The following is a 72,089-nucleotide window of genomic DNA, read 5'->3' on the forward strand; positions in this document are numbered from 1 at the left end:
GCATCAAAGCTGATGAGGGGAGTAAACACAGCTCACGCTCACAGATTACAGAGGCTAGGACTGGTGTGCCGATCTCCTCTGGCTGGCGCTAATGTGCACCCTGACTGAGAGAGACACGGCGAGGGTGATAAGAACAGGAAGGATGAGATCCGTTAAGAACGAAATGATTTATATCTATATTCGGTGGGGTGTTTATTTTTGTCTACTTATTTTTGCTTGTGATGAAGATGACATATCATTATGTAGCTTTTAAAGGTGAAAAACATCTCACCTTGAGTGACCCAATACCATGATCTCTCTGTCCTTTGAAGATGTTGAAACCAGCCAGTCTTTTGGGTACTATTTAACAGTAAAGACGTTTACAGAAGAGTTCTTTTTCAAATAAAAGTTGTCTTTTGAACTTTACAGTTAGTGAAGAATCCCAAAAATGTATCACCGCTTCAGCAAAACTATGAAGCAGCACAACTGATTTCAACATTATTTATAATAAGAACTGTTTTGAGCAGCAAATCAGCATATTAGAATGATTTCTGAAGGATCATGTGACACTGAAGACTGAAGTAAAGACTGCTGAAAATTCTGCTTTGCCATTACAGCAATAAATTACATTTTAAAATAATAACATTTCATAGCACTTCTGTTTTAACTGTATTTTTGATCAAATAAATACACCCTTGGTGAGCATAATATATATATATAGTAATCTGTTGAAAATACAATTCCGATTCAATATAAAAAATACAGTGAATAAATAAATATGGCATGCAATACAGAGCAGATGCACAGTGCAAGCAAAGGCATAAAACCATGCAAACACAGCAAAATCCTTTTTAGAATATCTCTAATTTATGAATATTGATTTTCACTATCTGGAGTGTCAGCATTCAAACACTGCCTGTTCTTCCTTCTAGAATATAATATATTTTATTGAGGATATGATTTTCTTTGCTCTCTCTCTTTAATCCTGCGCCTGTTGTCGTTCTTTCTTTCTCATTTCTCTAGTTTCTTTCTCTTGGCAAAGTTGTCCATCTGGATTTGTTTGCGTGAGACTGAGGGGCAACTGAACCAACAACCTGTCTGATGAGCATCAAGAACGGCTGCCTGCTCTGGCCCACTCATCTGTTTACACTCACACACACACACACACACACACACACACACACACACACACACACACACACACACACACACACACACACACACACACACAGACGCACGCACACACACACACACACACACACTCTCTCTCTCTCTCTCTCTCTCTTCAGACGCAACGCTTGTGCCACTGCCTAGAGAACCATTATAACTGATCATTTCCAAGCTGTCAAACATCTGGAAAGATTTTTATTTTTATTTTGAATCTGAACGTATAAAATGACAATTATGATCAGTGGTGCAGATTTGATCTGATCATTAATGTACGAGTAAGAGAACGTCAGTTTTGTTTTGTTCTACATCATTACTAAAACATTACATTACATTATCACTTTACTATCAGTCATTTCGATCTGGACTAAACTCTACAGATTTTGCTCACACAGGTATAACAACTTACAGTACACTTGTGTTCCCAGTCAAAAATGACTAACCTACATGGAATTGCTTAGACATTTCCTGAAATGCTGTTTAATGACCAAATATTGGATCAATTATTGTGTTCTTTTTTGTGAGCATGTTTTCTTTAAATTGTTAATCTGGGATTATACACAAAATAAGTGTAAAAAATATTTAAAATATATATTTTGAGTGCATAAGACGTGCGTAAACTCAGAACCATGATGCCTATGATAAATCAGTTCCAAAAAGAAATACAAAACCCTAGGCACTATAAAACCTTACTGAAAGAAAACAAACTGACACAAAATGAAATCCAAGATTAAGTGATAATACAGCATAATGAGATTTACATGCAGCTTTTTTTTACCAGGAACACCAAATCAGTTAAAGGATTTGTAGCGTAGCACATGATGAAATCAAAATGAAAATTCTGTCATTATTTACTCATTCTCATGCTGTTCCAAATTTTTACAACTTTTTTGTTTCGGAGGAACACAAAAGTAGATATTTTGAAGAATTTTTTTTTTTCAGCTTTGTCCATGGTGAAGGTCATTGAGGCCCAATACAACACTGTTACATTAGTGACTTTTATTGTGTGAAGAAAGGAAAACAACAACAGAATTCAGTTTTTTGGGTGACTGAATATCCTTTACCTTATTTGGCATTCCTATTCAAAAGTGACTGGCCTTTTAAAAAGTGCTTGTAAATCTTTGTCAGTTTTTTTTCTTCCAGTAAGCACAGGAATGAGACCTGAGAAATGACCAACCTGACTGAAAAACACAGATGATTATTAATAACAGGAGACGTGGCTGATCTGTGTTATTGCGTATTCCCAGCGAGGTTTCTCCCTCTGTGGGTGCAGCTGTCTGGCAGAAGCTGTGCTTTCTGTGGCGGCAGCAATATGACACACTGTGACATCAGGCTAATCAGCTCCAGCTGTCTGACATGGATGCGAGAGTAGATCACAAACCCGTATGAACTAATAAACACGTGTGTTTATGTGAGTGTGTGTGCGAATGCGGTAAAGCGAGCCGAGACGTACTATATGGAGATTGTGATGGAGTCAAACAGTTTGAGAGATAGAGGGACCAATGAGGAGTGACAGATGGAGACAGCAAAAGAGACCATCTTTTCTCTCTCTGAGCACAGGCTGAGAAAGAATCTACTGAAGCACAGATTTGAGACTGAGGGTTTCTCTAAAAGGAAAGTAAATATTGAGAAAGATGAAAAAGTGAGAGGACGGGTTTAAGAGGAGAACACCGTGGTGTTGAGATTCAGGAAGAAGGGTTAAAAGGTGCGAGGAAGTAAAGGTGCGAGAGGTACGGGATGAGTAGACACCTAATGAGCTCACAGTCTGCAGAAACACACACACACACACACACACTTCTGCTGCACGGCTCATCTCTCCCACTTTTCCAGGAAGTGACATTTTTCTCTGCCTCCTGTCAGCTCCTGTCTTTAAGTGATTTTCCTTTACGGTTTTGTCCCTGTGGATGAATGAATGAGGAGATGCGAACGCTGTGTTGGTTTTCCATTTAACATTGATGGCGATTATATGATTTTTTATCCATCCATTGATTTATTGACACTGTGTTAGTACAGAAATTCAGTGGTTGTCAATTTGAAAGGACGATGAATGTGTAGACCATAGAATAATACCATGAATATATATGTTACTGTATGTGCATATAAATTGATCCCTGCATGCAGATTGTATCATATCATTTCTGACTTGAAGAATAACAAGATAAAAACATTTTTGCACTCATGATTGTGCTCTGAAAGTTTTGATTGAGTCTTTTCACCGTTTCTTTGCAGTGGAATGGAGGTTCTTCTTTTGTTTGTCATGTCTGTGTGGTCACTGTGGTCCGATTCTGAGACTGCACAAAAGACGAAATCTGCTGTTATTGTCCCATGCCTTCTCCTTATAGTCTCTCTGCGGCCTGTGCTCTTTTTATCTGTACTTTTCATTTACACATTCAGCCATCTTTTTTTTTTTTTTTTCGCAATCTCAATCGCAATCTCTGTCTCTGTTCTTCTTTTATGTAGGCTTTTATGTCCCCTTGCCCTCTAAAGACCCCGTTTCTCTTGCTCTTTCCTCATTTTCAGCTCGCGTCACTCTCTTTGTCATGTGATTTCTCTGTGTTGTTGAAGTGCACTTTTCATGGCAGAGATGACTCTTTGACTGGTATATTTATTGTAGCTCACTGTCATACTCACGGGGAACATATAGTCTTTTCCAACAAATATGGCTGCCAGCTTGACTTATCTTGTGTGAAAATATTTGCAGGGGCGTTTTTTGAGGGGGAAACAGTGACAGAGTCCTGACTCATTTGGTGCCCCAAACATGACATAATCATTTTTGACATATAATGTTTATGATGAGTGAGCCAGAGGATGCAGGTCCAAATTCAGACTTGATTCTGGACATTATATTGTAATGTTGTTTATTTATTTATTATTATATATGATCATCTCTCTCTCTCTCTCTCTCTCTCTCTCTCTCTCTCTCTCTCTCTCTCTCTCTCTCTATATATATATATATATATATATATATATATATATATATATATATATATATATATAGATATATTAACTTTATGATAACCCATTTCTTTTCTACACACACATGCACACACACACACAATCATGACATTTTTTTTATATTTATTTATTTATTTTTGGAAATTACAAATACTGAAAGATACAAATGAAAAATTCAGATGCAAACATTTCTAAGTGTTGTCTGAAGTTTTCATCTAAAATTAGAGTTTTTTTGTTGTTGTTGTTGTTGTTTTTTTGCATCTGATCTCTTTAAATATTATTCTCTCATTCAAAAAACAAGCTGCATTCAAAAACCACTTAGTTAAAAAAAATGTGACCACATGCAAGAGAGAAAAAATAAGTTCACAAATTAAATACGTCGTCAAATCATGATTTAAAGTAATGTTCCAATCTAATGTCCTATTAAGACCACAATAGATTTAAGAGTTTAATATCAATCAAATTAAACAACTGGGGAATAGTTCTACCTACTATAAAAATGGAATGGAAATTTGACAAATACACCTTGGGAGAGCACAAATAAACCTCCACGAATACTAAAGGCCAGAGCTCAGATAATTCCATTATATTTACAGCTTTCTTGACAACTTCCTTCCACAGAGTCCTGTCCTCAAGTCTTGCTGGTTCTAGTGAAAAGATTTACAGTCATCCACAACCAAATGCTAGTAAAAATATATATATATATATATAAATGAATAGTTTAAATTTGTGTCTTCATTTTGAGTTTCCTTCATATTTTTCTTTTTTTTCACGCTATAAAATTCAATGGCTACCGTCAACTGTTTGGTAACCAACATTCTTCCAAATGACTTCTTTCATGCTAAACAGCTTAAAGAAATCCATGCATGTTTGAGGGTGCGTACATGATGACACAATTTTAATTTTGGGGTGAACTAAACTGTTACAATTCTGTTGGTGATTTGCATTGCTATGAAATCAACTTCTGTAGAAGTTGCGTTATTAAACACTTAAGTCACGGAGTGTTATCTTGATCACTGGCTTGTAATTGAGAATGACAACATGGTTACCATGGGAGCCAGAACTGTGAGGCATCATCAGTAGAATTAAAAGGTGAATTTTCCCTTCTGTTGCTCGAGACATCTAACAGAGTGGTTTTCTTTCTTGTTTTATTTGTATGTTTATCTTGACTGAGATAAATAACCATCATAGACTTCCTCCTTTTTCCAATATAAAATGTAAATGTAAAGTATGTTAAAACATCAAATCAGCCCTCCCTACCACGTAAAGGTAATGTGTGAGTGTGTTAGTTAGAAATACCTTACTTTAAATGAATGAAAGTGTTTGCTCTGTGTTCTAGCCACCACAGTACTTTCTAAGTAGGCTGAGAGGACCACAGAGATGAGAGGTGATAATGAAGATGTGTTAGATTATTGTGTTCATTAATTTATCATGTGTGACTCTGTTCCTGGTTGCTGTTTTAAATTTAAACAAGCACTTTCACACATTGACCTGCTGCTCAGATACATTAGAATGGAAATTGCATGCACTTAGAAAGTCTATTGACCATAAAGAACGATGAAACCTTCCATTTTTTTATCTTAGTAAATGTATTCCAGCAATGATCTGTTAAATGCAGTGTCATGCAGCATGGCTGCAGATGTATGGGAATATGTTAGGATTACTGTTTACAGTTTTAAAGTCAACATGAATGTCCTGAATATAATAATGTAGTTTTAAACTTTTATACTCCCAACCATCTGAATACATATTTAACACCACTTTTCTCAATCTTTTCCATTTTTGATGGATAAAAATAAGTTCTGCCCAGTTTTCTTGTTTTGTTCACCCTTTCTAATCATTGATTTTTCATCCCTGCTTCTGGTCAGACGAGATGCATTGACAGTACCATATCTGATAGTAGTGAAGGTCTTTTTTTTTTTTTTTTTTTACAGACATATTTGTTAGGAATATGGTCCTATTTAGTTGTGTTTTCCCTCCTCATGTGCTCCATGAATTAGTTTCTCCTGTGCTTTCATTGTATTAAAGTCCCAGTCTGTGCTGGCTGTCTTTGTGGAGTCTACCGTGTTATGTTATGTACGTGTGTCTTCAGCCATTTATTTTCCCTCTGACAATATTAAAGCATGCATCACAGATTGTTCAAAGTGGAACAGTAAATAATTTAATTATATCATGTTATAATTTTAAGTCTTATGTTTATAAATGACAGATAAACAGTTAGGTATTGCCATCCTCGACATGACAAGATTATCTTAAAACCAAAACGTTTACATTTTATCTTGTTACAAATTAAATTTTTAGCCTGACAGACACTGACATATCCTGGACTATTGTGGAATGAAGATAAAACCCTTGTCGGGTTAGAAAGCTGTTAACTTCGTGTAACTATAAATAAATAAACGAGTCAGTAAATAATTTTTTTTTTAAAAGTGTTTACATTTATACATTAAAATCTCAATGATATTCTCATTAAAATAATTTAAAAAATAGCTCCTGTAGCTCAAACTGCAGAGCTTGGCGCTAATAATGCCAAGGTCTTGGGTTCGATTCCCAGGGAAAATAATATCATGGAAGAATCAGTGATACCTGTATTCTCCACCCAGATGAAGCTTGTTTTATGATTTCTTTTCTGGTTTTTATGCAAATGATCTTTGCAAGCATCTTACTCCATCTGTATGTGATTTCATGCAGGCCCATCTATGCAATTGCTATAATAAATCCATCGCGGGAGCATCAGTGTGACAAGAACGGTGTGGGAGAGAGAGACTGTTTATAGGACTTCTGGAAGGACAGGCGTACAGTTCTCCCCTCTCTCATACAGCTGGGCTCTCCGACTAGACCAGCCTAATATAATCAGGGACAAATGAATGCTTCTCTTTTAATTAGTGCAAACATAAGGAGGCAGTCACCTTGTCACTGCTGGGATTGAATCCAAACTGTGAAGCCAACAACATTAGAGAAGGAGGAGGGTTAGGGGCTGAAGAACACTGCAAGGGCCACCGAGGTTAAGGATGATGAGGACCGGTGAAGGAGCAGAGAGGGCAAGAACAGGTACTGTATAGGTGCTGTCAGCAGTGTTACATGTTAGTGAAAAGGTCAAGTAGTATTTGTAAGGCCTTCTGGGTGACATGTACGGGAATCTGAAGGGTGTTCAGAGGTCGAACAGGCTGAGTTGTAGGGGATTGACTCATGCGGGACTCTGGGAAATAATTTGTCGAGGGGCACTTTGTGGAAGTTAGCAGATTTTATGAATCAGCCACTTTGAAGCGGGTGCAGGGAGAAAAGAGTGTAGTTGGTTTCGAGGAAAATGGCCTGGGGAGAAGAAAGAGCTAGCATAGTATTCGGAGTTGCAGTTAAAAGGTTGCTTAGCTTCTCAGATAAATCTTTTATTTGTATCCGAGTCTCTTTATTGCTTACACTTGGATCCTCCTCCTAACACATCCTTCTTTTGTCTTTTACGCTCTCTCTCTAATAAACACAAGTACGCACACAAATGCACATTCACACATACTGTAGCACTTCTGCTAATCCTCTGGGGTTTTAGGCTTGAGCAGCTGATGGATGGGACGGGTACATCCAGGCTGGCGAAGTTCCACTGAGACTTGAGTGAATATGTCCCTGGGTGTGTGAGAGAGATCCTTCTGTGCCCGGCAGAGCAAAACAAACATGCCCGTGCCCCTCTCATCACTCATCAATGCCCCTTCTGCTTTGTATGTTGACCTCTGCACAACCTTCTGTCCATTTCCCTGAAAGCGTGCATGCACATAATATACATGTGCCTATATACATGCATATACACATTTTGGTCAGACTCCATTTCAAGGTTTAATTCTTGCAATTAACAGCCAATTAACTATGACTTCTGCCTCGATAAATTCATAATTTGCTGCTTATTAATAGTAAGGTAGCTGTTAAGTTGAGGTCATGCAGAATATGCGCTTTATAAGCACTGATAAACAGCCAATATGTTAAAAATAGGCATACTAATAAGCAACTAGTTAATGGGTAAAAATGATGCCTAAAGTGTTACCATTCAGATAAATGCATAAAGATTTATGAACAGAATACACAACAACAAAATTAGCACAGCACAACGAAATGAGTCCTGTGCATTTCATTGTATTGTGCACTACTGGACCACCATAGCGTTCAGTCTACACTGCTTACAAGGCATGCAAGAACACATTAGCAAGCAAGTATTTAAATTAACTCAACAGCAGTTACGGTCATTTCGAATGCTTGTTTGAGGAAGCTCATGCCCCTCTGCCTCCACTGACGGGCCGCTGCTGTCGAGAATATTCGTCTGACACATCCGTGCCTGGATAAATGTCTCCCTACATCACAGAATCATGAAAGATGTTTTTCGCTCCCAAACATTCCTCGTGAGCTCTTTAATGTTGCCACAGTGTGAACTACTGGCTGGGAGCCTCAGTGGCCGTGATGGTGACTATAGAGAGGCAGAGATGTAGGGGAAGGAAGTTTGTCAGAGGAATGACAAGGTTATGAGAAGGTGATGAATATGAGGCAAGTATAATGTGACGGCTGATTTAAATTAACAGCCAGCCAAAGTGTCTGTGAGCTAATGCCTGAGCAGTTAATTGAACTGCTGGTGACAGGGGAGAACAGGGAGTGTGAGCGTGTGAGACCCGGAGAGAGAGAGAGAGAGACTATGATAGGATAAAGAGATATTCAGAAAGGAAACAAACAAATGACTTATTAATCAATGTACATGGAGAGCTTCACAAACCGATTTAGAAACCACATTTCTCTTACCAGTTTTCAAACAAGGGGATGCTTATTTTAGATTGTTTTAAAACAATTTTATCACTAATATTTAATTTAATTGATTTTCTAAATCATTTTATTTCAAAACATGACATTAATTCACAGATTTTATTTTTGTGTTTCTCTTTACAGCCTTAGTGTTAACAGTAAGAAATAAAAGCAAACTTTATTTTTTTAAGGTTTGTAATGTAACATTACATCTAACCACTCAATAGTGGGTAGAAAAATATACTTTATAAAAAAAAAAGAAAATATTTTCTGCGTAATACATTAATACTTTTCTTTAGTACAGTGATTACAAGAAAGATTACAAGATTGTTACAAGGGGAAAAATGCTTTATTATGTCAAAGGAAATGGTTATGTGCACTTGTTAATATTATTAAAATGGACACTGAATTGCAAATAAAATGATTTTCTTATTTACTATTTTTAGTTATCCAATACAAATGTCTTAACATTCTTAAATGAAAATACGAGCAAAATGGCAAACATAAGTCTTTTTTTTTTTTAATACAGTATATTAAATTTATGTGACTTTAAACCTAAAACAATAATAATAATAAAAAAATCTCCCAGTGGGGTAGGAAAATATTTTTTTTTTCTTTTTCTTTTTTGAAGTGTAACACAATGGTTGGCCTAATATTTATTTTTAAGTATTATAAATGCAAGTTTTCCGGGATCCGCGTTTGGGACTCACTAACCTTGTGTTTGTCTGTGTTTTTGTTTCTAGCAGCTGATCATGGATTGGAGCTTCATGTTGTCTGCCATTTCCAAATATATGTCCATCCTAATAGTGTCACTGAGCGTGAATGCTGGAGTCTTGGAAATAGGAGAGATTTGATTTACGTTTCAAAAGATAGGCTGAGTGAAGGAAGAAAGGATGGGCAGGAAGATGAGGAATGATTCTTTACGTGACCTTTATGTTAATTCGGCGACGACTCTGGTTTTCTACTTATCATCCTGAATCACATACAGCATGAGAGAGACACAGACAGCTCTGAATGTTCACATCAGTCTGAGCGGATGTGTGTGAGTCAGAGAGATTTGAGCAACGGGAACTTTTTTGCTGGTGCTGTGTGATAAAATCTCATGAAAGCTGTAGCATGAAAGCATGTCAATGGAGACATGCTGACAAACAAATGGAAGAAAAAAGATGGATGGAGCTTCGTTTGAGAACTGAGAGGGGTAGGAAACAGAAGGACAGGACGGAGAAAATGGATTTGCTGACCAAAACAATTGTATACTGTATAGGATATAAAAAAAATCCTATAAAGAAGGCCCCTAAAAAGTATTTAGACACTGAAGTTGTTTTGTTTTTATACATTAATTAGGGAAGTCGTGGCCTAATGGTTAGAGATTTGGACTTGTAATCCAAAGGTTGGGAGTTTGAGTCTTGGGTCGGCAGGGATTGTAGGTTTTGGGAGTGAATGAACAGCACTCTTCCACCCTCAATACCATGACTGATGTGCCCTTGAGCAAGGCACTGAACCCCCAACTGCTCCCCGAGTGCTGCAGCGTAAATGATTCCCACTGCTCTGGGTGTGTGTTCACGGTGTGTGTGTGTGTGCGTGTGTGTGCGTGTGTGTGTGTGTTTGCACTTTGGGTGGGTGAAATGCAGAGCATGGTACTTGGCTGTATGTCATGTCACTTTCAAATATCAAATCAACAGACATGTGATAACTTTTCTCACAACTTACTTGACTTTCTTGGGCTATTTAATTACTTTTAACCAACAGGTTTTCACTGGATCTATAGAAGGAAAGTCAGTTCCCCTCAATAACTGCAAGCGTTGTCTCCACAACCAATGGCACACTGACTGTCTGATGCATATTGCTTACAAAACTGTCAAAGACTTTGTCAATCTGGCAATTTATCTGATGAGAATGTTTTTTTGTTTTGTTTTTTGTAAATGTTTTGCTTGAATTAATAAATCCCACTTTGTCTTAAATATAAAACAAAATATACACTGCAAAAAAATTATTTTCTTCCTTAATATTTTTGTCTTGTTTTATATTATAAATACCTACAAATTATTGAATCAGGATGTGTTTACTTGAGTAAATGACTTAAGATATTTTATCTTGCTTTCTGAAAATATGATCTAAATTTTGCTTGTTGTCATGTAAAACAAGTAAAAATATCTACCGATGGGGTAAGAAAAATATTCTTGTTTAGTCTTTGAATTAAGATTATTTTTCTTACCCCATTGGTACTTGTTTTACGTGAAAACAAACTAAATTTAGATAATATTTTCAGAAAGCAAGACAAAATATCTTAAGTCATTTGCTCAAGTAAATGCATCCCAATTCAAGAATTTGTAGATATTTATACTATATTTATACTATATACTGTATATATATATATATATATATATATATATATATATATATATATATATATATATATATATATATATGATTTTCTATAATATATTATGAGCATTATGAGAACAGGCTGACATTTAAGTCGGTATTTTGTTAAATGCAGATTTTTGTCCTGAAAACCACACAGTTATGTAATTTGTCCCACCTACCCAATTCCCAGGTTTAGATCCATGCAAAAAGTGTTCATAATTCAAGGGAAGCGTTGGAACATGACACACATTTAAGTGCCCAACTACACGTTCATATCATTGTAAAACCAGAAATAAGAAGGGTAAATCTAAGTTCTACATATCTTAGAAAATATATGGAATAGTGAATGCTTTGTGTTTGAGAGTCGTTTCTCACAAGCACCAATACAATTAACACACAAGGCAAAGTGCAGCAAATAGCAACTTATTCCAATTGGTCCCTAGGAGGGTTTTGCTAGCTATGGTACACGGCTGCACTGATGACTTCATATGCAGGTTCATTCGTTACAGCCAAGCACCACATGGCTCTATTGACAATGTTTATGCTAAGAAAGCACAACAGATTTGTCTACTGTCTAAATTACTGTATGAGTCTTAGATTACAGCTGCTGGACGAGAAGGAGAAGAAAGCTGCATGATCAGGGGAACCAGGCTTAGCAAACACCTATACATAGGCACAAATTAATGCACGCGTACTCCTGGAAGAACACAAACGAGGATGAACATATATCTTTTCACCACCTATCTCAATCACACACATAGAGTGCATGCAGCCCATGGAGAGATTCAGGAAGCAAGTTGGCAGCAATTAGGCAAATGATTAAACAGCCATTCCTTGTTGCTTAAATTGGGCAAACTTCTTCTAATCCTGTGCAATTAGAGGGGAAAACGGATGCCTGATATGACCACACACACACACACACACACACACATTGATGTCTCGGGTGTTTTCTCTATTTCAGGGACTTGAAGAGCTGTGCAGTGAAGTAATGGAATAAACTGTGAAACACATTTGGCTGATTTCAGCTCATCCGAGGGAAAAAAAATGCTTACGTGGTATGTGCACACACATGTGTGTGCGTGCATGCAGATTTTCATGCATGTCTGAAATACAACTCGAGCTCAGCAGGATAGACGGGGCTTAGGTTTCCCTCAAACAGGAAGTGGAATAGAGTGGCATGTGTCTCAAGTTTCTTTCGCAGTGGTCCTTTGAGCTCTTTGGCCTTATACACAATAGGTTTCTGAAACTTAAACCATATTCGCACTCACTTAAACCAAACAACGTGATGTAGCACAATGCAACAAAATTAGAATGTTCATGTAAAGTCATATTAGGGTGCTTTCACACCTGCCTCATTTAGTTCGGTTGAATCGTACCAGAGTTTGTTTCCCCCTTTGGTGCGGTTCATTTGGGCAGGTGTGAAAGCAGCAGTCGTACTTTGGTGCGCACCAAAAGCGGACCAAACAATTGTACCAAGGCCTGCTCGGTACGCTTTCAAACGAACTCTGGAGCGGTTTGTTTGTGGTGAGAACGTGATCCGACCCCGAACAGACCCAACTGCAAAAAGTACTTGTTGACAGTTTGCACTTTAGCATGGCAGCTCGTGGACAAACTTGGAGTAGTGAGGAGGTGCGGAGCCATATAGAAATTAATCTGATGACCATGAGCATGTCTGAGTTAAGAAGAATTAATGCACGCCTCCGCTTGAAGTTACAAGCGATGCCCGCCCGCCATTTGCAGTGCATTAGAACGTTTTCAAGCCGCATGCACGCTTCATTATAGAAATGTATTGTTTGCCTATTGTGGTGTATACAAACAATGTACTAGATTATGGTCAGGGACAAAACCAACATGCGCAGTCGTCTCTCCATAGTTGTGTTGTCTCCGTGTTGTTTGTCTTCTTTCTTATGTTGGAATATTCCCACATGTAAATTCTGACCAATCCAAAAGCAGTTTAGGAAATATGTCATGGCCAGTGAGTGCTGTGGATTTTGTCATGTGACTGCATTTTGGTTCGTTTCAACTGGTTCGGACCAAAGATCAGTGTGGTGAGAAAAGGAACCAAAAAAGCTGAAAAATGCTACAATGTATAATTGTTTGCCCTTGGTTCGGACCAAATGAACCGAACTAGAGATGTGAAAGCACCCTTAATGTATAAGAATATTTGTGTTAATGTATAATCTACTTTCTTCTGATACTGCTACACTTTTAAAAATAAAGATTCAAGTTCTGTAGCCTGTTGCCATAGAAGAACCTTTTTACGTTCCACAAAGAAATTCATTCTTTCATCTTGCTTTAATGCTTTGATGTGTCAACAAAAAAGTCTTAAATAAAGGATCTGTGGTGATTCGGCAGGTGGTTTGAAAATTATACTTTGACCTAAAATGTTTTGTTGTTGTTTTTAAAGCATTTAACAGACTTGTAGTTTTAAGTTAACTTGGTCCAAATCTAGGGAAGCTGAGTTTGGATAAATGCTTCAGTTTTGCTACTCATGCATTACATAGTAAAGTCAAAAGGTAATGTAGGCTACAAATATATGTAAATTATGAAATTAAGAAGTTTAAATACTCAGATATGCTTATGTAGTGAAAATAAAAAGCCTTTAATTCACTGGGATAAATCATTAAAAAAAAATGTAAATAGTAGATATATTTGTTAAAACAGGTCTTCTATATATTTACAAAATGTTTTAAAATGAATTTGCAGCGTATGCATTGTAACAAAAATCTATTGTTGATTAAGTTTATTGTTGTCCGAATTCAAAACTTGAAAACCCTTGCTTGTTGGTTTTGATTTATATTTACATTTAGTCATTTAACAGACGCTTTTTTCCAAAGCGACTTGCAAACTTGTGTTTTTTTGTAAAATACTGTACAGATCCTTCTCCAAAAATTTAATCTCAAGCGAGAGGGTAAGACACAGAAAGAAATTTCTGAACAAATAGGCTGTTCCCAGAGTGCTGTATCAAGGCACCTCAGTGGGAAGTCTGTGGGAAGGAAAAAGTGTGGCAAAAACGCTGCACAACGAGAAGAGGTGACCGGACCCTGAGAGAGATTGTGGAGAAGGACCGATTCCAGACCATGGGGGACCTGCGAAGCAGTGGACTGTGTCTGAAGTAGAAACATCCAGAGCCACCGTGCACAGGCGTGTGCAGGAAATGGGCTACAGAGAAGCAGCACTGAACTGTTGCTCAGTGGTCCAAAGTACTTTTTTCGGATGAAAGCAAATGTTGCACGTCATTCGGAAATCAAGGTGCCAGAGTCTGGAGGAAGACTGGGGAAAAGGAAATGCCAAAATGCCTGAAGTCCAGTGTCAAGTACCCACAGTCAGTGATGGTCTGGGGTGTCATGTCAGCTGCTGGTGTTGGTCCACTGTGTTTTATCAAGAGCAGGGTCAATGCAGCTAGCTATCAGGAGATTTTGGAGCAATTCATGCTTTCATCTGCTGAAAAGTTTTATGGAGATGAAGATTTGGTTTTTCAGCACGACCTGGCACCTGCTCACAGTGCCAAAACCACTGGTAAATGGTTTACTGACCTGAACCCCTTAGAGAATCTGTGGGATATTATGAAGAGAAAGTTGAGAGACGCAAGACCCAACACTCTTGATGAGCTTAAGGCCACTATCGAAGCATCCTGGGCCTCCATAACACCTCAGCAGTGCCACAGGCTGATTGCCTCCATGCCACGCCGCATTGAAGCAGTCATTTCTGCAAAAGGATTCCCAACCAAGTATTGAGTGCTTAACTGAACATAATTATTTGAAGGTTGACTTTTTTTGTATTAAAAACACTTTTCTTTTATTGGTCGGATGAAATATGCTAATTTTTTGAGATAGGAATTTTGGGTTTTCATGAGCTGTATGCCAAAATCATCAGTATTAAAACAATAAAAGACCTGAAATATTTCAGTTGGTGTGCAATGAATCTAAAATATATGAAAGTAAAATTTTTATCATTACATTATGGAAAATAATGAACTTTATCACAATATGCACATTTTTTGAGAAGGACCTGTATACTGTAAGACGTTTTTACAGTGAGAACACCTTTATTTATTAGAAATCATAACAATACATATTTTAATATAAATTGAAACCAGAAGTTTTTGTTGTAAATTTAATGGTTCAATCTACATACAAATGAGTGGGGGATTTTTTTTTTCGTTTTTTTTTTTTTTTTTTTTGCCATTTCAAAGAAACATTGTAAGAGAATAGTGGACAGATCCGTGTCCTGAGTGTGTGGTTGTTGTTGCTTTTATTTGTGGATCTGGTGGTTTGTGTGTGTATGTGCTGATGACGGTCGGAGTGCTGTTTTAGCCAGAGGTTGCTTTAATGGCAGCAGTGATCTGGAGCTAATGGCAGCAGCTCTGAGAATGGAGCAGTGATGTGAGCTGTAGACATGCTCTGTCACAGGTGAGGAACGCGGCTACTGCCGTCAAGCTCCGAAGAAAAGCCCCTGTGTCTGTCACTGAAAAGTCAATTTACCTGCTACGTCTGAGCATGTGGGATTAGAGGAGAGGAATGAGACCCAGAGCGATGGAGAGAGAGAAAGCAGGGGAAAAAACATTAAGTCTTACAGGGGCCTGAGGTCCACTTTAGTTTAATAGTTTTTTACCCTTGACTTTGTTACACACACACACACACACACACATGCACATAAATGAACTTACTTTTTTTCTGTATCCCAAGTGTCTTCATGGTTCTGTTCCATTTTCCAATCCCTTCTCCATCTTTTAAACACGCACACATACAGAGTCACATATACACAGAGCTTTACTGGCAAAAGGGGATATGACTGATTAAAATGTGCATAATTATCAGATGGCTTGCTTTGGGTCTCAGATCTCAGTAGGATCAGAAATTCAGAATCTGGTATAGACCAGACATGCATCTTAGCCTCTGTGTGTGTGTGTGTGTGTGAGAGAGAGAGAGAGAGAGAGAGAGAGAGAGAGAGAGAGAGAGAGAGAGAGAGAGTGTATGTGTAGGTCAATTCAGTGAAAAAATGTTTGATTAATAAACATGCACAGAAATTTGCTTATGTAGATCTGAAGTGTGAAAAGGTTTGTATGAGCAGTAGGTTTAATTCTGGGGCTCTCGACCCTTTTCTTCTTCTCACCTTCTTCTTGAACATGAAAGAGCACTGGGTCCCATTGACTTATATCAATTGTTTGTATTTGTATGCACAATTCTAATGAAAAATTTCCACTTAATTCTTAACTCATGTGTACACACATTAATGTTCATCTTAATGTTGTTCTAATGCTAATGAATTTGGAGTATACTAAATGAGCAGCTGCATGCCAGATATCATTTGCATAATATACGCCCTAACCATCTACATATAAGGACTTTCCACACAAGGTGTTTTTTCATCACCGAAAGCACTTAAGACATTTTTTTAAATAAATAAATAAACGCCGTATTTTAATTTTATAAATCTACATTGTAATCCAAAAATATTTTTAAAATACAGTTTGACACATAAAAAAGTAATATTTGCATTATTTGTCTGTGCGTGTGTGTGGAGTATGACTCGTTCTGAACTACAGCATATTATATTCTTTATAGAGTGAAAATAACTATTCACTGTAATAAATTGTGTTTTATTACATGAACTGTGTTACTGTGCAGATTGAATGATGAAATTTCAGGGACTGGAATAAAAGGTCCTCAGTTCTCTCTGTGAAACTGACTGGAAACTCCTTTTGACGCCCGTGGAAATGTGCATTTGCGCGCATGCGCACAGAATCAACTTAATATTTTCAAACTGAATTTAATTAATTTACATGGCTTGGATTTAAAACACATGTAATTCGTATAAAACCAATTAATATTTATTAATTAAATACAAAAACTAAATTTAAATGGATTAAACTAGCAAAACTGAATTACATTTAATTTAATTGGGGCCATAATAAAAAAATTTTTTCAGTGTATTAGCCAGCTGAATGTACACATATCTGTGTCTTTTTGCAGAGGAACCTCACAACTTGAGATAATATTTTCTTTTTCCTTTATGAAATTTAATGTAAACAAGAAATATCTATGTAAATAATGTCATCTTAAATTTTTTATACGGCCACCAGGAGTATGTGATGTTTGCATACGTGTTGTTTTAGTCATTCCAGAAAATTGTTAGTGAATCATTATTTTGTTCACACAGATTTCATGCACAAACGTGTACGGATGAACGGTTAGCCATTAAGACCCACTGTCTCAAAGCGTGAGAAATACAGTACATTGTATTTTAAATCCACAGTACTCATAATATCCATGAATGAGGGTGGTGTTAGTGTAAGTATGTGTGTTTGTTTTCGTGTGTGTGTGTGTGTGTGTGTGGATGTGCAGTGTGTGCACTGTTATTTACACAAGAAGTGCATGCGTTAGAATAGCTGTGCTGCTCTGACTGACTCACTCACTTCTGGTCTGGACACTGATGCATGAGGAGCCCCTCTCCACTTTTAATGAGCACAAACACACACACACACACACACACTTACACAGTCACAGAACTGCTGCTGTTTCTCTGACTCTAACTGCACATGATGTCTTTATCTTCTGGACTTGCCTGATGGATGGATTCAATGTTAGACACATAGTGAGCAATTCAGTTTTGTCGCTGTCCATGGTGCTGAAAGTTACTAGTCTGCAGTACTGTTATTATTGTGGTTTCAGTGCAGATAAATATTTTTAAAAAGCTGAATCTGTAACAACTGTGCTGTTTGGAGACTAGGCTGAGCTAGTAGTCCGGTATTATCAATATGCTATAGCAGATGTCTGCAGCTACAGCAGAATAAGTTATGGTCTCCAGACTGGCACTGAAGCGCTGACCTTTCTAAGACACGTCCTTGGCCTTTGTGCACCAGTACAAAGAAAGGTAAAAAGAAAGTACTAGAGCAATATTTAGTGTCAGACTGACAAGTCATGCATTGATTCCAGAGCACACTGTGTTAGTATTCTGCGACAAACCACGCCACAAAGGTCATTGTGTTAAATCTGACACCAGCTGTGAGTGTGTGTATTTGTGAACCATCATTGAAGATGTGTTGTGAGTTTGTGTGTGCGTTTGTGGGAGTCAGGCAGTGGGTCAGTCAAACGCCCAACTCAGCATTTCTGCTGGCAAACACTGATGTGATTTAGCCTTATCCTGGGGCTAAAGCCAACACAGGGGGGATGGACAGGAACATGTTCTTAGAGGAGGTCAACACATAACTCCACATCCACTGACATGCATAGCATTCACTCAAAATGTCATTTTTATATATTATATTATATTATATGATATCATATATCATATCATGTCATATTATATTATATTATATTATATTATATTATATTATATTATATTATATTATATTATATTATATTATATTATATTATATTATATTATATTATATTATATTATGGTTTTAAAGGTAAAGTATCCTTGGAAAAAAAAAATAGCCCTGGTAAAACATTTACTGTATAATATAATAGTCAAATTCGTCGCATTTAGCAGATAATATAGCTTAGATCTGGTAACAATACAAAGCAATCAAGCAGTTGAGATAAGCTGTATATTTTTCAATTGTAATAATATTTCTGGTTTTACTGTATTTTTGATGATATAAATGCACAATTGTGAACATACATCACATGTCTTTGATATTAGAGTATGTTGCTTGCAAAAAAAAAACTAAACAAAAAACAAACAAAGCTTAGTACTTAGTCAGAATATACTGCTAATTCAGAAAATCTGGAAAATGATGATTTTTTTGAACCACTGACTGTAGTTACAGCATCTACTAGCAGGGGCTCGCTAACCAGCTAAACCATTTTTTTTTCTTTTTTCTTTTTTTGAAAACCAAGACAAAATAGCTCATTCTGAATCTTCATGATTGTGACATAACTTTTAAGACAACCCCTTAGAAGAAGTTCATACATATTTTTGCATTAAAATGCTTGATCTCCTTGGCATTAAACTGCCATCATGCATAATCACATGGGTCTTTGGATGCCATTGTGTAACAGCAAGATTAAGGGCAACATGTACAAACGTGAATGAGAAGTCAAGAGAAAGAGAAGCAGAGAGCGAGATAAGACTGGCCTTTATCAAAGTCAGAGTCTGCCCTTTTCTCCTTCATTGGATTGTGTGCACTCTGCTTAAGTCTGTTGACAGTGCATGCAGAATTCAGGATGTGTTTGGATTATGGCGTGTGATAGGGCTTTCACGCACTTCAAACACTCGCGCACACACTTGTTTTCATTAGGCACGGATGCTGAGAGGCCGTATTTGATGTTGACCTCCATTAAGAGCGTACGCGGCTGAGCAGCGGGGTAAAGACATCAGGCTTGTTCCTTTGCAGCCAGCCAGAAATGCTGCAAATAGGCAAATGTGCATAATTGCTTGCACTCTAATAATGTCAAATCAAATCAAAGTAGGGTCAAACTGAATATTATGCCTTTGTGTGGGGTTGCTGTTCTTTTTTGCCTGATTACAGATACGCTAATGAAACACAAAAGAGCCAATGAATGAAATTAACAGCAGGTTATTAAGAAATGGATGGAGTTGTTTTACACAAATGACAGCAATCCAGGCTCATGAAAAATATGTTCCTGTGATGTCTTTAATGTTGATTCTTGTATATGAATGATTTCTGAAGAATTATGTGACACTGAAGGCTGGAGTAAAGGCTTTTAACAATTCAGCATTGCCATCACAGGAATAAATTACCTTTTAAAATACAGTATATTAAATAGAAAAGTTTTTCATTAGTCAAATAATATTTTAGCATGGGATATTTCTTTTGGGAAATGGTTGGAATAGGAATATTTGAGAATGATGTAATGCAGAGTCTTGGCCAATCGGCTGTTTATTGTCATAAGATTCTCTCTCGTGAAATGTCAGTTAATATCTAAGCTCTATAAATACAGTTTCTTAATATAACACAAAGATTGCATTAATATTTACCTTTGCCAGCCGTTCGAAAATTACTTTAGCATTTTAATACACTGAACTTTAAAGGTGCAAATTTCTTGAAAATGTGTTTAAAAAGTGTTTAATATCAGGAGATGAATCTTTGTCTCTTACGCTTAATTTATTTTAAGCTCACACACAAACACACACACACACACACACACACACACACACACATACATTTATTAAGAAGGATTCAGTAGGTATTTAACTAACAAGCATGGCAGGACACTGTGGCCTTTTCAGCTGGCAAGAAATTGATGACCAAACGTCCGCCATCATCATGGAAACCAGTGACTTCTCGACACTAGGAGCCTTCAACTTGTGTGACTTTGACCTTTGAGTCAGAAACTCACCAGAAAGTCACAATGTGTGTGTGTGTCTGTGCTGGAATACACACAAATATATTTGTGGATGCTCTTCCCTCTCCTGTTGGCCCTATGCAGGTGTGTGTGCGTGCGTGTGTGTGTGCGTGCGTGTGTGTGTGCGTGTGTGTGCGTGCATGTGCGTGTGTTTGAGATCAGTGTGATAATTGAAGAAGTGAGTTGGGGCGGGTGCATTGCCTAATTGGGCAGATGGCTCTGTGAGTCTCCCTCAGTGATGCGGTGGCCTTTAAACAAAACATACACACTCGTACAGACACAACAACACCTTTCCTATCACACATGTGCACACACAATTATCATTTCTCCTTTTGTCTCCCTCATCAGCCCTTAGATTATCTCCCAGAGATAAACCTCCATCTGTTCTTATGAAAAGATTATTTAATTATTTGCACTTGAGAATCAGTCTAAGTACATTCGAAGTTCCCTCTAGGCTGCAGGGTTGTTTGAGACTATTGTTGTAGTGTATTTTCTTTTTAATTTTTATCATGGACCATAGTGGACATCCATGGCTTTCCAATCCGAGCTCCTTCACTGAAGATCTGCTGGATTTTTCACATTGTGCTGGGTCTGTGCTCCACAGTCCAGCTCGGTGAAATACTTGATTCTGATTGGTCAACTGCAACATTCATACAAAAATAAATAATATACATAAAAACATAATTTCATTGTTATTTATTGATTCGTTTGTTTATATTTGTATTTAGTTCGTAAAAGTATGCACAACATAGAACAAATATATGACCTTTACAGACTGTGATTTAATGAAGAATATGTTAACCTGGAGAGTTTGTGAAGTGCTTAAAATGACTGATTAAGTCATTTTTCCCATAACATTTGTAAAAATGTACTAAAAAAGAGCATTAGGTAATATGTGAATGGAAGTTTAAGAAAATTTTTTAGAATTCAAAAGTACATTAACAAATAAACTCATTCAAAAGTACATTAATAAACTTGTAATAATTTGTAGATTTTTTTAAAATTCATTATCATACAATTCGAAAGTTTAACAACATTTCTAAACATTAATGTTCAAATTAAGCATTGTATAATGTTTGTTAATGATTTATTAAATAAGCTTTTAATCATTGTTAACCATTTGTCAAAAACATTTTATGGATGTTGTTTTAAAAAGTTCACGATCAGAAAACTGAACTTTTAATGTCATTGGTAAGCATTTCCATTTACCTTAAATAATATGCTAATCATTACACAATGTTTAATAAGTACATTAGTAAACATTTACAAGCATATTATCTCTTATTTCTAGTTATGTGAAGATGTATTAACTGATTATCTGTTAAGCATTAGGCTATATAATATTTGTTAATGAGTTATACATGAACGTCATTATAAAGTGTTACCACGTTATGACAAGGTCTTGGTTTGTTATGCGATGTTATGCAAACCAGATCTTGGTCATGCAAATGTAAGGGGAACATTACATTTCATCATTTTGAGACTGTTATAGAAATTGTATTTCTAAAAGTTTTTAAAAGAAATTGTTGGAATTGTTATCAGGCTATTATTAGACTGTTGTGTACAACTGAAAGTAAACTATTTTGATCCAGCATCATTTCCTGTGTGTGGAAGCTGGAAATCAGTGAATGCTTCAGTTCCTGTCAGACAGGTGCTGAATTCCTCGGAGCTGGATTGCTCTCCGTCTGACCGTCTTTAAACCGCTCTGTGATCAGACTAAACTCAGAAGCTCTTTGATGGCAGTTCGGAGCAGGATGGATCCCAGGACAATAGTCTGGAGGTGTCGATCACTGGAAGGTTAGAGCTCATAAAGGAAGAGAGGAGCACAGGATGTCTGTTGCTGTTGTTTTATCTTGTTTTTCAGCGGTTCCCTAGAGATGCCCAAGTACATGGTGTGTGTGTGTGTGTGTGTGTGTGTGTGTGTGTGTGTGTATAGAGCCGTTTCATTCAGAGAGAGGGAGAAATGAGGGAGAATAAAAGGGTCTTCTGACCCATGATATTGTCAGGCGTCTGAGCTGATGTTCAGTAAAGAGAGTTTAGAATGAGAAAAGACTCTCAGCACACAAGAGGACCAGAGCGGGGAAACCGAAAGAAACAAGACAACAATGTCAGGTGTAGAAGAAAAATAAAATGCTGGAATCTCAGTTCACGTCATCAACTATTCTGAATGAAAAGATTTCTTAATTTACTCTGCTTCTGCCAAGTTTACATTCCCATTTACAAAATTAGATGTGTAGATTTTTTTTTAATTTTTAAAATTAAATTATATTATTTCAATGATTTTTTTTTTAAATGTAGTACTACCCTGAAGAAGCTCCATAAATATTTTTTAATATACTTCACAATTAAAACATAGTTTACTTTACTCTTTTTTTCCTTATCAAACTTTGTTTATACCCTCTGAATGCCTTTCTTAATCTTTTGTAATGTCTTATAGCCATTATATAAACATATTCTAATATACAAAACATACCATAAGACTTGCAGTATTTGGGAGATTTTTCTTAAGAACGGTAGGCACCTTCACTGCTCAGGACAAAACAAAAACTCATGCATGTAAACTTTTGAATAAAATTTTATCTTTACTATCAGTTGTCTTGTGCAATATTAAAAACCCTGCAATTTTTTATGATGCCTTTTATAATTTACCATCTTGCCGTTGCCGTCAGTTTATGAGCAGAACTGCACCTTCATTTAAATCCATCTCAGAATATCACTTGATGTGATGTATTTTGCAAATATCTGCCAACATCTCTCTCTTTCTCTCTTTCTCTCTTTCTCTCTTTCTCTCTTTCTCTCTTTCTCTCTTTCTCCTGTCTCTGCTCTGAACACCAGCCCTGGCTGTTTGAATGTGTCGTCTGGAAGAAAGTGTCCTGAGATGCAACAGAGGTGACAACGTGAATCAAGCAATGAAACACACTTAATGAAACCTTTGTTAAGACTACAGCTGTGTTTTTTCCCCATGTGCTTTTGTGAGTCAGGCCAGGTGACAGGTACGAGATAAAAATAGAGAGATGGAAGGAAGAAATCTGTGGAAGGAAAAAGAAGCAGAGGCATAAACGTGAAGCTTTCTTGCCTTCCTATTTATTCTGATGTAATTTGAAATGACTAAAGCATATATTAAATAGCCTATTATGTGAGGAATTAGATAAATTGGAAGATTTATGCAAATGGGTTTCTCTTTCCCCAAAACTGTTTTCTGGCAGTGAACAAAAAAAATCATTACAGAACAAATGACTCCAAAAATCCCATTTGTTATTTAAATTTATTCAACATTTCCAAAAGATAGAGTAGGACTGACAAACATAGCATAGATTTATTTAATTTACAGCTTTATTGTTTCTTTTATATCTTCTCTGTAGAGGCTTAGCTAAACGTGTCTGATGCAATCTCATTGGCTCTATATCACATCTTTGACCGGCTAAAGCATAGAACATTTCTCAAACCAGTAATGTGGCAAAGACTAAATATACTGTAGTTCATGCTCTGGTGTTGGTACAGACACACACACACACACACGCACACACACACACACGCTCACACGCTCAAACACACTCACAAACGAACGTGCACACTTACAAATAAACAAAATCTTCTCACATTCATTCGCCCCACCGGAATAAAATATTAGCGTGTAAATATTCGCTCTGCATGTTGTTGCACTTGTTAGCAAGAATGATTGAGTGACAAGTGAAGCCTCCCAGCAGCACCTCAACTCCTCCTCCAGCCCTCTTCAAAATCAATACTTTTTAAGCACAGAATGTTTGCCAAAGTCTATTGTTATGTTTTTATTTGAACTTGTTATGTATTTTTTACATTTAGCTTGAGAAAAATATTCTGTTTATGTGCTCATGGCAGGCTCTCCATTCAATCTGCAGTAAGTTAACTAACACCAAAGCAAACGTAAGCATCCTTTAAGCCGTCTCTTTCATTCAAAATAAAAGAGTTTAGACTATTATAAGTCATCTGGTGTTTCTGGAGGGGCAGGAGGTGAGTGAGAGGAGCGGTATTAGGGTCGAGTGCTAATTGACAGGGAAGAAAAGGAGTCGAGGGAAGCGGGAGTAGCAGAGTACCAATTGTCTAAATTGAGTATCAAGTGCTTGTAAGGAATAGCATTCATTCACAACGTTCATCAGCTACTGCAGTCCCACCAGAGTACAACACATACGGAAAGAATGCAGATGGAAACCAGTTACCAACAACAGCCAACAGGGGGTGCTGTGTCCAATATAGAGGTAAGGAGAAACCGGACACAGGCCTTAGAACTATTTGAACACATAAGTTGTCATCAGATTCATATATCCTTCGAAAGTAACATACTTTTTCCCACAGGTTGTCAGTGATATTTTTAACATTAGATATCTGTGGGCAAAAAGAGTTTTACTGAGGAAAGTCACATGAGGATGAGTTTAAAGATTTCTGCCAGTGTCTCTTGGAGTCTTAATGCCCTTTCAACACCGAAAGAGAAAAACGTCACTTTTATCACTTTATTTCCTTGTCTTTCATCAATCAATAAGGTGATTCGACGAGGAGCTACTGAACCCTCGTTCCACTGAGTCTCTTTCTGTCAAAATGTGTGCTGAAGCAATGGAGAGATCCTGGTCAAATTAAGCGCTGGGATGTTAAATGTTCCTTCCTTCACTTCCACTTTCCCTTTGCTATATTTCTTTCTTTCCAACTGCTTTTCCTCTGCGCTCACATATTCAGTCGGCGTAAAGAATAAAGCCAGAGAATGTGCTGTATTTGTTGTTGTTGCCCCCATGGGCTTTGCCGCCATCCAGTTTGATGTAGACTTCATCGCCGGCGTCGAGATGCAGAATCACACTGTTTGAGGCGTAGTCATAGTTCTGATCAGCATCTTGAGCGATCGCGCTGGCTCGCACCTACACGAGAGACAGAGAGAGAGAGAGAAAACGAATAAAAGGGCATCAGTAATAGAAAATAATCTCTGTCTGACACAGTTGGTTAAGGTTTAGCTAGTTAGCAAGCTCTACTCTATATCCAAAAGTCATCTGAGTCTATTAGAATTAGTAGTATTTATTATGGCTGTCAGTCAATTAAAAATGTTTAATGAAATTAGTTACATGATGTGTCGATTAATGAATCGAATTAATCACAAATTACATTTGGCTGTGAAAATACCCCCAAAAGATTATTTAAAGCTAATTTTGTTAAATAAGAAAGCATTAAGTAGACATTACAAATACAGTAGTAGCTATTTCATTTGATCCAACATAAATTCATTCAGAAACCAAACACCGCTATGTTCCTCACACATGCACAACAGTTCTGCTGGGGCTTTATAGGTAATATTTTTGTTGGCACAACGGAGCAAAAACAGACAATGTTGTGTTTAAAATATAATGCAATAACAGATTCTTATTTACTGAACTGCTGTATAGGCTAAAGTCACATTTGCACTCAAGATATTCAGGACAAAAACAGCACTCGTAATATACTGCTCTCGCTGTTTGTGTGATCTCGCTAATCATGTGATATAAAAATGTGATTTTTGAAAAAATTTATTGAATATTTGTCAACAGTCAACTGTATGAAATGTAAGATGACATACCAGTCTGGGGGCGGGGCCAGTGCCTTTACTCCGTTAAAATATTTTATTTGCTTTATTTTTTCATAATTAATTAAGTAAGTTAAAATGTTAAACTGACAGCCCTAGTATTTATGCAAGTAACATCTTAGGTGATTGGCTCAAATATGCCAAGTGCCATACTGCATAGGTCCTGCACCAGCCAAGCAACTGCCATTGGGATGTATTGGAAAGCTAATGGATAGTTTCCTTCAGGTATTAAAGACAAATCAAGCTATAAGGGTTTTAATTTAGATCTCATTTTCTGTCTCCGATACTTAAAATCTGCAGCATCTGTGAAGGTAGTACCAGGAAGTATCAGATATCCACCAATACATAAGCACGCATAAGACTCCAGGATGCATGAAAACACGCAAGCGTTGACACACATTCAGATTGGCTTCAAATTCATGACAACTGTTCTCATTCACCTGAGCGGCCCGGGAAAAGATTGAGACACGGATGGATTTAATATGTGTGGATTTGTTTGAGTACCACACAACAGTGTTGGGGAAATTGCTTAGGATTTCTGTAATCTGTCTGGTGAATGAATTGAGCTGGCAGTGGAGGCATGAATATGTACGGCTTGACTGCCTGGATCTCACTCACAACACCCTGTGAAATGTGAATGTGTTTTAAAAAGCAATGAATGTGACAGGCCGACTTTTTTTTTTTTTGTTCAGTTCATTATCAGAACGAAAGTTCAGCTTCTGATAAGTGCTAATGTGTATGATATTTATTAGAGAAAAAGAAGGAAGGAAAGAAGGAAGGAAGTGTTTGTGTGGGAGTGTATTTGTCCTTGTGTTCTGGTTCTAGATGACCTCTGTTCCATCTAATTAAGAGTTCTGTTTGAAAGGTTTTTGCAGACTCGAGGGAGAGCTCCGTAGGCAGAGGTGTTAGAGCAAACCCCGATACACGATTATAATCAACACCAGTGTGTGTGGCGGAGTTGGAGTGTGTATGTGTGTTCCTCCCACACAATGTGGACTTGCGCTCATTGGCAATACTGGTAAGAAATATACTGAACAGGGAAGAGGGTTTCTGGAAGGGGAAGGGTCAGAAATGAATTCACTTTGCTTCTTTTGCGGAAGTAAAATGCACACACTCTGTGCAGCATATTGCATTTACACATTCAGAAAAATCCTTCTTTCTTTTTTGTATTTTATATAAAAAGGAAATTTTAACAGGCCACCCACAGTAGTTCATGTCATTCCAAACATGTACGACCTTTTAATTCTGTGGGACACAACAAAAAAAAAATATCTGAAGAACTCTTTTTCTTCATATTGAGAAAATCAATAGGACTCAAAACAACAATGGACCCAGCTGACTAGACCAAAAACACAGATTGTGAAAACACAAAAAATTGTATATATATATATATATATATATATATATATATATATATATATATATATATATATATATATATATATATTTATGTGTATTTTTCTAGAATTAACAAGTATGTGTAAAGTATGTGTATCACTTTGCCACTAAGCATTGTGTCATTAGCTAGCAACATGCTAATGTCAAAGAAAAGATGCAATCAATGACAGCTTTCTTTGGCAAATGAAGCTGTTTGACTGACGTGTCAAAAATCACAGTATGTTTCATTCAGCGTAACGTTTTGGGGTGTGGAAATGTCGCAACAATAATAGACAAATTCTATGCCCTGAACTTTAAATATTTGACATAGTTTTGAGAATCCAGTGTTTAGTTGATCCTGATAAGTGCTTGTTGTCACAGTTGTAAAACAAGGCGCTTTCTTCTTTCGTGAGGGGGTTTGGTGCCACAACATTTTTGTTTCCAGGTGGATCGTTAAAGAACATGACACACAAGGAAATTGTGTCTCTTTTTTGTGTGTGGAAATTGTGTTTCTCTTGGAAATCCTGTATAATTCAACCAATCCGATGACGACTTTGACACTCCTGAAGTGTTTCCACTTTTGTGTCCCATATGCATCAGACGTTTAGCCAGCGGTCCATGAGCGTGACATCTGAGGCTGAGACTTAAGCAAAGATAACAAGACAATTCACTTATATTGCTCATATGCTGTTTGAAAGGCTTTTTTCTATCTTTGAAATGTAAAGGTTTCTTCCCTTAAATAAGTCTCAATGACACTGTCGACTCATAAGATGTCCCTCATTCTTAAAAGATCCTATTGGCAGTTAGTGAAGTCAATTAAGGGTCAATTGATGTCAGAATTAGTTGCCGATTCAAAATAAGTTATTTAAATGTGAGTTTGGCAAGCAGTTTTGAGATTGAAGTGTTTCCTGATTCAAGTAGATAGGTTGGTCTTGCATGCTTGAAATAGCTGTTTGGAGGCGTTGCAAATATTGCCGCTGAGTGAACTGACTTCCCTGAAAAAGGTACTTTGGTCGAATTCTATTGAAATCGGCTGCTTGAGTCATACATGTGTGGAGCTATTTGTGTGGAATCCCTGCTTTTGAGATTCTCCCTTAGAAGGCAGCTGCTCATGTAGACGGTGAGCAGCGAGGCAGCTCTCTAGGTTTTACTATGTTTGTGTTGCTTGAGTAAATGACTGGATTGATTAGCCAGGCACATATCACCACCTGTCCCGTTGAAATGTTGGCTGGTGTTTGCGGGTGTAGCTGTCTAATTTCATTCGTCCACACAGACACCCTGTAAAGATCCTGGCAGAGGGGATTCCCTGAGGTCAAGGCCATATGGATGTTTGGGCTGTGGTATGGTGGCTGGAGAGGGACACATGAGGTTGTGGTGCTGATGTGAAATGGGTACTGGTGTAGAGGCTGCAGATACGTAAACACAGAACTTTTCTCGATGCTTACACAGAAATTAATGAATATCCTGGTTTATTAAATATGGAATATATCTGATTATGATAGTATATTTTTAAAATCATTTAAACTGCTTTAAGTGTATTTATTTCTTGTTAAATAGGCAAGAAAAGGCAAACAGTGTGAGGATTGTAAATTATATTGATTCAGTTTAGCCAAATAAAGTCTGAATTTCAGCAGCGATAGCTAGCTACTAAAATCTCTATAGGACCAAATCAGTTTATAATTTTAGTGACAAAGCAAATGGTGGAAGAAAATGCAATGAAGAAACTAAGAGCGCGAGAGAATATTATGAAGCGATCCTGAAAAGAGCTGTCAGTTGCTTCAAATCGAATGATTCTGCTGTGTTTTGGGCTTTGTGCTGAGGCAGCTCTTGCCAGAATCTTTCCTTATTGATCGGACACATTGTTTACTGAATGTGTCAGTGTAAGAGTGCTGCGCTGCCTGAGTGACATTGCCCAGAATTCACCCTCCTCTTTTAGTGTCCACTTTCTGAGCCAGAGAGAGAGAGATCTGAAGCTTTCCATCATCTGGAGAGGTGGACCAGTCCTCCTTAGGGATGCGGTGGGATCAGCAAACACAGCGGAGTCGTCTCATTAGTTTTCATTTCGGGCTGAATGGCAGTGAGTTTGTCAGCCTGAGACTGTAATGTGTTCTTTAATTATGATGGACAGAGTGCAGAGGAAGAAGGAATGGAGAGAAATGTGACGAAACTATCAGAGAGCTTCAAAATCCTTGGATGAAGTCTCAGGCACATCTGTATATTTACAGTGACTAGACGGGAGCATTTAGACACCGAAGCCATTCTTGAAATATATGAATTTCTTTGCATTAGACTAGGGTTTCTTATGAAAGGGGGAATGTAAGGGAACTGCAGGGGGTTTGTGAGCTGGTGGATTTTGCAAGTTAATCAATTTATTTATACCTTTAGATAATTTAAAGCATTTCTGAGGACAGAAGTTGACAATATTTCACCAGTATTCACTCAAAATAAAAGACTGAGGATTTGAAATGTTTGTGTGGGTGTGTATTTGCTTTAGGGTTTTCATATGAGATTAAATATCACATCGTTGTTAAAATCACCACATAAGGCAAAATTATTCATCAAAACAAGACATTTACTGAAATAAAAAAGGTCATTTAAACATTAACCAACTTCAGAGAACCATGAAAATGTGAAAGTTTTGTGAAATTCTTCAAGTAAATATTTTCTGTCTGCGTGGCTTGGCTGAAAGCCTTGGCAACCCTGCATTATATAATATTACATCAAACCAAATTAACTCCAGATATGTTTGACAACCAGAAATTGTTGCAATACTTAATTTCGAACAATATGTCTTTTATTTCATACCTTTAAACAGCTCTGTTTTTCTTTTAAAAAAGAGAAACATTATGCTTGAAAAGTGTGCCTGCGCAGAATTTCTTTAAAATGAGTGCTAATAAATTCATACATTTTTAAATGTGTCTAAATTGTCCAAACCCTTTTTGCGAACACTGTATATTCTGTGTCGTTAACATCCTCTCAGCAAACTAATTTTCTCATCTGTTTGAGTCTCTTTTTGTCGTATATTATGTTCTCTTTTATAAATCTCTTCACATGTTTGTCTTCCATCCAAATTTTTTTTCTTAATAATCTTAGGTCTCTCCTTCCTTTTTTCACTTTCTAATTTCTGTTTCCATCTCTGTCCATAGCTTGAGGTCTGAGAGGCCGAGAGCAGACGATCGATAGCTCGGGTAAGAGGAGCAGACGGCTGCTGATGTAGATGAGAATGGCTTGAGAGAGACAGAGAGACCCTGACCTTGTAACCAACTGTCCACCATCTACATCTCTCGCCTAGTAAGTTTCCATTAGTTATTCTTCTGCCATCATCTACAGGTTTAAAAGCATTAGCAACACTTTATTCTTAAAGTTTATCTTCCATCCTGAAGCTGTGAATTACTTTGTTAATGTTATACATATTTAAGGTGTTCTGTCAGACTTCATATCAGGTATAATAACTTTCATCCCACCCATATACTAGTGTAAAAAGAGAGAGTGACATTAATGTAAAGATGTTAATTACAACAAAGAAAGAACTGATTTATATTATATTAAAGTGTGTGTCTTACACCGATGTGAGTCACAGACCTTTTTTTTATAGTGAATAATTCTACAAATAGTTATAGGTACAATACTGATAATATTTATAAAGCCATAATAAAACATTAGACTAGTGTTAAGAAGATATTGTGCCAGCATGTACACTATAAACAAAGATTTTTTTAAAGTTGTCATTACAACAAAGATTATTGGAATACATTTCGCAAGACAATACGACAGTCCCGTTTAATTCTACGTTTTACTTGCTGTTTCTTTGTGATTGTTTGTAAAATGTACTATCCTTTTCTTCTCCATTTTTAGTAACTTTTTCAGAAGTAAAGTTTGCTGTGGAAAGCACATTCAATCCAATAAAGCAACTCCTGCGGCGCCTTGTCGTCTGTCGGTCAAATGGAGGAGGACTGTCCCATCACTCAACCCAGATGACTCTGTGTCGCTCTGTCTCTCTTTTATCTTTTTTTCAATTCATTGTTTACCTTCTTGATTAAATCTGGTGAGTCTAATATCGATGTGCAAACAAACTCTGCTATTCTGAATCCATGGTGACGATCGTCCGGTGCATATTAATATCAAATAATCCTCCTTTAGCACACACAGCCTGCACAGCGGCCTTATTAAAGGGTGCGCTCTTAGTGCCCGGGGGGGGGGGGGGGGGGGATTTGTTGGAGGGGATTTAGATGAAACACGTTTTAATCTTTTTTTTTTATTTTTAATATTAGCCTCCTTTGGGAGACCGGACTTCCATTGTTGGCTGCGTTTGGATATCATTTCAGGGTAATTAAAAAGCAATTGAACTGCAGCTGAAATCTAAGCTTAAAAAACTCTTCTAAAGACTTAACAACAGAAACTGTGTTCTCATTGACAATACTATAAAACTGATTTCATTGGTAAAGCCACCGTCACTAAATGATATCCAAAGCAACAAGGAGACAGCACAAGGCATTTCAAACTTTGTGTAAATAGAAATCAAATAGAAAGATGGATGTATCAATTGCCTCTTAGTGGCTCATGATAAATCCTTTCTTTATGATGCCCCCGGAGCATCTCTGTTAGCCCAAACAAAATCATTAACAGACAGTCACTGCAGTAAACAGTGAGATTTAAAGGAATATTCAGGGCTCTTTCTGTCGATTTTGTCAATTTAACACATAAAAAATAATTGTGATTCTCACCTTAGCTGTAAAAACTAAAAACATGTATACGCACTTACAATGGAAGCCAATCATTGTGCACTTTTTTTTGCACTATCAATTTATTTTATTTTTTTTTCAAACTCAAGTTGTATTTCTCTCTCTCTGTTAAGAATTAAAATTATATTGTGTGTAATCATCAACAGCATATGCCACAGATGCTGTGGTACACTTACAGTATTTTTAACCCATAATGTTCCTTTAACAGGGAGTGAAATAGCTGGAAGCCAGGTCTATGGGGAACAAATGAAAGAGGGAGGCGGTATAGTTGGGCAAAGTCAAAGCATGTAAGTCCAAAGACATGGGCTTTAGGGCTGGGTTAGGGGGACAGACAGTCTGCATTTAGGATTTCAAACAGACGGAAACCGGCGGCCGTGCTCTGACACACATCTGTTTGTCCCTGTTTTGGAAAACAGTCAGCGTGTGCTCAGAGCACATACATGCCATGTGTTTATAGACTTCATCATGGAATGCCTTTTTGACTTTGAAAATGTGACCTCTCTGTAAGATTTATGCGATGGATCACAGATCCAAACGCCTAAACATAAGACATTATCTGTCATTATTTGTTTAATTTTAATAAGCATGTGTAGATTTGGGTTAAAGATGGTGTAGAACATCTACTACCAAAGTCAAGAAACCACTGAGTAATACACTTCAATACACTTTTTTTATGTTTAAGATTTTTGCAAGACTGCATTTATTTGATAAAATATGGTAAAATATTTCACAGTAAAATACTGTGAAATAGTATGTTTAAAAAATTCAATTTTTTATATTTATACAGTGTATATATATATATATATATATTTCTTTTCTTTTTTCTTTTTTTTTATGTAATTTATTCCTGTGATTGTAAAACAACATTTTAAGCAGTTATCATTACGATCCTCAGTGCCACGAGATCTTCCGGAAATCATTCTAATATGCTGATTTGGGGCTCAGTTGTTATTATTATTGCTCAATTATTAACAACATTTTTTATTATTAATGCGGAATACAGTTTTTGCTGCTTAATATTTTAGTGGAAAAGGTACTAAAACAAGTTCTAGGATTATTTGATGAAAATAAAGTATAAAAGAACAGCATTAATAATATAATATGCCATTATTATTATATATCAAACTCCAGTTTACTGTTTGGACTGTTTATCCAATCAATTCTAAAATCTGGTTGAAAATTTGGTTGTGTTAAAATGTAAAATACACCCTCAAGACTACACCTTAGTAAACCAAACCTTACACCTTATCCTTGGCTCAATGTCTTAACACAGCCCCTGGAGAGATTCAGCGCGCTGCGGCTGAAACGTGTTGGTAGCCAGTGGATATTCTTCCAGATGTCAGCAGCATCTCCCTGCCAGAGACTGATCTGTCTCTGAACGATATGAAACATTTCATCCATGAAAAGCAACCTAATCCTGAAGGACACATCCTGCTGTCTCCATGTCCTCCTGCTTCCTTCCCTCTTTCTTGCTTTTTTTCCCCTTGCGACTGACACCAGGTGACTTCTCATACCACATTTCAGGCTCTTAGACAGTTAGCGGTAGCGTGGTTCATTCGAAGCACGCGCCTGTCTCTAATTATATTTAAAAGCTGGACTGTGAGCTGCATCTCTGATCGAGGCTTAGTGGAGCACTTCATGCAGCGCTTGGAGAAAAATCTCCTTGCAGATGAGAGCGAGCCAGATGCTCGCTGCTTGTGTGAAATTCCTGAGGACATTAGAGACTTCCATGTGCTCCTTTTTCACTTGGGTTTATTAGCAAAGCAAACCTGATTAAGGACAAGATAAGTAGTGGAGAACAAAAGTGAAGGTGCCACGCTTTCATTTCCATCTGTCGCACCACCGTGCAGAGAAAGCCGGAGAGATTAATCTACCCAGCTGCTCTTTGTCTTGTCAGCGATCTCCAGGAATACTTAAATAACACTGATATAATGTTTAAGCAATGGTTGAAACTGTTTGAGAGAACGGGGAGTGGTGTTTGCACAGAGAATGAACGAAGAATAGCACTGAAACTTCTGAAGTACTCCCAATGAAGATATTACTCAGAAGGAGTTTAAATAATAATGTCGTCTGCTGATGGCCATGATAGACGAGGGCCAGCTGGCTAGAGAAGAAGATGCCAGCAGCCAGCAGCTAATGCCAGAGCAGCTTTCCATCAGTTACTCACACTTGTGCATCTAAAAGACATCTAAACAGGCTGATTCATACTCAGTTCAAGTAGCTGAAGTCGAGGAAGACAGTTCACAAAATAACCCCTGCAAAAGAAATTCTGGAGGGCAAAAAACATTGATTTTGAGAGATTTTTAGACTGCTTAGAAAAGCCATTTAATAGTCATATATTCTAATGAGGGTTGACAAAATAGCCAGATAGTTTACAACATGTTCAGTCTTATAACCCAATTCATTATGAATCTTTGCAAAGTTTGACTGCTTTATGTTTACGTGATTATAGGCCCTATTTTGGAGGTGTTTCTGCCAAATCAGCCAACACACACACACACACACACACACAAACTGTAACTTTTAATTAAAATATTCTCTGCTTTGGAACAAAGTTTACTGTCAGAAGTGTTCTACAATTTGAAACGTTACAAAGCAAATTATTATATTTAGTAAACACTTAATATTACTACTTTTAGCACAATATAAATGAGACTTTAGATATTAAAATACATCCCTGCCTTTCTATTTTTATGATTTTTGCCTTTATATCCACTTTATTTTTCCACATGGAAACCCGTTTTCTGTGAATGTGAGACTTCCGGTTCATTAGCCGCTGTAGGAAAATAACAAGCAGAATAACAACGTGCAGTAAACGCTAAAACTGTCTGCACTACAAACCGGTGTGTTCATAATTAAGATAATACGTTCAAATAATATGGTAAGACACACCAGTTTGCAATATCAAGCAACAAAATGAGCTGTTTTGTACTAGCTAAAAATAGCTGGAAGTAAAAGAGACCGGAAGCCAGACACATCAAATTTACCAAATCCGCTCTTCCAGGGAAAATAAGGTGGATACCTGCCTTCGTATTTACATTTGTGATTACACCATATCTGAGAGTCCTTCAAAAGTTGTAGTTTTTAACAGTTATTTAAATGCCCTTTAACTGGTTTGTTTAAAAGATCTGTCAGTCGAGCTCGATTTAAATTAATGACCTCACACTTACAGCAAAAAAATATTCCCCCAAAGGGAAACTGGCGGTTCCCCCTTAAGCTGAACTCTTAGATTTGCTCTCCTGGTGTGCACACAGTGGTCTGACCTCTGCACGAAGCCCCTCTGAAGTCACGGAGGAGCGCAGCTGCATAATGAAACATCCCACTGCAATATAACGCATTATGGTGTGATAGAGTAGCCTCATCTCCTCTCAGTACCATAATGAGGAGAGTACAGTAATGCTAGTCTTGGGGGGAGACTGAAGGAGTGGGGGAGAAAGATGAGGAGAGGGAGCGAGGGAGAAACGCAAGGTTTTTGCTGCAGCATACGTTTTTCATGAATTGCCCTATTCATCACTTGGCGCCGGGCGGATAGTTGTTATCTTACAGTAGCCGTTGTTTATTTTCCGAGGTGATCGAGGTGTTAAACACGCACGGACACGCGCTGACTAATTCGACCGGGTAAGTGGGCTGAACGAGGGAGTCGCAGTGGACCTACGTAGGTTTGTAGTGTCTGAGTGGAAGTGAGTGGAAGGAGTCATTAAAAACATCATCGAAGCATCAAGATGTTTACAGAAGAACTTTGCCGAGGGCCAAGTTGTTATTCCCCAGGAGAGCACTAGCGTGTGTGTATATGTGTCTGTGTGTGTCGAACACATGAAAACATGATTGGGCTGTCAGTGTGAGTGTTGATTTCTGCTCATTAAAAGAAGAAGAGCGTCTCCTCCTGAGTCACCAGCCAGGCCACAGACATTCAAACAGAGAGGCGCAGCTATTTTAGTACATGTATTCAACATACACGCTCACAACAGTACTGCTGAAGTCTCTCTGGGCTGGATATTTGACTGATAGAGCTGAGGTGCAGAAGGACTGTGCTTTAAGAGTGTAGTTCCTCGCCTATAAATAAATGATGGATTCTTCCGCAGCTCTTGCTGCATTACAACCAGACACATCTGACATGTGTGGCATTTCTTCGCAGCACGGGCAAATCCAGTGCTAATAACCGTACAGCACCCAATTAGACTGGTTTTAATGTTCTGCTCCACTGGGTGGCAAATTTAGTGTCCAATTAGACATCACATCAGGGGCAAAGGCCCCGCCCCGGCGCCTCAACAGCTGATTAGAGGAGTGGAGAGCGAGAAGAGTGTGTTTGACTGAAACACAAGCACACCCTCCAACTCCGACGCAAATTAACAAGCTGTTATTGAAGAGGACTGCTTATTGGACTTGTTAAAAGATGCTGCAGACTTTTTCCAGGAGATTATTTTAAGGATAATAAGTTTGTTTCGTGACTGAAAAAAGACAAGTGAAAGATCTGGTACACTTCAACCAAAAGGATTATTGCGTAAGCTATACTGTATGTTCTTTTGTCCTGTTTCCTGCAAAAATAATATTGATCCTGGGGTTGTTTTCACTCTGGCAGCCTGTTACTTGTCTCTCTCTTCATCCAAATACCAATAAACAACACTTGCATTTCTGTGTGCTGTGTAATTAAACATGAGTAACTTGTTTGTCTCTAATAATTTAACACTGAACTCTATAATTAAGAACATGTTGTTTCTTTCTGTTGCAGATGGTGAGGTGTGCTGCTTTTCCACACACATACAGTGATATACACATACTGTATATGTATTGCTCCCAGTCATGTTGATTATAATAGCACATTTTATGCACGCAAATGCATAAAAGCATACACTATTCCCAGAGATATCTTACAGAAGGCGTGAGGGAACAAAAAAAGAATAAGAAAACTTTAGTGTCATTTCATGCATAAGAGGGCAGTTTTCATCTAAAAATGCAAATTCTGTCATCATTTACACACCTTCATGTCATTCCAAGCCTGTATGACTTCATTTCTGCTAAGGCACACAAAAGAACATATCTTGACCTTTTATTATTAATTTTTTTCTGCACAATTAAAGTCAGTGGACTTTTTATTGGACCCCACTGATTTCCATTATGTGAAAAAAAAGAGATAAAAAAGATAAAAATATAAATGATAAAAGAATTTCCATTTTTGCTCACTTCACTCAGTTTTACTCCATTTAAGTCATCTGAAAATATCATGGGAAAACATATCAAATACTGTATAAACCATCCGTAAACCAAACAGGTGAATCTTCAGATAACCGTGCGAGTGCACATCCGCGCATGCGCGTGCGAGTGTTGTCTGAGACAGCAAGATTATCCCGAAGGAGCCTCTTGAGAAACACAAAGACTGCCTGGATGCATTTGCTTATAATGAAGTCAGAATGGGTTTGGGTGGATTAATGACAATATCAACAGAAGGAACACGAGGACAGGTGCCAGCGCAATCTGGATGCGGTTCAAAGTTTTTAATTACGATTAAAAAGACTCTCTGGCACACGACAAACGCCTTTTCTTTTTTCCAGCCTTTCATTTTTTTTTCTCGCTCCTTTATCACATTTGAAGTGGAATTCCTTGTAAAGCCGGTGGAGTTTCAAAAGGAACGCACAGGCATCTGTACATGTCCATCTGGCAAAAATGGGACTTTTTTCTGCAAAAATTTGGCAAATTAAGAAAAGAAAGCTGAGACGGTGTGGAATAAACAGAAGAAGTTTGAAAAGAGTAGTGGAAATGGATGAAAAGGAATGCATCCTTTGTGTGTTAAAGCTAAAATCCATTAAGCATACACAATGTGATGGCAATAAATAGAGCACTAATATTTTCCCACACAGTCTCACCAGAACAAAAATATTATTTCGTGTTCTTCCTCATTCTCTCATGTATACGTCCTGCTCAGCAGCTGTGTGGGTTTGTATGGCGGTATGGTCAGTGACCGCTTGAAGAATAGAGCAAGTCCACAGGGATGCAGCAGACTAGCTGAAAGTCTGTTAGCGCTCCATCACTGCCATTGAGAAATACTGTACTGCTTTCACACACATTCTCAGAGTAAGAGGATTACAACAAAGTTAAATAGTAAAAGTTTCTTTTAAACTGTTAGGGAACGACATGAGACTCCGAAAACAGCACATCCAACAGCGGCCCGCCTGAGGTCCTATGCCCACTCTCTCTCACACACACACATACTGCTGCAATTCCTCTGATCTGGAATAGCGTTTTAATTAGTGAGGCGGTAACCACTTTATAAAGATTAGCTTGCTCTCAGGAGGAAGGCTCGTCGCCCATGTCTGCCTAAAGTGTCTGTGAGGAGGGTCTCTAGAGATCAGGACCCATTGTGTTCAACAGACGGTGCTTTACGACAACATATGCTCTCCCTCCCCAATGCTCTTCCTTCACACACTCCATAAATGCTGTACTGTGCTCCCAGCAGTTTTTGCGTGCTCTTGCCTTTGCCATTAGTGTACTTATTTTATGGTTTTGCTTAGGCAATCTAGTTAGGGCACGGGGAAAACAAAGAAACCTTAAAACAGCACTTGGGAAGACTGCAAGTTAGCAGATAAACTTTTAAGCTGTACAACAGAGAAGTTCCCAAAGGTACAGCCTCCTGCTGTGAAGGTGCTTCTCTGAGGTTGCGCGCTAGGTCTGGGTTCAGATTAAAGCATAATCAAATCAAAAGATGTGTTTGTGACAGAAACAAGTGTTCATCTCAATTAAGAGGATGTGATCTGCCCACATTGTCATGGCACCAAGGGACCAGACAAGTTCAATTAATATGGCAACTAGAGTATAAAAGACAGGCAGCACTTACAAGGACTCTGTCTCAGCAAGCTGCCTGGTTTGATCTAATAAAGAACATGATTAACTTTAAATAAGGTTTTAAAAAAGACAGAAATGTAGCTGGTAGTGAGGCACATATGAGCTGAGAAAGAAGGAGATGGAGTTTAAAGTCATGTTGAGGACGGGGGGGAAAAAAACATAATGCAATTTCAATTTCAGATATTACAGTGACTGTTAGGTTCCTTTTATTATCTCTTTCATTTTTTCCGCTTACCCTCTGGGCAACGTCTGGCGGTCTTTCTTCTGTGACAATTTCTTTAAGGGAGTTGAACTATTTCTTCTAACAGAGGCTGCTGGATGATCGCGGCGGCAGTCGGATAACCCTCTGTAATTGTATTTATCTGACTGAAATATCGGCTGTCTCGCGAAAGCTGCGCTTCCTGCGCGCGCTGACCTCCGGGCCAAGGAAAGACTAAAAACGCACGCGCCCTCCAGGTGCTGCTCTCCTCACACCATCTTCAATTCCAGGTGCAATTCCAGCTAAATTGTTAAAAATAAATGTTGACAAACATATGGTCGCTTTGTCTGTGTTAGCAAGGCAAATTGGAGACATTTAAGTTATTTATATTAACTGGAATACTTGAGCCTAAGAAGAGCTTGAACTGCATTAAAAGTAAAAATCACAGACTGTACATGAAAAAAAAGGTTTGATATGTATGCATGAAATGCTTGATTTATGTAGGCTATTAATAAAACATGCATACTGTCTTTCAGTAAAATGGTGCCATATTAGCACTAAACAAAGCGCACAATCTAAATTAAAAAACACGCCAGAGCAGATAAAGCTTAGATTAGTCAAGGTAAATAAAATATTTAATAAAAAACTTTGATTATATATATATATATATATATATATATATATATATATATATATATATATATATAATAACAACAATAATTATATATATATATATATATATATATATATATATTTTTTTTTTTTATTATCATTATTAGCCTAATATTTTTTTTATTACCATGGTAGTTACAGTACTCAAACTTATCTTAGCCGACCGTTTAAGTGATTAAACACGTCACTCTTATGAAAGATTTTGTCAATGTCTGACATGACATAGTTCATTTTAAAACTCAATACTGACCTAAGATGTAATATTTCATTACATTAAAATCTTTTTATAATTCACTAGATCCTGAAGAGACTCATACTGTCTAATTCTATTCAGTTTGTCACAGCTCCCCCGTTGCGCGTGCGGCATAAACTCATGGGATGACGCTGCACGTGCGCTTTTCTCCCACCTGAGAGTTTAGCCTTGCGTGCCAAACCACACACACATCGCAATATAAAACGGTCCCTTAATAAATACTGAATCGGGAATTACAACCGTGGCGACAAACCCTAATCGTAAGCGCATCAGATCCTTAAACATTGCAAGTTATGTTTCTATCTGCACACGCCAATGCATCTAGTGCACAACTGCACGTTTTCTAATTGAAGAGCGTAAAAAAAAAAAACTTTTAACAGATGGAGATGCGAGCATTCAAATACAGGAAGGCACAGACAGAAAGACCAAGAAGAAGAGAGTAAAAAGCACACATTAAATGGTCGTTTTCTGAGACATGCTGAGATAATAAGGTGTGTTTGTGGCTGTAGCTTGTCTTCGAGGCACTTTGATTACAAGTTCATGATGTTGAACGATTCCTCCTCGCGCTGCCGGTTTCTGTCAGATGGTGACATTTTCGTCCGCGCCCTTGATCAACTGATCCTAACTTTGTGGCTAAAATAGCCACAGCTGCGGTGAAACATTTCCTTAAAACCATGAGTTCGACTTAGTGTAAACAGATGGAGTAGCATCCCGTGTTGTATTTTCTCCCTTTAATATCTGTATGATAATAGTCATAATAACAAACTCGACAACAAAGCTAAAATTATATCGTTTAGTCTACTTATATTATTTATAGATCCATAAACATAAAATATATGCTCCTAAATGCAAAATACATAAAAATAAGTAAATAGATAAAATAAATAAATGTTTTATGCGCTTTAAAACATATTTGACACGTCATAAAAAGTTTGGACCATGCAAAGACAATAATACCATTAAAGAGAAAGGCAGAAACTCTGTCCTCTGTTAACGGGGACACGCGCTCAAAGTCAGCACGCATTAAGCGCATTCAGCGCTTGTCTTCTCGCCGGGTTTGTGTCGCCGCAGCTGTGCGAACTTCACCCGCGTGCTCTGGGGGGACCAGAAACCCACAGCAGATGTTACTGCGTCTCCCACCAGTTTCACACCATACAAAAAAAGCAGAGGAGAAAGCGAAACAACGGTCTCGTTTGTCCTCTGCGGGGTCATTATTAACAGCTTAATTAATTTTAGATCCGCTCTGTGAATATCAGCGCAAACCACAAGCACATAGGAAGATATGCACTTCATAGACATGCAACATGAATTTAGAAACACTTCAAAAAGATCAGGAAAAATATACATACATAAAAAGGAAAATATTGAAAACAATAACATTGAAATAAAATATTAACATATTTATAGGCCTATAATGTAATGTGTAATAGCTAAGACGTGCAACATCAATAAATAAATACAAATGTTCACAAATAACTTTTATGCAAAGAGGAACGATTTGGCACTTACCTGTCCGTTCTTGCACAGGTCAGCCCACATGCTGGTTCCGTCGCCTCCTCTCATCAGGACGTGGTAGATGAAGAAATATGTGCCCGGCACGCTGCAGATGAACTTGCCCGAAGTGCCATCATAGTTGTTGCCGAGGTTGGTGACCACATCGTCGAACTTGAGGATCTCATAGCCCTCATGTGGGTTCTTCAGTCCCGCGTAGAAAGCCACCCGTGGGTGCGTGTTGTATGTAACCGTGCTGATAGCTCCATCATTGCCCAGACTCAGGACCCCGCTTCGGCCCCTGTCCCCCTGGTCCCCCGGGGGCCCCATCGGACCCGGGGGCCCTGGCTCCCCTGGTGGCCCTGGAGGTCCCGGTTTGCCTGGCCGGCCCGGCTTCCCCTGTGGCCCCTGGAGGAGCGTGGAGGGTGGAGGCATGTTGCTGTGGTCGGCCAGAGCCTCGGCCTCGGCCTGCACAGAAGAGCCGGTGCTGGCGATGCCCGTGCTGGTGCCCTTGTTCTGGTACGGGTCGCACACCATTCGACAGGTGCCCAGCATCTCATAGTGGCTGTTGTCATTGCTCACGGAGCTGACCAGCACGGGGATGAGCACCACCAGCACCAGCACCAGCATGACCCCTACGGCGGCCGCCACCAGGGTCTTCCTGCCCAGGCTGAGGCGCGGGAGTGGCTGGGCAGCCAGCGTGGGTCTGCCGGGAGCCGAAATGGTGACTGCTGGAGAAGAGGAGACCGCAGAGAGAGAGACAGACAGAGGGGTGCAGGGGGGGAGGGGTCCCGGGGGAAAGTCGCCAAGCCCTAGGATCCCAAGCGTGTTGAGGAGCGGGTGAGGGTGAAAGAGACCCACATGCACACGCTCTCACACACTTGCCCAGCTCCGTGCACGCCTGGCTTGCTAAGCTGGCTCACTGGATCCGGTGGGCTGGCAGGAAAGCGCTTTCACACAGATCCCACATCCGCTCGGTCTCACTCACATGCATACACACTCTCACACACTCACGCAGGCGCATGCATGCGAACGCACTCACACGCTCTCCCCAAAAGTCAATCCCATTGTCTGGTGGACAGAGTTTCACTCGGTAATGAAGAGAATGAGGGATGGCAGAGGCAGTAAAGAGGAAGAGAGGATGAAGTGAGCTAGTGTGCGCATGGGAGTGAAGGACAGCGTGAGAGAGAGAAAGAGAGAAGCAGATATAGAAGAGAGACAGGGTATGTTTGCAGAGGCGTTTTCTCAGTCTGAGGATTTTATACTGAGTAACCCCCCCTCCCACCCCCCACCCCAACACACACACCCACCCTCTCTTCTTCTCCCTCTCTGTGCCACAGCAATACAGTCAAGGGAAAGAAAGAAAGAAAGGTAACCAAGAACAGAGGAGGGGACGACACAGGGAAATGCAAAAGGGTACATAGAATACAGTAGGAAAGAAAAAATCTCATCACAAAAAAGCTCACAGTAAACATTAAGATTTGATGTCTGACAGAATATATTACAAAGAATCCTTTCACAGGGACTCGTATCATCAAAAATCCATATTTTAATATACATTCCTAAAATAAAGTGTCTTTGCTGACATCTATAACTTCAATCAATTGAAACTTTATATATTGTCTGATTCTTTGTAAAAAGGGTCATTAGTAAAATGCTCTTACACATAAAAAAAGGTTGTTTTAGGAACTGTTCACTGAACACAAAGTGGATCATATTAAGTATTGTTTGCGGGGGGAAAAGCTTTTGGAAACCTTTATTTTATTTTAGTGCATGTATTTATTTGTAGATACAGAAGCATTGAAAACGTTGCAATTTTCAAAACTGAAAAACTAACCAAAAAGACAGCTTAGCTCAAACAAATAGATTTCAATAAACACACCATTTAAACATTATAGCGATACCTATCCAGTGTATTCAAACACTAGTTCACCCAGTTATAGTAATGTACTGTAAAGTGGTGCCTACATTTGGAAGCCAACCAATCTTACAGGAAAATGTACATATTTTACTAGCTGGCAATGTCAAACTGGTGATGTGAATTACATAAAAACATACAATTAAAAAAAAAAAAAAAAAAAAAGGTCATTAAGGTCCACCCCTAACCCAGCCCCTAAACATAACCACCACTGGGGCATAAGCAGATCATACTAAAATGTACAAATAAGATTTAACAAATAAAAAATTCATATAAATTGGCCACCAATAAGCAAAAACTAAAAATAGATATGAATTGTCATGAGATTGTGTTGGAAAAAGATGTGTAGCACCTGCTGCTCTGCAAATCCTTACGATGATCCCAGTGCTAGAAACTAGCGGTTTGTGCCAAACATTTTAGCATGGAAACTGTTGCATTTATATTTTTGGAAGTTAATAAATAAATAATACTAAATTATGTGATCCTGGTTCAAAAGATACAAAAATCAAATTTTCATATTATTTAATTATAGCTATTGATAGTATTATGATAAGAATTTAAGGAGCAAATTCACTGCTTTTCCTCTCTGCGCGTTTCTTTGACTTTGAGTGTATGTCATATATGGTCTTATTGTATTTCACTTACTTTTTTCCCTGGCTGCCAATAAAGTTGCCTCCCCCTCCTCCTGCTCAGAAATTGTTTGTTATTGTTGCCCGTTGCATTTTTGATCATTGTGTCTATTGACCTGATCCTTTGATTGAATTAAGGGTCCTGTGTGGGAAAATAATCCATCTGTATGGCTCATACTAGACAGCTGACATTTCTACCCAAAGCGCTGGTCGCTGGGAGAAGGACTGCAGGATTCTGGACATGTCATATGATCTTAAATTACAGCAGGAGTGTGATGTGACTAAGAATGAGGTTTTGTTACGGTTTCAAAATGTATAGAAGTGACAAATTCAAAAGCAAAATCTGTGTAGGTAATGTTGACTACTTCACTGGTCAGAAATTAAAGATGAGAGTAAACAGCGAGGGAAGCCAAGAGATAAAGGAGCAATGAAAGATCGAGATGACGATATATTGAGAGTGCAACTGAAAGGCAAGAAAGGGAGACGGTGTGCTCACTGGTCTAAGCACTGGGGTAATATATGACCTGATGATGTTTTCATTGCCATTGATGGGTTCAATAAAGGAAATGTGATTGAAAATCTGACATTAATTGGTAGGGGACTGCAAGCGTTCATACTGCTGTTTCACACAATGATTTAATGATCTTTTCCATTAATTCATTGGATACACATTCCTGTATGTTCACATTCCTCCGGTAACTGAATTATATATATATAATTTATGTTAGAAATATATTTATGTTTTATATATAATTTATGTTAGAAACAAACACGTACAGCAACTTTTTTTTATTATTTAATTATGACACAGCGATGAATCATGTTCTAATCTAGACAATCATGTTTGTAGTGTGTTCAAGGGGATTAAAACATACAAGTCATGGCCAAACGTTTTGGCAGTGACATCGATTTTGTGTTTCGCAATGTTTGCTGCTTCAGTATTTGTAGATTATTTCTCCAAATATGTATATGTTAAATTAAAAAGTTTTAAAGGTTTTTTTTTTGGCAAAAATATATAATGATTCAATATTTACAGTGTTCTGTGCTTCTGGGCCAAATCTTGACTGATGGAGATCTATTCTTAACCTGATTAGTTCTCAGAGTTGATCACAATTTGTGGGCTTCTGCTCGTCCACTTGCATTTGGAGAAGTGTCCACAGGTTCTCTATGGGATTGAGATCCGGTGAGCTGCCTGGCCATGGATCCAAAATTCCAATGCAATGATCTTCAAGCCACTTCATCACTCTAGCTTTATGACTTGTTGTGTTAAATGCACGGATCATCACCAAATTGCTCATGGATCATTGGAAGAAGTTGCTCTTGCAGGACGTTTTTGATACCATTCTTTATTCATGTTTTTGGGCAGAATTATGAGAGAGACCACTCCCTTGGTTTAAAAGCAACCCCAAGTTGTGGCCTAGTGGTTAGAGAGTATGACTCCTAACCTTAAAGTTGTGGGTGTGAGTCTCGGGCTGGCAATACCATGACTGAGGTGCCCTTGAGCAAGGCACTGAACCCCCAACTGCTCCCTGGCTCTGCAGCATAAATGGCTGCCCACTGCTCCGGGTGTGTGTTCACAGTGTGTGTGTGTGTGTGTGTGTGTGTTCACTGCTCTGTGTGTGTACACTTTAGATGGGTTAGATGCAGAGCATGAATTCTGAGTATGGGTCACCATACTTGGCTGAATGTCACGTCACTTTTTTTTTTCACTTTCAAACACAGATGGTCTCAGGACGCTTCACTGTTGGTACGTCACAGGACTCATGGTAGTGTTTTCTTCTCTGAACAATCGATTTTCCAGAAGTCCCAAACAGTAGGAAGGGAGTTTCATCAGAGGAAATAACTTTGAACCAGTCTTCTGTCCAATCCTTGTACTTCATGCAGAATTTTCAGTCTGTCCTTGACGCTTCATGGAAAGAAGTGGCTTCCTTGCTGCCCTTCTTGACACCAGGCCTTTGTCCAAAAGTCTTGGCCTCACTGTGCGTGCAGATGCTCTCACACCAATCTGCTGCCGTTCCTGAGCAAGTTCTTCACTGCTGGAGATGTGACTCCTCATCTGATCAAACTACATAATAATCTAGAAACAATGTGAATGAACACCTCAACAGCTTAAACAGCAAACTTTGCAAAATACAAAATGTATGTCACTACCAAAACTTTTGGCCATGACTGTATATTTCAGACCTTGTGGAGTAATACTAGTAAATGATAATAATAAATAATTGTAAATGTGTAAAGTCGCATAAACTCATTACTTGGTGTCATATCCATATAAATAATTATTATGGTTTCTATGGCTAGGACCTACAGTTCCTAAAAGGATTTAAGTTTAGTACTAGACTGAAAACAGTTAAAGTTAGCAGGTGAATAAGACAGCGCTAAGCCCCACTTCAAAAAACACAATATTTTTACACTTTTGTGAATAAACTGTCAGGGTCTTTGGGAAAACGATGAAAGGGAAGATTTTCACACTGATCTTGCCATGGATTGCCCAACATTGCATTCTTTTATTCCACTTTGACTTCCCTTTCATGGTTTTCTGTCTGTTTCTGTGAATCTGTGCTGTTATTCAGTTGAAAAATTCATTTCAAAATGGCGCCTGCGCTACCGAATCACCACCTAGAGACTGTTACTCAAAAAGCATCAGCGTTTCGCCGCTTGGTCTTGCTCTATACTCTTTGCAGTCATTATAGATATGATAAAATGAAAATAAGACCAATCGGCCCAATCTCTGCAAATTATCGTCTCGCAATGAAGGGGTTTGGAAAAATGAATCGTTGAGTGAAACGTTTGGGAGTCGTTGAGCAAGTAAGGTAAAAAAATAAATGCATATTTATTTAATTGGAAAATGAAAGTGTTTTTTCACCTTACATCTATATCAGCCTGTAGTTGGGGACTCCCAAAACTAAAATATGAACCTTTCATAACCCATAATAGGGGCACTTTAATTTTTAATTAGCCAGCATTATTACTCCAGTCTTCAGTGTTACATGATCCTTCAGAAATCATTCTAATATGATGATTTGCAGCTTAAGAAACACTTAATATTAGCAATGCTGTAAACAGTTGTGCTGCATAATATTTTGAGAAAACCAACGCTTGAAAGGTAGTGTATGTATGCAATATTTATATATAAATAAGCAATATTCCAAGTGATGCCAAATCCTAAGTGAACTCCTCCTAATAATTTGATTGATTTGACCAAGACTTTTAGAGCAAGACACTTGTGATGAGTGCAAAAGTAAAGTAAAGAAGTAATGGAGTGATGCATAAGACACGAGTGATGCATGTTTATTTGGCCTCTGATCTGTGTGCTGTTGGGAGCCCAGCGCTGAGAGAGAGAGAGAGAGCAAGAGGACTCATATCTCCACCTACTGAAGATTACGCACTAACCAGCCGCACTAGAAAAGGTCTCAAATGGATTCTCATGCATTCATGTTTGTCATGGCAACCAAATAAAGTGCACAAGACAAAAAAGATTGGAAACTCTTAAGCACTAATGGCTGAAGAGCTAACAAATAAATAAATAAATAAATTAGAAAAAAATACAGAGCTCAAAAAGAACAAATGTCCTCACTTTTAGTGCTCATGGAACTTTTTAGTCTCTTAAAAAAAAAATAATAATAATAATTTAAAAAATGTGTATGACAAGAAAGCAGAATTAACATTATAAACACACCATCCTAATGTCTTTGAATGCTTCCCTGCATCCTTCCTGACTGCTGCCTCATCAAAGAGCTCCTTTCAGAGCAGAGCAGAGCAGTGCTGAGGTATAGAGAATAGCCAGAGACAGACTCAGGCACAGTTTGGCTTTTGTCAGAGTTGATTTGAAGTCACAACTCACATTGACCGCTTTTGCTAAATGTTGTGCTTATTAGACAAGAACACAAACAGAAGTTTAGATGCAAAGGAAAGAGCACAAATTAAACATATCAGTTAAGGTCAGTTAGACAAAAACAGGGTCTCTGAATAGCGCAATGGAGAATGCAAATTAAATCCTCTTGATTTCATTTCTAAAGGGAGATAAAATGCTTTCAATTTATGAATCAATGTACATTAAATTTACTCACAAATACACTTGAAATTTAGGGCTTTTATAATAATAACTTAACACTGATAGAGTTATTTTCCACAGAGAACTGCAAAAATCAAGAGGGATGTGGTCACTGAGGGGGTTGTCTATACAGTATCTGAGGCAGTTTGAGCATTTGTGTATATGCACATAATTGGATGTTTGTGTAAAGGCAACTCTAAATGAAAGCAAGACTGAATAAGAACGGCTTCCTTGACCCAGGCAGAATATATGGCAGCCGCCAGTAAGCACAAACACATTTAGCCTGTCAAAGCCAGACAATTTTGCCCGAGCTGAAAGATTTTTACAGATTGAAAGACACTCTATGTGCAGGGCACACTTTTTAAAATAGAAAACTAAATGTAAGGCATTAGCACCTGCACTGCCTCCATGCTCCCTTTGCTCTTTAAAATGGATAGACAGATTGATGAAAGTGATGGGGAAGACAAGCTGGCCTCACCTCCTGCACTCTGGGAAGGCCCAGTGTGGGTCACGCATCCACTAACTGTTCATTCTCCTCTGCTCGATCCACAGACACTCGCACAGAGCAAAACACAGTGTGCTTAGGAGAGAACAATACTGTCTAGAAGTCCCTACAGTCAGCATATACCCTTTCAAAATTTGTGATTGGTATAATATTTATATATTTTACAGAGATTAATGGAGCAATGTCGTTGCTCAGTTTTTCTAGATTTGTTTTAATCATGTAATAGAATTGAACAATCAATTGCTATGCAAATGTATTGGCCATGACTTGATTGAAAAGACAAATGCAAAAATTAGACTAGTAAAGAAAACGTTGTACTTATTAAAATAATACCCCCTTTAATTAAATATATGAACACAGGAAACCGCTTTTAACAGGTTAATGTATCGTTTCTCATTCCATGACTAGTAAAATAATGGCAACTTTGAACATAGGTGCACTGTGTCTTCTTTTTGTGTGACAGGTGTCAGTGTTGAGACACAATACTGCCACCTGGGAGCTCAACCAGGAACTGGAGCTGGAGTATTTGCATGTCTTGTTATCAGAAGTGTCCTGTTCATTGTGGTTATCACCAATACTGGTATATTGTCACACTCTTAATTAACACAATGTCGATATTTCACTATTTGAATATCACCGTTATCATCAATACCAGTGCATCGTGACACCCCCAGAAGCCATATATGATGGCTTGAGAGTTTATGAGAGTGATTGCCAATTTGTCATTTAATTCTTTTGGGATAAATTTTTTTCATTAAATCAGTTAGTACGGTTCACAAAAATGATCTTAATGATTCATCTTCAAATTGATTCTCGAGTTCAATTAACTGACTCAGAGATCACAGCCCACTTAAGTAGGAAATTGTGTCTAAGTTAAATAGATCAAATTTATGGTACATTTGATGGTACTTTTTCCAACACTTTGATTTTCATTCTATTGAAAAGAGTGACCAGGATATTACTCAAGAACGTCATTTTTAGAAAGAAAGTCACATGACTTCAGTTCTGAGTGTAATATACCTTGAAGTCTCAAAAATAACTGCATGTTTGATGCATGCTGCTCTGCATGGCATATGATACATTTGCCCTGAACTCTATATCAATGTCTCTCCAATTATATGTTTTTCATCTTCAATTTTCTGATTTTTCTTTCTCTATCCTCAACTGTCCTAAACAGATTCCATGTACATACAATATAAACTGCTACTGGCAAATAATTTATTCATCACAACTATGCATCCTTTAAAAGCCACATTGATTGTGAAGCTGGACCTCATCTGAGGAGGTCAAGGTTATGGTTTTCACATCAGGATGACACCAATTATGTTTCTTACACACTTACTTTCAAAGGCTGGGCGTTGTACATATACTCGTATTGGTTTCATCTAAAAGGTTTATTCAAAGGGTGCATGCTGCTTTTGTCTTTTTTTTTTTCTTTGTTGAAGAAACACCAAGGCTACAGACAACAGAGTGTCTGTGTGCACTAATGAGTCACTGGGATGAGCCAAAAGAATGGATAAATAAAAATAACAATGCCATCTCTTTGTCCATCAATTTTTCTCTCCTTCTCTGCAAAGCCACCCCCCACCCCCCACTCCACGGTCCTGCTGGCAAGGGAATGTGGAGCTGTCACTGGGCTCCTCTGGTATGACATCCCTCTGGTTAAATTTGCCTAGAGGGTAGTGGTGGATAGTGACAGTGCTGTTAGTCATGATCATGGCCGCTTTCCCTAGACTCAGTGTTAATTTGTACAGTTCTGTGTCATTTTGGTCCATTTACAAAGGAGATTTTTAAAAGACAGTCAAGAAAAATAACAAAGCAATCAAATAGTGAAAATGTGTCTCAAAATGTTAATTTGTTTTTCAGTGTATACATTTATTAAATTATAAAATGTGAAATATACATTTTTAAATTATTAGAGTTAGACTCAGATTACAGATTTTCAAATAGTTCCTAATAAACCATACATAAATGGAAAGCATATTTATTCATCTTTCAGATGATGTATAAATCTAAATTTTGAAAAATTGAAACATAGGACTGGTTTTGTGGTCCAGGGTCACATATATTTACACAAATACACACACACACACTTTTTAAAAATGCATCTTAATTGCTCTTTAAAAGCACACACACACACAAAGTCCAAAAAGAGACCAAATGTTAATATATTTTAATATTAAAGGTATTTTCCATATTGATTTTAACAGGTGTTTCAACTGCATTTTGAATTATCCGTTGCATTGTGTTTTGTTTAAGATTTGAAGGAAATATCCATAATCTTAAATAATGTACTGTTAATATTCTGGAAAGATATTATCCATTTTTCAACTATTTTTTCCCTTTTCACTCTATGTGCCATGATTTGCCATATTAAATTTTTGCCATATATAGCAAATGCAATATTGCAACGTGCCCAAAATGGCAAATATATGACTACAGCGCTTTATGAAATCACATATTTGACAGGTCTCTTGTTGAACAGACCTGGAGGAGGACATGGAAGTTAAAGACTTGAAATTCCTCCATTACTTATTACAGTCAATGTCAACCGATTCACGGAGAGAGAGAGAAAAGCCATTGAGGATCTTTATTCACTGAAAGGGACACAGCTGAATATACCCTCTTTGAACAGTCAGTCTCTAAAGTTCAGAGATAGGAGAACAGTTTTCTCTATTGCCCACTTCTTTTCATGTCAGACACTCCGCCCCTCTGCAATGTGAAGACAGCTGTCAAAATATATCTTTAAAGAAATAAATTAATAAATGAAAACTTTCCTGAGTATGTTTTTCTATTCCTCCCTCCTTTTATCTGACCCTGGGGAGGAATTGCAGGATGGTTCCTGTCATCGAGGCGTGGGGAAACAGAGGCTGTCAGACTTCAGGCAGGATCCCAGCTGGGGTGCACTATGCTTGGCCTGGCCCCCACGGAGGGGATACTCTAGAAGAATCCCATCTCTCCGGGGAGGGGAGTGAGGTGCACAGACCCAGAGGGAGAACAGGGAGAGATGGGTAGGCATTCTTAAAGTGAAATCAGCCACACATTCAGACAGGATCCGGTTGACCTAAACTCCCCTCTGTCTTGCCACACGCTCCATCATTCCTTCAGATGTGAAATAAAATTAAGCTTAAGGTCTGTTTCACACATACACTGTCTGTGGCGTGTGAGCAAGCTTGCCTTGTGCTTTCCCACTGCCTGTATTTCTCACACTTCAGCACTAGACATAGTATAAAGTCGTTTCTAGGTTACTGCAATGAGTTTTATGGTAGTACTGGTCATAAATGAAAAAGTATTATATTTTAATCATGCTTTCTACAGTACATACATTTGACTCATATACAGCAAGTAATGCATGTATTTTTTTATTTTATTTTTTTTAGGTAGAAACATGGCTTGTTAAATTGCTTTTGTTAAATTGTTTTTATTTACACACAGTTAGCTCCAGTCCAAGATCTTTGATCTACATTCAGCACTAGGACTTTTTGAAATGTTCAATTCAGTAAAAATTTCCCACTGTGAAAACATAAGATATGTTTGGCCGCTCAGATTTTTTGCATTGTTTCACACCTGAAACAGCATTATAAGTAAAAACAATGGGCCCTATCATACAGCCGGCAAGGGCGCAGCACAAGTGTTTTTGCTAGTTTCAGCCTGACGCAGTTGTCATTTTCCCTTCCTGTGCTGTGTTGTTTAAATAGCAAATGCATTTGTGCCCATTTGCGCGCCCATGGGCATGCTGGTCTAAAAAAGAGGTGTGTAAAGGCGCATTGTTGGCGCATTGATATTTTGAGGAACTGAAAATAGATAGTGCCATAGACCAACTCAAACCTGGTCTAAAGTCTAGGGCAATATTTTTTATTTGTTATTTAGTTATTTACTTTGCTTATTACACACACATGGATGCGCAGCAGCACATAAACATTTAAAAAAAATGATAAATTACATTCCGCCATGTAAATAGCGAACCTGCCATGGTGCAAGAGCAAATAAATTTTAAATGGGATGGGAGATAAGACTCGGATGATTGGTTAATTGCACATTACACCCAAAAAACACCCATTACTCATTAAGAGAATAGGGACAACCCGTTAAAACCATGCGCCAGGTGTGCCGACCATTTCACCGTCGTTTAACTAGAAAAAGTGGATTAATACACGCGCTGAGTGCACCTACGCCGCGCGCTTTAGACCATGTGCTTAGATCGTAAAAATAGAGCCCGATGTCTGCAAACCATCAAGTTGATTCCACTCTTGAAAAGTAATTTGTCATACAAAAAATTAAGGATAAGAGACACTAAAGTAACTTTCCAAAACAAGTGATGATGTAAAGCAACTTTATTTAGCATAATTATTCCTATGAGGAATTCGATATTTTAATGCACTGCTTTTAAAAACAACATCCCCTGTTCATTTAGCAAACACTTTTACCCAAAACGATGGAAAATGACCAAAACAAGTAAAGCAAGACAGAGCTTTTTTTCTGTATGCCAGAAGAACACATTAGCATCCAACTGGTTTCTTTTAACATACTGTATAATGGATACAGCACAACCCTGACACTACTAATAACCAACACTATTAAGCCATTACACTAAATGGCAGCTTTTCTATCAGTAATGTCTATATTTGAGCTCTAAAGATGGTAATCTTCAAATATTTTCTACACAATCCAGCTACAAGCAGTCTAACAGACGTATTTAATGTGCTGCTCAGCATGCCCGGATCCTCTGAAACAGGTATTTCTGCACTACTATGGCCTCTGATAGCCGTGCATGCATTAATATGTATGTATTCAAATGATAGCTACAATGCCTCGTGGTGATGTCAGTAGTGAAATGTTTGCGGAGTTGTATAATAGCATTTCCAAGACTGCTTCACAAATGACCACACACAGGAGAAAACAGGCATTATATTATGCTGCAATATTAGTTGTGTATTTGTTCTGGCCCTCAGGACAGAGACAAGGGAAGAGCTCTCGACAGCAGAGATGTGCAGAAACCCCAAGTGAGCTAAAATATACTTTTATCCAAAAGCATACACACGTACAAACAAGACACATTAATAATGCTTATGAAAAGAAGAAAGAAACAAAGAAAGAAAGAAAGAAAGAAAGAAAGAAAAGAAAGAAACAAAGAAAGGAAGAAAGAAAACAAATCATGAGAGCCATTGAAGGTAAGAGAAGAAATCACAGCTTGATAAGGCAGCAAGCGCCGCGAGTCTGAATTTGCCTGAGAGCATTCTCTCCTCTACACATGTATATATCATCTTGAAGTCTTCTAAGAAGCAGCTCCCCTGCCATGAAGTTTCAGCGATGTGTCATACAAAGTGAAGCTCTGCGCTGCATCTCATATGCAGGCATTTTGGGGACTGCCCTTTTCAGCACTAAGAACACACAGTCTTACTTTACTTTCTCGCTCTTACCGTTTCACTCCTGGGCATTGCTCTGTCCGTTTACATATCAATGAGAACCGAACAGCTATTTTCTTTTAATCATGAGGAGAGAGACATCCGATGGGAGTGAACAGGACAGCTGTGGATATTTCTGGGAGGGTCAGAGGAGGCTGACTTTTTCCTCCTATAACAGCCAATTGGTAATGAGATGAGATAATTAACATGCTCCATATTCAGTTTAGGGACGTCCTTTGGTCAACTGGAGCAGGGCTGAATAAATGTTTGAGTGTATTATGATGACATGCAGAGCGAATGAGGTTGACTCATAAATAGGGATTTGAATCCAGAAGAATTGAATGATTTTGGTTCAGTTTTAGTACTTTTAAGGAATAAATATTTAGCGGTAAGAAACAAATGAAATTCCATTGCCAAATGATTAGACAATTTCAAAAATAAATCAACTGAAAACAAGGCTCCAGCATCCGTGCGTCCCTACAGAGCATAAGTGGTTTGGAGAATGAATAGATGGATGAGTGAATTGAAAACAATAATAAACTGCATAATACATAGACTTTCAAAGACTTTTCACATTCTTTTTAATTTCAGCAGCTAATACTTAGCCATTCATATAGATTTAATACCAAATAGGTCTACTAAACATATTAAAATGGGGTAAAAAATCATTCATTATCTACATGCCAAGTTCTGTAATGAAACTGTAGATCGTGCAGGCTGAGACTGTAAGTCATTAACGCAAATAGATGATATTCACAGTGTTGAACTACTTGGCACAAGCTGATTGGTTCATAGTATATATGCAGCCAAACTTACTACTTTATGTATAAATGGATTGTCAGCATTCACTAGATCGGTTCGCAGCACACTTTTAGAGTTCCTCTGAAACCCTCCACCTCCCCAGCTCCACCTGTGTAGATCTGCAACAAGTTATCTATTTGTGCAACAGTAGTATGCGTCTTAAATACCCACAGCACTGTATTGGCATATGCATTGGCAGTAACAAATTCCAAAATGCTTTGCAGGAGCAGCAATAATCTACAACAACAGCAATAACCAAACGAGCTCTGATGTTTTGTGACATATTGCATAGAAGATTGTGCAAGATTCGGTTTACTGTGTTTGGAACAACTTTGGTTTTCTTCGTAACCATTTATAAAGTTGGCAAGTGTATGATACTTAGTTTTTTTAAATATGTTACAAATAAAAATAAAACAAGTATAGTGTATTCTAGCCTAGAAGGATCCCATCTCTCACAAAACTGGGCATAATTTAGAAATTTAAACCTAGGCCAGATTTATTTGTTGTCAGGTTGATCTTGTGGTTGTCAGATTTTAGCACAACAGTGGAACCGAGTGGCTTTCTCTACTCTACTGCCAGCAAACTGTTCATTTATTATCCTTCTAACAGTGAGGACTATTCTGTGTGTGTGTGTGTGTGTGTGTGTGCTCTTGCGAAATTTCAGGACACAACTCTGTATAATGATATGGGTATGACACAGGTATTACAAGGAGAGGGTGACTTATGAGGACATAACACATGTCTCCATTTTTCAAAATGCTTAAAAATCAATCAGAATGAGTTTTTTTTTTTTTTTTTTTTTTTGAGAAAGTAAAAATGCACAAATTTTACTGTAAAGGTTAGGGTTAGTGTAGGGCCATAGAATATACAGTTTGTACAGTATAAAAACCATTACCCCTATGTGATGAACCCACTTTTCACAAAAACAAACGTGTGTTTGTGTGTATGTGTATGTGTGTGTGTGAAAGAGAGAGAGATATCATAATGATATTACATTGATTCTACTTATAGCAAACAAATGCCTAATTGTAATATGTGAGTCTTACAATACAGCCAATTCCCAAACATTTCACCTAAGCTAATTAGGCAAAAGAAAAAATCGTTGTTATCAACAGCCTTGTAGCTAAGTCTTGATCTCTTTGGCTGATTCAAGATCTTGGCAGCAAATTCACATGCTTTTAACAATAGCTAACTTTCTTTAATTTAATTGCCTTGCTTTGGTTGTTTTCTCTGTTAACAACTTTCAGTTTTTTTCTCACATTAGCGATCAAGCCATAGACACCCTCTTGTGAGGTAAAGACTCATGCACGGATGGCATGAAGCATGGGATGTTGCAACGGAAAGCCATTGATTCTAAAGACATTATATTTGGGGAGTCTTTCTGTGAGTCAGGAAGATGTTATATAGCAGATAGAAAGATGCCAAAATCATGTCAAACACAGAAAAGCACAGCGGACTTGAGTTTTGCCTTCATATTCTATGAATGACAATGAAAAAACAGAGAAAGCTGCTATGAGTCATGCTGATGAGTAGTTTCATGGTCTCCAGACTGATGCTGCATGAAGTTATTAATCTGATGAACTATGAAAATGCATTAATAATTATTTTATGCTTCTTTCGAAGACACTTTGTCTATGGAATTGGAGTCAATCAAATGGTAAGAAATTTGTTTTTGGAAAATGAGGAATAAATAGGAAATAAATTTAATTTGCTCTTGATGACAGTAAACAAAAGAGTAGAGAGAGTCATCAGGGATTTATATTTGATCTCTCGTCTCATTTATTAGTAAAGCTGTTTAACCCTAGTGCTGTAGAGAGAGGGAGAAAAATGGGATAATTCCTGTTTCGAAATGAAAGAATGAGGGAATGGTGATTTTTATTCGTATTATCCACAATATACCTAAGTGTATACACATATACAGAATTTATTGGATCATCCGAAGTAAAAAAAAAAAAAAAAAAAGAAGAAGAGCAGAAAAATCACTGCAGATAATGATAAACAAAGGTTTTATATGTTTAACTTTCATGTGATGATCCAGGTATTAAATAGTGCATATCAGAAATATCTATATTACAATCCTGTCAGTTTTTATAGTGATATCTCTAAATTGTAGAACACTAAGCTTAAAAAAAAAATCCTTTACAAAAAAAGGGGGTAGGTTGTCATCTTGCAACTTGGCAGAGGAAGCAAACATAAGACAAAGGCCTCAGCTGCTCAGTCTATTCATTATCTGAGAAAAGTGCACACAGAACTATATTTTATGCTAAGAAGTACTGTTGGTAATGCTGAGTTAATATTATTCAGCTTCAAACACAGACAATGCTTGAGAAAATGCCAAAACCTTCCTTAGAGCAAACACTAGAAAGCAGGATGCTCCAGAGTTGGAGAAAACATTACACTAGTGTTCTCAAAAAAACTGTCCAGACACTCATGTCCACGTCTTGATGTTGACTGAAGGAAAATCGAACCTACTTCAGTTTGGATGTCTCCATACAACCTTTTGCTTTATAGATGCAGGCTTTGTTTATGTTATATGGAAGTTTATACATGTTTGATACTGACCTCAGATCAGTTCCTTTCAAATATGGTTTGGTTCAAGTCCATGTCACATTTAAATTCACAGCAGACTCTCTGGGGGCTCTGGGGTTTGTTACTGTATTTATTCGGTGTAATTTATCTGTCTCTTACCTGTTCTTGCGTGTGAGTGTATATGTGTGTGTGTTTGTCCACAGAGAAGGCAGGACAGCTCTCCGCTCCCACACAGCAGTTCATTTACATTCAGCTCAGAGATGTGTCATAAATCACCTGAGCTGAGAGTAATGGGGCCTGCACTGGGGAACTCTCTCTGCTCTCCTTCCCGCTTGCTCTCTCACACACACGGTATAGGCCATGCATACATCTAAGTGCAATGCAATACAGTAGCATAACTGGAAAATACAGTACTATACAGTATAGTGTTAGTTCATGTATTCAAAAGCACCCAAAAAAGCACCAAAAATCTCTCATACTGTTTCAGATATCAGCTTTACCTCTCAAAAGGTTTTTATAGCACTACAAAAAAAAGCAGATATTAGCACATACATGTCTGCTGCAGGGCAGAGTGTGGATGAAGCAATGCCCTACAGGACCCTGCCAGAATTAACCTCAAACACACACACACACATTTTACCATGGGCTTCTGTGACACTTTCACACACTCGACGCTTACAGCCATTGCATTACATACCATTCTCAAAACCAACAAGTGTAATCTGCAAAGAGTTGCAAGTGATTAAAGGGAAGAATATATATATATACATATTTGATGAGTAACAGGGTTAAACGACACACACGGATGCAGATTTAGTCTAAATTAAGTTCTCACTCTGGGATAGCTAGTCTGGCACCGCATGTAGACTAGCAACATTTCATGCTAGATTAATTTTATGTTAGATAACAACAGATCTAATAGTTTTCTTTCAGAAGAGCATGGCTTTTGTGCATTTCCTGCTTTAAATAAAGTAATGAGAAATCAATTGGATTCCATTTGTGGAAAATGCCTCCAGCAGTGAAAATGAATCAGTTTTTCAGTGAAACTAGTCATCTGCTTTGCCGGTGTCTTGGTGTAGTGTCTGGATTAGATGTTGTAAGCCCCACAGCTGCTGGCAGTGCAGTTCCCAGAACAGTGCACTGTGGGCCGCTGATCTACAGGGCTGAGCCGGCCTATAGTGTCCCACTGCACATCAGGGGGAGACTGCATCTCTGCCAGATCCTAATGTTTAATAACTGAAAAATCACTGTCTCTTCAACACAAACATAAAAGTTCTGGCCAACAAGCCTGGAGACCATGCTCACAGTCTGGTTTCGATTTTATGAGTATGCTTTGCCTGTTTCTTTGTTTTACCTGAGGAGCAGAGATGCATGGACTGCACGTAATTTCAGGTATTTTCACCTGTGTTTCTGAATACTAGCTACTAGAAATACTCATGAAACTAATTTGGAGAGTATTCACTGATGTTTCAGATATTTTCCTGCCATTTAAAATAATGACTTTTTAGTCTCTTTGTGAATGTCATCTGATTCTTTGTTGACAGCAATTCTAATAAAAACTATTTATAGAAAGTAGGTGAAGTGAGTGGTGATGGTAGCCAGAAGGTGGCAACAAGTGACCGTAATTTTGAGTGATTTCAAACAATTCATTCAAAAATGAATTCATTCAGGACCAAAAAAGGGTGTTGTCTTTATGAGTGAGTCACTGAATCATTTACACAACTCAAGCAATAATATTTTTTTAATAATATGTCTTGCTACAGAAATCTAATTCCTGAATAAATGGATCCTTTTCGCAGACTGTGATGATATTAACATGGTTAACACTGGTATTAACACAATTATTAACATTGTAAACCTAGTTTTTATATATTATTATTTTTTTTTAAAGAATCATGCACATTTCTAACACTATATTTTGTTTTTCATACCTTGGCATTAAGCGAGCACTGTAATCAAGCTTTAGCATGTCAAAAGGGTCCATTCACTTTTCAAACATAATTTATTTGTAAATCTCTGATTGGATAGCATTGGATAGCATGATTATCATATGATAAGCAATCTACAACACAGCAAGACATGTCAAGGGCATACATGGAGAGGGATGAATTAAAATGCATAAATCTAGTCATATATGACTTTTGAGCTCAAAATGAATCACTAGAGAAAGAATAATGTCATATAGAAATTGAAATCCTGTAGTTGGTTTAAATATGTCAAGAGAGAAAAAAAAAAACCTCCTTTAACATGACTTGTTATCGGAGAGATCATTTATGCTTGGTTTACTATCTCTGCCAGACAGTGACAACATTGCTGGTTGTAAAAGGTTATAAATCTCAGCAGAAACATGATCGCCCCCTGCCCTGTCTCTCTCTGTGTATCTAACAACATAAAAGAAGGAGAATGTATCTTTGACCTACAGCTGCGGACGGAGGCTGTATCTATTTATCATCATCGCTTTCAAAAGACCTTGTCACTCCATTTTCTGATCTCTCACCTTTCTCCTTTCTCCCCTTCCTTTCAAATCTTTCTCTTAAACTGCACTACAGAAAAACTTTTTGTCTCAACAAGTCAATCAGGTTGAGATGGACGTTGTTCAAAATCAAGAATACAGTTGGAAATGTGCATTATGTCTGCATTAAGTATGTTTTAAATAAATGCCATTTTCTCAGTACAAACTAGTATTATTTCAGAATTTAATTGATATTTTACCTTTCAGTTGCTTACATGTAGGCTAATCTGAATTCAGTGCAAACCAAAATCAGTAGTTTACTACCACTACTAAATATTTCTGTGACCTCACCTGCAGCTTTTCACTCATGTGAATTAATTGTGGATTGTTGTGAAGTTTTTATCAGCTGTTTGGACTCTAATTCTGAAAGCATCCATGCAAAATTCGCCTAATGTATCCAAAAAGTAAATAGGGCCCAACCAAACACTATATCATCATGTGATTTCCAATGAATAACAGTTATTTAAGCCCACCGGCAACTATAGTTGCCACACATTCAAATACGATTTTAGAAGAAAGAATATTTTAGATTTTAGAAGATGGTAAACTAAAACCTGGGGAAAATAAATGCAGAACATGTTCACATAGGACACTATTAACATAATTATTTTCATGAAACCATTCAGAATAATTTGGGCACAAATGGGTTAAGAAATACAAATTTCTTTTGTAAAAAAAAAAAAAAAAAAAGTACAGTTCTAAAAAACACAATCTTGACGTGAACACGTCTGGATGTGAGCATCTGCGTGTCCTAACACACTCGCCATCTTCACACACTAATCGTCACTCCTGGAGCATTTCCACTCTGATTATTCCCTGATGAGTGTGTAATGCTGGAGAATGGAGGGGCAGCACTGTGTGTTAACCCAGTAATAAAATCCCCCTCTTTAAAGAGGACTCACAGAAGCACAATTACCCCTCTGACATCTCTTACTGCATGATTTATGAAAGGAATATTACTTTGCACCTCTGCTCCCGCCTCCCTCTGTCACACACTTCCTCATAGTGTAGAAAGAGTGAGAAAAACCTACTGACTGAGGGGTGGAAAATAGAGTTTGACCTGAAACAGCAATGGATGGGGAGAGGTGGAAGAGACAGAGGGAATGAGAGAGTGAAGTGAGAAGAAATAAAGTAAAGAGGAAAAAGTGAAGCCTCCTGATGAGTTTCTTGGTTGGTATCTCCCTCTTGGCAGCCTGGTCACCTGCCATGTGTGAGCAAGCTTTCAGCTAGATAATCATCACCTCATCCACCTCTAATTGGCCATATGTGTCATCATCAGTGCTGTCAAATGATTAACCGCAATTAATTGCATACAAAAGAAAAGTTTTTGTTTGCATAATATGTGTGTGTGATCGGTGTATATTTATTAAATACACACACAAACGGTATATATATATTTTTTTTATATTTACATGTCTATATTTATATTCAATAATTTAGATCATAAGTAAATATATTTAATATAAAAACAAAAAACGTTCTGAAATATATGCATGCATGTGTGTATATTTATATAGAGTCATTGATATTAATCAAGCATCAAAAGAAAAACAGAAAATCACTCACTGCTCTTGACTGACTTAAACTTAAATAGCCCTAAAGATTAGTATACATTTATCTATAGAAATAAATATGTCTGCTTGAAAGACTGTAGAATATGGTAAAGAAGCTGCTATAAAGAATGCATTACTATCCTGTATAACCATTGGTATTTCATTAAAAAGAAGACCATTTTCTTGTTCTTCATGAGAAGTGGCTTTATTTAATTTTAACATAAAAGCATGTTGTGTCGTCACTGCAGTTATATCGGTGTCTATCATGATAAAACCTTAATATCAAACCTATATAATGAGTTTGGAAAATTTTAGAGAAATGCTTAATAAATGCACTGTAAACCCATTAGATTTTAGCCGACTAAATTTACTGTAGATTTAAAACTAGAATAAAACTAAAAATAATTCAGATTACTAAAATATGAATAAAACTAAATGGCATTTTAGTCAAAAGACTATAGCTAAAACTATATCAAAATCTGCTTAAAAATGATGAGTATAATGTAGCCTATGGCAGAAGAGCACTTCGCAGCACTTTGACCTCGGTGCAGTAATATCATCCCTCCTGAAACCCCTCCCCTCTTCTTCTTACTTCCATCAATACACACAACGGGAGAAGTGTTCAGGAGAACTGTGAAGTGCTCTTCCGTTGATGGAGAGAACATAGTGGAATATGGAAAAACTGTGGCGTTTTCCTTTAACAATTAGGATCCTCAATTCTCAAACAATGAAACATTGTAATTAAAAGGAAAGTTGATGTGACAGCGTTAAACATGCCTCTGTCCCAACCTTTTTGGAGTGTGCTGCAGCCATCAAAATCAAAATTTGTTTATATTTACAAAAAACAATTAAGTTGGTCAGTGAAAACATTGGACATTTTTTCTTTGTACTTCAGTCAATAACAAAGGATAAAGAGAATGAACAGACAACATATTCTTGATTGTATGGCATTTGACAAAACGTCCTAACTTTTCTGGAATCTGGTTGTATGAAATCAATCGCCCAGTATAAAACAGAAGTCCACAGCAAGGTGAAAGTGGAGAGTGGAGAGACTGATATAATTATAAGGAATGTGAGTTACTGTTGATACTGCATCTGTTTTCACAGAAGTTTAAATAGTAAGAGGGTATATACGCCAGTGTAAGCAGCGCAGTGAAGTGAAATCAGATATTCCTGATCGCAGAGACTGAAGGTTGAAACCTGAGGCTGGTTAGCTGTGATGTGCTGATCAGCAGGGCCTGACCTGCTCTGTCTGAGCCTTGAGTCAGAGCACGGTGATGTTTCCCCTCAGGGGTCTCCGCTGTCATCATCATTGTCATCACCACCCCTGACACTGTTGTTTTTTACACATTAGCAGTACAGTGAGTTTCACAAAAACACAGTTTCCTTCCTTTGTTTATGTTTCTTCTATTAAATTATGCTGTACATGTAACAGGAATAAGTGCACTGTGATTAGATAAAACATTTCTAATGCAGGTTTATACCATACACTGTAAATGACAAAGAATGTAAACATGCTACAGTAAAAATCTGCCAACTGGTCAACTGTAAGTCCCCTTCTCATATAGAGTGAACCAGGGCCCACAGGACAAAATAGTCTGTAATAACCTTTCATTTTAACAAAAAATATATAAAACATATGGCACTGTAAGACATTTTGTTTTATTTTAATATACAGAAACTTACTTTAGTAACATCTAACTTTAGTAAATTCAATTTTACTGTATTTTGCAGCAAAACAACAAGTGCCAACAACAACTGCCTTTTTAAAACAAAATAAATTCAAGATGAATCTATGCCTCTTTTTTTATTTATTCAAAAGCAGTCTTTTGTAAACTAATTGTTTTCAGATTTTGTTTTTCTCAGCCTATTTGAACATCAGTGCAGTTTAGGTGCTAATGCTACTTTAGAGCGATGAGCGATGTGCTAAAATTGATATCAATAAATAAGTGTAACAGAGGCTCACTTTGACCATGCATTCGGATGGCGTTGGCTCATCGACAGGGAAAGCAGAAGGGAAAGGTCAGTTATCTGGATCAGGAAAGCACTGAAAGGCAAATGTCATAACATTTAGGGCTACGTGTGAGTGTTCTCTATGCTCAAACACATTTGTGTCTCATACTCTCTGCTTTGTGTACATCTCTGCTCTTTATGCTGGGCTTCATAACAATCAATGTGAGCATGTAACTACTAAATACAGCAAAGAGCATCAGCGTTATATCCATAACCATTAATGTCTGAAATTCTGTTCTGTAGTCCATGCACTATCCACTTTATTAATGTGTGTGATTGAATCAATCCGGCCTGTTCAGTATGAGAATCCAGACTGTGGCTGATAATAGCACATGTAATCCCTCTAATGACAGACTGCCTAATAGACCTCTCATTCAGGGATCAGACACAGTGAGTTAACCAGATTACACACTATTTACCACCAGGGAGGAAGGATGTCTTCATATTCATATTTGTCTGGGTTTTCACATTCAATCTACACATTTTAAATATTGGGCACGAAATCAAACTTAGTACATTTTCTTAAAATGTGTTTACTCACAAAAAATAGAGCTATAAGACACCACAGGGAAAGGATGTTATGGCCAAACTGGATAATAGCGTTTGGTCCGGCATTGCACCAGAAGGTGCGCACGCAACCAGACATGTGTCATCTATCTGCGTTTTGTCTCCAGACAGAGTTTTTCTGAATCATTCGCATAAGTTTCTTTGACAGAGAGAGCCCACTGAAATGTTTCCTAGCAACATGACACTTCAAGCTTTCTGTGCACAAGCTGTTTTTGGAACTCATCTTCATGGCAAAATAAACTGTGCGATCAGGTCTGACAGACACTCAGACTAGCGCTAAATGTTATTCAACTATTATGATGCTGTCACCAGCACAGCTTTACTTAATAAATTCCATTTTTATTAGTCAGCCTTCACAATTATTATTTTTTAATAACCATCATACAACTGAAACAGCATGATTTTTACCATATACAATACTAAAAAATTATAGCATTACTCTCTATTGCTATTTTTCATAATATTAATGTTAAAAGACTATAGAAATGTAATAGTAAAACCTGTTAATTGATTAAAGGCAAGTTTCCCTTATACTGAGAAAAAAAATTTTGGGGTTATGGTACACTTTTTGCACCTTCTATATATTACGTAGCATACACCTCAGCTTGTGGAAAAGACACTTGTGATAAACTTTGATTCATTGTGGGTCTCTTTTACTGCCCATAATATTATAGAGATTATCTTTTAGATAGATACCAAATGGAGTAGGGATGTCATGTTCATCCAGCACTTTAGTGCTCTTGATTTAAATTTAGTAAAAAAAGTAGTAATGTTGCTTAGTTGCTGTACCGTTTTCCCCTTGTATTTAGTTCAGTAGTCTTGTCATGACTAACTAGTCGTGTATATACAGGGGCATCTAAAAAAATAGAATATCTTGATATTGATATATATTTTTTTTTTTTTTACACTTCAAAAAGTGAAACTTTCATATATTCTAGATTTATTACATGTAAAGTCTGTGAGGTGTGGCATGGAAGTGATCAGCCTGCTGTGGCACTATTGAGCCTTAAGCTTGTCTGTATTGTTGGATCAACTGTTTCTCATCTTTCTCTTGAACATATCCCATACTGTAGGTTTCATATGGGGTTCAGGTCAGGCATGTTGGCTGGCCAATCAAGCACAGTAATATCGTGGTCAGCAAACCACTTGGAAGTGGTTTTGGCACTGGGTGCAGGTGCCAAGTCCTGCTAGAAAAGGAAATCAGCAGATGGAAGCAAAAAGTGCTCCAAAATCTCCTGATGGATGGGGCTGTGTTGACTTTGGACTTGATAAAACACAATGGACCAACACTAGCAAACTTCATGGCACCCCCAATCATCACTGACTTCGGAAACACGCTGGACTACTGCTTGGCAGTATTTTCAAGCTTGGGATCATCCCTGTTGCTTGTGCACATTGTCCTACCCAATATCTTCCTTCCAGTCAACTTTGCATTTAATATACTTTGATACAGCATTCTGTGATCAGCCACCCCTTTCAGTAATGACCTTCTGTGACTTACTCTCTTTGTGGAGGGTGTCAATGATTGTCTTCTGGACCATTGCCAAGTCAGCAGTCTTCCCCATTATTTCAAAGAACAAGAGATACCCGGAATTTATACTGTAGGAATTTTCATTTAATGAAACACAAATGTATATATTCTAATATTTTGAGATACTGGATTTTTGACTTTCATGAACTGTAAGCATCATCAAAATAAAAAATAAAAAAATGTTTAAAATGTTTTACTTTATGTTTAATGATTCTAGAACAGTGATCCTCAAATCTGGCTCGCGAGTTCCACTTTCTATCAGAGTTTAGCTCAAACCCTAATCAAACAAACTATCTGTGATTTTCTAACAATCCTGAAGACATTGATTAGCAAACTCAGGTGTGTTTGATTAGGGTTAGAGCTAAACTCTGCAGGAAAGTGGATCTCGCAAGCCAGATTTGAGGATCACTTTTTAAAATCTGTTAAAAAAGATTTTTAGATGCACTATAGATCCAAAGTATTAGCATGAAACTCCAGATGGCACAGCCTGATAGGTTAAACTTAATGTGACATAATGACATCATTATAACAAGGCACACCTGATTGGTTCTCTCCTGTATCAGTAGCCAATGAGCTGCTTCTCAACAATCAAACTTGGCTAGTGCTTGCTGTAGAAGTTGCAGCGTGCTTCAGAAATCCTCCACCTTCCCCAGCTCCACCTGTTTAGATCTTCTACGCTCTGGGTGTTATTCATACATGTTACATGCGCAGCAGCAGTATTGCTTGTATGCTAAAAGCAGCATGTTGTGGATGTTACATTCTAATATAGTGCTTGCAACTAGATCCTACATTTCTTTGTCTCTAAATTCATCGTCGTGATGATTAACATTAGTAACATTAGATCATAAGTGAATTAATTAAAGATTTTATTATTTAATTTACGTTAAGTCCCATAAAAACTTTTTTGCCATAAACTTGCCAGATTATTATTTATGGTGTAAAAGAAATGGTAAATGGACTGCATTTATATAGCGCTTTCAACAGACCACATGGCCATCCAAAGCGCTTTACAATTTGCCTCACATTCACCCATTCACACACACATTCACACACCAACGGCGGTGTCTGCCATACAAGGCGCCATCCAGCTCGTCGGGAGCAGCTGGGGTTAGGTGTCTTGCTCAAGGACACCTCGACACTTGGTCAGGTGGAGCCGGGGATTGAACCACCAACCTTCCGGTTTGTAGACAACCTACATGAACCACTGAGCCACTGCCGCCCCGAAGACAACAACTATCAACAACTGTGGTAGCGATAACTGTTTAGTGATACCACAGATCACCCAAAATTGTCAAGTCCACACCTCCACCTCATCATCTCCTCCATGACCAGCCTCATGCCTGTGGGCAGAGCCTCAGGGTGGGTGAGTGCTGCTCAGGCCACCCACGGTGTGCCCACCCAGAGCCTGGCTCCGGCGCCAGGAAGGCCATATGGGCTCATGCTGGCACACAGCCCCTCAGCTGGGGAAGAGCCAGTCTGTCGGAGTGGATGACTTAGCTGGGTCTCCACCGGACCTCTGGAGAGGGGTGGCCATCTGGTGTCCCTCCCCCAAAACAACTCCCCCCACCCTATAGGTTTGAAATGGAACAAGAGCGTAATGAAAGAATGGACAGTGAATTTGTGCTCTCTAAGTTGTCACGCAGGTGTGATATCAAGATGGAGAGGAGGGGACTGCTAGCAGCTACATGAAGCCAATGGGGCGCCAGAGCAATTACATTTATTAAAGAGCACAGTGTATTATTGAGGTCAATCCTTTTGCGCAAATGGGACCTCGGTTATCATAGCAGGAATGTAATTTCTGGTTCCATATGTGGAAGTGGTATTAAAATACATTTCTATGTATGATAACTGTATAATCGAGGGTATGTGTGAAATTGCCTTTATGATAATGTAGGCACACAATGTCATGTTCTACAAAAATGAAGCTGAATACTTGTTAAATACAACGTGTAAATGTTTCTTTTACCAGGAAGGTGAAAGGAAACTGAATAAAAATGAACATGCAATGGCACCTTAAAACAAAACAGATTTACCAGAAAGTTTCTTGTGTAAACTCACCCACAGACTGTTTGTCATGCTTATTTGGCAGGAGACAGGAGTGAACAAGAATCAACAGTTCAGCTACTGAGCCTTCCCAGCAATCTGGATATAAACCTCCCACTATGCAATCTGCCTGTCATTTAACCAATTTAACTTTTACATTTAAACAAGACACGTGAATTTCCCACACAATAATCTGTCATCATCATTCACAGTTATCAAATATAGCTCTGGAGTGCACCGATAACAATCACACATAACATAAAATAGTCATTTTTCAAGTTCTGCTTTCTTACTTTCTTTTATCGCTTCTCATTTCGGTATCAGAAGCCAATTAGAATAGAGGATAATGAATCCAAAAAAAACAACAACAACAACAACTGGATAATAAGTTGCATGATCATTGTACGGCACATAAAACAGCCTAAAATTCTCATTCACATCTAAATTGGTCAGTCTACTCCTGTATCTATCATTACTATTAAGATTATTAAATGTGATTGTAGTTGTTTAAGTAAAATAGTGACATTTACGTAAACAATGTATATACATACTATACTATATTTTCCCCCTTAATTTTTTGAACAATGTTGGCTAATATTAGATCAAAACTGTGTAGACTACTAATAATGCAGTACTCATGCTGTTCAAGCTGCTGTTGTTAAATTTTTGTTATGCAAATACATGATCACTTTGCTGTCAAAATAATTTGTATATTAGGGTCCAACTGTACACTACTAAAAACTGTATGACTAAGCTAACAAATCTGCAAATGTCAAGATTATATCACTATATATCAACTATTATTGCATTTACATTTCATTACACCTAACTATTAAGTGTAATACAGTACATACAAGCACACTGCTTCTGTGCCCCTTCATAAAACAGGTGCATGATGGACCCTGGTCAGTAAATGTCATAACTTTTATGGTTAGTCCTTCATATAAATTCTGGAACTTTCTTGTGTAATTGTTACCTTTTCTTTTCATTACTTCCTGATCTCTCTCTTTAACCCTCTACTTCTCTCTCTCTCTTTATATACACATTCTCTGAGCTTTAATAATGCTTTAGATCCTCTCAGGCCTCTCTTGTTCCCTGAGCACCTGTGCAAATAAAGCCTGAATCTCTGAACTACAACGCTATTTAACGCAAACGGCTGTCAGAGGTCATTCAGTAGGGAGCTTTCCAGAAGGGCTATATTTACATTCATCTTTCCTCTGCCTCGTTCCTTCTATCTCAGAAAGCCACCAGTCTCGCACACAATGTCTGACACCACGTGACCCTGAAATTTACATAGAAAACCCCCTAGCAAGTCTTAACCGAAACAACAATGGGTAACAGACAGGGTCCAAAATAAACACCCATAAAAGGTGTTAAAAGTTAGATGGAAATGTACTAGGAACTGCAACTTTACATGGTTTAAACATAATTCTAAGGATGATAATCTACATATTTCTGATGATTTGTAAACTGTCTACTAAAGAAAACATCAGTTACAACTCTTTTCCCTCAGTAGATTCCTCAAGTTTTGGTGTCATATGTGAAAAATATCTGCCATTAATTCACCAAATCAAATTGTGCTATTCTAAATGCAAAAGCGTTATTATTATTCAATAATAACCCAAATTGGGATGTGGCCAGTATAAAACAGTGAATGTTCTCATTTCATTTGCCATTGGTTTATTTTGGACCCGGCTAACAATATAAAGTACTTTATCTAATATAAAAAGAAGTCAATAAAAAGGAAAAAGGTGACAGACCAGCAACTGCTAGCCAAGCAGGATCTTTATAACTTCAAACAGTGGCATATTTGAGCATTATAAACAAGTTCACCCAGGGTTCTGTCAAAAGCAGAGTTGCAGCACAGTCCCAGCACTAATTACCAATGGACATCTCTGCCACTCCTTTAAATTGTTTATTCGCCATGGTTGTTGTTTCAGGAGGAGTGTTTTTTTTTTTTTTTTTTTTTTTTGCGATCTCCAGTCTTTCTGTTTCACTGTCATTAATTTGCACCATCTGTCTCACACTGATGTCAGAGTGAGGTGACACGACGAGGTGTCTGTTGTCTATTTTTACCTCCGTAACAAGGAATCTTTTGCAGATAGTCTGCATGCCATTCAGACACCTCCGCCTAGCCGCTACTGGACCATATGGCTGGGAGGTTGGGGACCCGGTGCCTAACACTGATGCAGAGGGTGAACAAGTTCACTGGACTAGTAGCTTTAGCCCCATATAATGCCATGGGACCGACCGGCACAGGGAAGCAACAGTCATGAATAGGATATTTAAAAACAGAACTGAATGGTTCTGTTAACAGTTGCACATGCACTCTTCTGCTGATGGCCTGATGCAAACCAAACACGGTACTAAAGTACTTAAATACTTACCTATTCAATGGCTCGGCAACACCACCTCTGAATCAAAAAGAGAAAGCACAATCAGTGCAGCCCAATTCCCAAACAAATGACTCTTATGAGACATCTGAGTCTTTTTCTTTGACGACTGACTCTAATAAGCAGGTTCTCTTTAATGAATCAAGAACATACAGCACAATCAGTGTAGTCTGATTCATGAAAGACTGTAAATGAGCCAGTTCTTTTTAATAAATTAAGAACATACCGATCAACCAATTTAGTCTGATTCATTAAAGGCTGACTGTATCGAACAGGGGTTTATTAATGAATCCAAAATATACAGCGCAGCTATGTAGTCCAATTTCTGAACTATTGACTTTAATGAATCAAAAACATATGTCGCAAACAGTCCACTTCCTGAAACAATGACTAAGGTGGTTCTTTTTAGTGAATCAAACATACAGCTCACAGCTTAACTGTGAGACTTAAATCAATGGAGTCAAAGATTAATTGTTTGAATATGTGACTCTGTACCACAAAACCAGTTATAAGGTTTTATTTTATTTTTTCATTGAAGCTGATTAAATTCAAGCTGAATAAATGAGCTTTCTACTGATGTATGGTTTGTTATCATTGTCATGGTTTGTCCGAGGTACAACTATTTGAAAATCTGGAATCTGAGGGTGCAAAGAAAATCTAAATATAGAGAAAACCCCCTTGTCCAAATGAAGTCATTAGCAATAAATTAAGGTTTTGATATATTCATGGCAGGAAATGCACAAAATATCTTCATGGAACATGACCTTTAAATAATATCCTAATTTTTGGCATGGAAGAAAAATCAAAATGTTGACCCATACAATGTTTTTTGGCTATTGCCTCAAATGGTACCCATTATGACTGGTTTTGTGCTCCAGGGTCACATACAAAGATGTAAACAGGCTTTCTGTAATTGCTTTAAATTGATTGAAAATAAGTTTCTTTCCCTTTTTTTTTCTTCCAAATGTTGTTCAAACATTTTTTTTTCCTTCAAAGGATCATTAATGGAAACCATTAAGCACACAGAAGCAAGATTTTTATTTTTTTATTTTTTTCAATTCCTTTCATGCATTGCTGCTGACTAATCACAAACTTTCTGGTCCCTGAATAAAAAGCCTATATGGTTTGGCCTTAGCAAAACATAAAATTATTGAGAGTTTTCGGTTTGTAATAATCATAATGCACAAAACCCTGAGCCGGATCCTTCAACTGGACCTTTAGACTGGTTCATTAGCTTTACATAAGATATTACATCAAAAGGAAATGATCTGCTTCCATGCACTGCCTTTTTAACATTAGGACATGCGCGGGTACTTGTGATGTTGATGCAATCTGCCTCAATTTCACTTGTAATCAGAGGACCTTCAGTCTCCAAGCACTTTAACAGAATAGCCAGGGTCTCAGAAGCTTCAGGAAATTAGAAATATGAGCCAAATCATCTGTTGAGAGTCATTTACTTGTGGTTTGACTGGCATGTGAATGGAAGCACAGGAAGTGATGGAGGAAGACAATGATGTTTGCACGGCCAGCTGCTTCAGGAGTGCACGACGCAGACAGTGATACAGTACATCACTTGCTCAGACCGCTCTGTGCATGTGTTTATCCAGTTCGCTCTGTGCATCTCAGTTTGGTGTGGGTATGTGCGCGATATGTAAACAAGTCCCTCACACAGCATGACTAATTAAACGCTTATGGAATGTAAGGAGAAATGTGCAGATTGGTGCTGGCGTACACGCCATGCTTAATTCTGCATCACTGCACAAAGGGCTTCTAATCTGATGTCAGACCCATTCGCAAACAGCGGGACCTGGCAGAGGAGAGACCCACTCGAAAGCATTTCCACACAGCACACATACAAACACACAAGCTGGGACACTAGCTTGTTTCACACACTGTAGAAAATTATATGATAATAAATCATTTACATAT

General features: G+C 37.8%; 1 protein-coding gene across 1 annotated transcript; it reads right to left on the minus strand.

Annotated features, from left to right (window-relative positions):
* Window positions 1-23,809: 23,809 nt before the first annotated feature.
* Window positions 23,810-42,580, minus strand: LOC113047235 (C1q-related factor-like). The gene is made up of 2 exons (XM_026208571.1): window positions 41,726-42,580; window positions 23,810-25,441 (listed from the first exon to the last, which is right to left on the minus strand). Exons 1-2 carry the CDS (start codon window positions 42,335-42,337, stop codon window positions 25,262-25,264), a joined length of 792 nt encoding a protein of 263 aa, XP_026064356.1. The 5' UTR covers window positions 42,338-42,580; the 3' UTR covers window positions 23,810-25,261.
* Window positions 42,581-72,089: the final 29,509 nt, after the last annotated feature.

This window comes from Carassius auratus, chromosome 28 (assembly GCF_003368295.1).
Source record: "Carassius auratus strain Wakin chromosome 28, ASM336829v1, whole genome shotgun sequence".
Classification (NCBI taxonomy): Eukaryota; Metazoa; Chordata; class Actinopteri; order Cypriniformes; family Cyprinidae; genus Carassius; species Carassius auratus.

Bases quoted from the DNA above. Each gene is read 5' to 3' on its own strand.
- LOC113047235 (XM_026208571.1), bottom strand. From the start codon at position 42,337: ATGCTGGTGCTGGTGCTGGTGGTGCTCATCCCCGTGCTGGTCAGCTCC. The intron at 25,442-41,725 runs GTAAGTGCCAAA...TCTCTCGTGTAG, and splicing joins ACCTGTGCAAGAACGGACAG to GTGCGAGCCAGCGCGATCGC.